General features: G+C 39.0%; 3 protein-coding genes and 1 pseudogene across 6 annotated transcripts in view; 1 reads left to right on the top strand and 3 right to left on the bottom strand.

Annotated features, from left to right (window-relative positions):
* The first annotated feature begins 25,718 nt into the window (after positions 1–25,718).
* On the top strand, positions 25,719–35,220 carry LOC109807474 (DNA glycosylase superfamily protein). 3 transcript variants are annotated; one of them, XM_083066954.1, is made up of 5 exons: positions 25,719–25,873; positions 26,360–26,594; positions 26,792–33,700; positions 34,530–34,726; positions 34,827–35,220. In XM_083066954.1, exons 2-5 carry the CDS (start codon positions 26,364–26,366, stop codon positions 34,942–34,944), a joined length of 7,455 nt encoding a protein of 2,484 aa, XP_082923080.1. In that variant the 5' UTR covers positions 25,719–25,873; positions 26,360–26,363; the 3' UTR covers positions 34,945–35,220. The 3 variants fall into 3 exon arrangements, with proteins under 3 accessions (XP_082923080.1, XP_082923079.1, XP_020225592.2); XM_083066953.1 differs by lacking the exon at positions 25,719–25,873 and adding an exon at positions 25,907–26,049; XM_020370003.3 differs by lacking the exon at positions 25,719–25,873 and having other exon boundaries at positions 26,549–26,688.
* Positions 35,221–37,520: 2,300 nt separating this feature from the next.
* LOC109807281 (uncharacterized) lies at positions 37,521–39,404 on the bottom strand (annotated as a pseudogene).
* Positions 39,405–52,340: 12,936 nt separating this feature from the next.
* On the bottom strand, positions 52,341–54,513 carry LOC145953368 (uncharacterized). Its single transcript, XM_083067308.1, has 2 exons — positions 54,186–54,513; positions 52,341–54,085 (listed from the first exon to the last, which is right to left on the bottom strand). The coding sequence occupies exons 1-2, from the start codon at positions 54,511–54,513 to the stop codon at positions 52,341–52,343; spliced, it is 2,073 nt and encodes a 690-aa protein (XP_082923434.1).
* Positions 54,514–70,532: 16,019 nt separating this feature from the next.
* LOC109802251 (LEAF RUST 10 DISEASE-RESISTANCE LOCUS RECEPTOR-LIKE PROTEIN KINASE-like 1.1) overlaps positions 70,533–72,089 on the bottom strand; it is a 4,385-nt gene continuing 2,828 nt past the window's right edge. For both annotated transcript variants that reach the window (XM_029272466.2, XM_083066282.1), the window contains exon 4: positions 70,533–71,596. In XM_029272466.2, the coding sequence (XP_029128299.2) occupies positions 70,803–71,596 (794 nt within the window). In that variant the 3' untranslated portion in view covers positions 70,533–70,802. The remainder of the gene's footprint in view (positions 71,597–72,089) is intronic.

Raw genomic sequence — 72,089 nt, 5'->3', positions numbered from 1 at the left:
GCCGTATTGAAGTTCAGTGCAGTCGTATTGAGTTCAGTGCAGCCGTATTGAAGTTCAGAAACTTCAATACGGCCGTATTGAGTTCAGTGCGGCCGTATTGTAGTTTAAAATGTTCAATACGGCCGTACTGAACTTTTGGGAGGCCGTATTGGGCTTCATTCCCTCCACTTTCTTATTTTTTGCTACTCTAAGACCTCTAAACCTACAGATTGTCATCCCACGGTCTTCTAAGAGTCCCTTTGGCTGACTTTCCTTTGATCTTCGAGAGTCTTCGAGTCTTATTTCCGACCCGGACAATTTTAGGGGTCTACAGCTGCCCCCCCTTTACTTAGTCAAACGGCCTTTTAGTGTACCGGTTGATAAGTAAAGGAGTTGACCCAATTGTCCGGGGAATAAGGCCATCCTTCCGACTTGTAGTGTCTTCCGGTGGAAAATTGCTGAGTAGCCTCTCCAGGTTTTGCTTCGCTCGTCGCCCGAGCCGGAAGCTGCATACCTCCGTGCTTCTGAACACTCTGGTAGCGTGAGTACCGCCTCTCCAGGCTCAACTTCACTCGACGCCCGAGCTGGAAGTTGTGAGTACCGCCTCTCCAGGCTTAGCTTCGCTTGCCGCCCAAGCTGGAAGCTGTGAGTACCGCCTCTCCAGGCTCTGCTTCGGTGCTTCTGACATCCTAGGCAGTTGAGTTTGCCCTCTCCAGGGTTAGCTTCGCTTGCCGCCCAAGCTGGAAGCTGTGAGTACCGCCTCTTCAGGCTCAACTTCACTCGACGCCCGAGCTGGAAGTTGTGAGTACCGCCTCTCCAGGCTTTACCTCCGTGTTCTTGACAACCTCGGGGTAGTTGGATACCTCCGTGTTCCTGACAACCTCGGGGTAGCTGAGTACCGCCTCTCCAGGCTATACCTCCGTGTTCTTGACAACCTCGGGGTAGTTGCATACCTCCGTGTTCCTGACAACCTCGGGGTAGCTGAGTTCCGCCTCTCCAGGCTTGTGCATACCTCGGTGCTCTCGACAACTGGGTAGCTGAGTACCGCCTCTCCAGGCTTGTGCATACCTCGGTGCTCTCGACAACTGGGTAGCTGAGTACCGCCTCTCCAGGCTTGTGCATACCTCGGTGCTCTCGACAACTGGGTAGCTGAGTACCGCCTCTCCAGGCTTGTGCATACCTCGGTGCTCTCGACAACTGGGTAGCTGAGTACCGCCTCTCCAGGCTTGTGCATACCTCGGTGCTCTCGACAACTGGGTAGCTGAGTACTGCCTCTCCAGGCTTGTGCATACCTCGGTGCTCTCGACAACTGGGTAGCTGAGTACCGCCTCTCCAGGCTTGTGCATACCTCGGTGCTCTCGACAACTGGGTAGCTGAGTACCGCCTCTCCAGGCTTGTGCATACCTCGGTGCTCTCGACAACTGGGTAGCTGAGTACCGCCTCTCCAGGCTTGTGCATACCTCGGTGCTCTCGACAACTGGGTAGCTGAGTACCGCCTCTCCAGGCTTGTGCATACCTCGGTGCTCTCGACAACTGGGTAGCTGAGTAGCGCCTCTCCAGGCTTGTGCATACCTCGGTGCTCTCGACAACTGGGTAGCTGAGTACCGCCTCTCCAGGCTTGTGCATACCTCGGTGCTCTCGACAACTGGGTAGCTGAGTATTGCCTCTTAGGCTTTGAGATGATTTTGTCTCCACAGTCCACTATGCTGCTTCGACGTTTTTTCTGATTTTGTGCCACTAAGGGCTGGATAACGCAGGGATCCGTCTAGGGGATGTGCAGTCATTCATAGGTTCTTGTGTCCCAACTTTCCTTTGCATAGTTGGTACCCATTGAGGAATTTCTGTTTCCTTGGGGTGTAGACACGAAGATGCTCTTTCTGATGTGAGCGATGCCTTATGATTGGCTGACGTCCTTTTGACGTTGGTGGAGTATCCCGGTTATCCTTATTCGGGTGACTCTTTTGATTTTCTGATTTTGTTGCCTCTGTGTAGGCTATTATCCGCTGGGGGATTTTGTCATTGATTGTGATTAGACTCTTCTGTTAGGCCGATCATCTTGACGCTTGATGTTTGGCTAAGAGCCGGATTCCACTTGGGGAATGATTATTGATCTTTTGATTTTTCTCTTTTTTGTAGGGATGCCTCTTAATAGGCGACTGGGGATTTGAAGTTTATATATCCCAGAGTATTATTTAGAAAGCCTCTTCAGGCTTAGCTTCACTCATCGCTTGAGTTGGAAAGCTATCCTCCACTGAGGAGGTCATAGTCCTTTCGACTTGGATATTCTGTTTAGATGATCAAGCCCTCCTTGGGGAATCTTGCTGATCTTGGTTTGATAGCTTTCACTGGGGAATTTGGCCCATGAGTGGAAGCTGAGATATCTCTGGGGAGTATTATTTCGGCGAGCCTCTCCAGGCTCAATTATTCTGTGGGAGTATTGTTTCGGCAAGCCTCTCCAGGCTCAGTTATTTTGTATGAGTATTATTTCGGCAAGCCTCTCCAAGCTCAATTATTCTGTGGGAGTATTGTTTCGGCAAGCCTCTCCAGGCTCAGTTATTCCGCACGAGGCGATTGATTTTCTAAATCTTTTGCCTCTTTTTTGTCGTTTTTGGCTTTTTCTGTATTTTTTGCCTTTTTTGTCATTTTTTGGCTTTTTCTGTATTTTTGCCTTTTCTGTTGATTTGCGGCCTTTTCTGTTGACCGCTGCCATACACAAGCAATTTTTCCTATTTTCTATTTTATGCAATTGCCTCATGATAAGGTCTTTGAATGTGCAACTAATGTGTGTGATGCACAAATGCAAGTTTTATTATTTAATGTTTTTAGAAAAATGAATGGCTTTCCCTATCCTCCTTTTCTTGGAGGAATTTCTGTCATCGACGTGAGGGAATATTTTTGTGAGCCTTTTATGCAGGAGATTATGGATTTTATAGGAACCCCTCCAACTTTCTTTATTTGACCGATTATTAACAGAGTTTCGTACAATTTTTATGAAATACCAATTTTAGAGGCATAATCACATGGTCAAGAGAGAAGAGAAAATGAATAGATATTTTATTGATATTCACAAGTGTTTTTACAGAAAGATATACAGAAGGAATTTCTGAAGAATGGCTAGCCAGGGTAGGCTATATACATTGGGCTTAACAATTATATCTGTAATTGTTGCTCTTTACATTCCTCTAGTTGCTTCGGGTGAGATGCCTGAGCTAGGAGCGTAGATGCTGCAAGACGCTTGCTTCTAGAAGATAATCACTTGAACCGCCTTTCGGTTTTCGATTCAAGTGCCCGTTGCTTGCTTTGCTTTTACATCTTATTCTTTTGCCCCTAACTTTTGCCTAGGACGTATCCTAGCGGGGATAATTTTGCTTTGTTTTGCCTAGTACCCTTGTACTGGCGGGCTTTTTGTTTTGCCCTAACTTTTGCCTAGGATGCCCTTTTTCGGGTTTTCATCCTAGCGGGCTTATGCAAGCAACGTCTTCAAGCATAGTACTTCTTTACCTCGTCAGCGTTGACTGGGTATCGAAGTTCTTTTCCATCCATGTCTGTGAGGATCAATGCTCCTCCTGAGAAGACTCGTTTTTCCACGTATGGTCCTCCGTGATTTGGGGCATACTTTCCGATTTTGTCCTTTTGAGTTGGTAGCAATTTCTTCATTACCAACTCTCCCTCATGGTAGACTCGAGGGTGGACTTTCTTGTCAAAAGCCTTTTTTGATCTTCCTCTGATAGGCTTGACCATGGCATATGGCGTTCAGCCGTTTCTTTTTGATAAGGTTCAACTGGTCGTATCGGCTTTGAACCCATTCTACCTCGGAAAGTTTTGTTTCCATGATTACCCTTAGAGAAGGTATCTCGACTTCGATGGGTAGAACTGCCTCCATCCCATAAACGAGGGAGAATGGAGTAGCTCCTGTAGATGTATGTACTGAAGTCCTATAGCCATGAGGAGCGAAGGGTAACATCTCGTGCCAGTCTTTAAATGAGACAACCATCTTTTGCACTATTTTCTTGATGTTCTTATTGGTTGCCTCGACTGCCCCATTCATCTTCGGCCGATATGGGGAAGAGTTATGGTGTTGGATCTTGAATTCTTGGCACAGTTCTTCCACCATTTTGTTGTTCAGATTAGATCCATTATCAGTGATGATTTATTTCTCCATGCTTCCACTAGATTATTCTAAAATCTTTTGGGACAAGAGAGAAAAGAAGGGAAAGATATTTTTATTCTGAAGTTTGTGTTTTAGAGGGGATTTATTTTTCAAAAATGGTTTTTGTAAGAATGTTTGGCCAAGGTAGGCTTATTGTGTTTAGGTTTGTTTGTTTAAACATTCATGAAGTTAATCAAATCTTGTTATTGACGTTGTGATTTGACAACTTAGATAACTTCCCTTGAACCTTTCTTTTTGAATTCGGTTCATGGTACCATCATGGATTTCTTTCGTTTTTTGATTGTCCTTATTTTTGCCTAAAACACCTCTTTGCGGCGTTTTAGCGGACTTTTGATTTTTGTTCATTTTTGCAACCCTAACTTTTGCCTAGGTCACCCTTTCGTGGGATTCCTAGCGGGTCTTTTGCTCTTATTTTTGCGCAGCCCCCTTTTTGGGTTTCCTGCCGAGCTTTCTTTTATTTTAAAAGATTTCTTTTTATCCATGATGGCACTTGTCGAGGCCAAGGAAAGGTGCTCTAAGTTGTCACGCACACTTCCACATAAAAATGATGTGGGTTTATTGTTATTAAGACAATTTTAACCTCATTCATGCTTATTCAAACAGGGTTAAAAATAATGTGGTTTAGAGATTTATTGCAAGCAAGAAAAGAAGCAATAAGAAATAATAAAGAATGATTTTATTATAATCATAATGGAAACATGTGCCCTATCGAGGCTCGGGGGTCGGGCTGTCCCCGAGGAGTAATCTCTAATAGTCATCAGGTCTATACATCCCTATCGGAAGGAGAAGAGCACTTGATGATGACGACCGGCCTTGACGCTTGTGAACCGGCCTTCCTAAAGATCTGGCTTAAAGAACGTCGAGAAGGATCTTGGTTCTTCTTCGTCCTTTGATCTTTATTAGGGTTGTATCCTAACCCTTGTTTCCCCGGATTATCCTTGATAATAGGTAGCTCGGGAATTCCTTGGGAATCCTTGCCAAGTCCTTGTCCTGGAAAGTATCCATTCTTGGTGAGCATATGGGCTACCTTCTTCATTTCTCGGGGAAATGTCTCAACATTGGCGATCTCCAATGCTTGGAAGGCGGTTTCTAAAGCTTCCTCTGCTGCATCCACGTAAGGTATGGTGGATGGCTTGCTGATGAGTATGTCATCTTCAGCTTGTACGGTCACCAGTTTGTCATCCACTATAAATTTGACTTTCTGGTGGAGCGTAGAGGGAACAGCTTTCGCATCATGAATCCAAGGTCAGCCGAGGAGACAGCTATATGCGGGAGAAATGTCCATCACTTGAAATTCGACGTTGAAGATGGTGGGTCCAATTTGGATTGGAAGATTGACTTCTCCCACCACTTCTCTTTTAGAACCGTCGAAAGCTCGGACGATCATGTTGCTCGGGCGCATTTGGATTCCCTTGATTGCCACTTGCTCGAGCGTTCTTTTTGGCATTACGTTCAAGGAAGATCCATTATCTACCAAGACTTTTGCGATGTGATACTCCTTGCACTTTACGGAGATGTGCAAGGGCTTGTTGTGATTAGGTCCCTTGGCGGGGATCTCTTCATCGGTGAAAGTGAGGTGATCATTAGCCGTGATGTGACTAACAAGCCCCTCAAACTTGTCTTGAGAGATGGTATGCGACACATATGCCTCGTTCAAAACTTTCAACAGAGCTTGCCGATGCGGTTCGGAGCTTAGGATCAACGACAACAGCGTAATCTTTGCTGGCGTCCTATGAAGTTGATCCACAATGGAGTACTCGCTCTGTCGGATATATTTTAATAGCTCATCAGTCTCCTCCTCGGATTCTTTATTTTCCTCGGTTTTTTTCTTTTTCTTTTTCCTTTTCTTTATTCTTGGGAGCTTTATCATGAAGATCATCGGGAGTGTAGATCCTGCCACTCCTAGTCATGCCCCCAAGTCCAGCGATGTTAGAGATATCGCTGTAGGCAGAAGAATGGATGTCGTATATCCACGGCACAGCCTTATTTGATTCGTAGGGGAAAGGTCTTGGAGTAGTGATCCTTAATGGTGTTGGACCTTCCCCTTTATTCGTCTTGATTACCAACAACGGAGTTGATGTGCGCTCGCTTGGCGCGGTTGTTGGCTTACACTTAATAACAAATGGCGTGCGATCCATCTTGAACATACGCATCGATTATTTCTTTCTTTTTATTAATGTTTATTAATGATTTATTGGGAGGGATGTATGAAATGCAAACCTAGATCCCTCCATGATCTTTGATAAGAATGCATGACATGAGATGATGACGTTGAATATGCATGCATTGTGTTTATTCAACTAAGCATTATCATGTTTTCGGGATGTTCCTAAGATGATGCATGATATTGCTTGGTTTGGATAAATAACCTTTTTTTCTTTTTTGGGTATTTTTATTTATTATATTTTTTTTTTTTTGTATTTTTGGGTGAAAAGGGAAACTACCTATATGAATGTGATGAAGGTAGATGTTAACACCGTATAATGGAAGATTCTTATTCCTATTTATTCTTATTTTTAAAAGAATAGGAATGTTGTATGTTTAAAGAAATGCAATGTATGCTCAAACAATTTCACATAATCAATGCACAAACAATTCACTCATCCACGAACAGTCACGAGCGAATCACGAGGTAGGGGTATCCTGCAGAAAAGTGCATATTCAAGGAGGTTCTAACTGTTCTCACTGGTCTGAGGCCCCCAAGGTGCCCCCATTATAGGGACCCAATTCCTCTCGTCGTAAGTCGATGGAAAGTTCCAACGCACTGTCGGACTTGAGTTCATGGTTATCACCTTGAGTGATGCTTTCCGACAACGGTCTACGGGCACCTATAGACCCATTCGACAACCGGCCGTACTAACATCCACTCCCTATGGCTTACCACTCATGCCCCCGGGTATAGAGGGAACTGTTGTGTGCAGTTTTTATTTCAAACAATTGCGTAAAATTAAACATACAACAGTTATTAAAGCCATATAAATAAAGCATGTTATCATACAAACAAGGGGTAATAAAGTAATTTTAACTATTATTTGTTAAAAATAATCTGTCACTAAATGGGACTGACTCTCGAGGCTTCCCCAGTGGAGTCGCCATCTGTCGCCACCGGCCCGAAACGGGCTTTCGGCATTCGCGAAGGATGGTTGGACTCTTTTATTTGTTTAAAAATATGGATTGCTAGAATGACTTATTCTCAAACTGAGACCTTGTCAAACGAGCAATTTTATTAAAAGGCTCACCAATCCATGTTAATCCCAAGCGGGGCCCTCCATGGATTAGCGGTTTTCATAAAAAGGAAGGGTTCATGGAGTCGCCACCAATGTTTTACTCAAAACATTGGAAAAAGAAGTTTAAGGCAATCGATTCAAAAATCGACTTCGGCCATGACAACCAGAGTCGGGTAAGGGAGTCGGTTACGCGTGGGGAAGGTGTTAGCACCCCACAGCGCCCCTTTCGGGTTCCCTATGACAGATTATTTCTAAAAATAATAGTGCAAAATTACTAAATTACCCCTATTTATTCTAAACAATTATAACTTAACTATCTACATGATGACAGTTAAATATAGACACAGAAAGCAGTAAAAGGAAGGTCTTAAGAAGAAACCTTTGAAGCGTGCTTTTATATTCAAGTAAAACTGGGAAGCTTTTTGGCATTCCCTCGCTCTACAAGCCCGCTCGCTCCCTCCTAGAAAATTTTAACTATGGAAATCCGGAGGATTTCCCTTCGACTCAGTTCGAGACTCAAGCAAAAAGCTCAGAACTCGAGAACTTTGTCGGATCAACTCTCCAAGTGATTTCTAGGCAGAGCACTGCTCAAAAAAACCCAGAATACTCAAGAAGAGGGTTAAAACTCAGTGTAAAAGTGTAGAATGACGTCCAATTGACGTCATATTTATAGGGATGAGGCGCAATACGGCCTCTGGGGGTCAATACGGTCCGTATTGAAGTTTTGAACTACAATACGGCCGTATTGAATTCAGTACGGCCGTATTGAAGTTCAAAAAACCTCAATACGGCCGTATTGAGTTCAGTGCAGCTGTATTGAAGTTTAGTGCAGCCGTATTGAGTTCAGTGCAGCCGTATTGAAGTTCAGAAACTTCAATACGGCCGTATTGAGTTCAGTGCGTCCGTATTGTAGTTTAAAATGTTCAATACGGCCGTACTGAACTTTTGGGAGGCCGTATTGGGCTTCATTCCCTCCACTTTCTTATTTTTTGCTACTCTAAGACCTCTAAACCTACAGATTGTCATCCCACGGTCTTCTAAGAGTCCCTTTGGCTGACTTTCCTTTGATCTTCGAGAGTCTTCGAGTCTTATTTCCGACCCGGACAATTTTAGGGGTCTACAAGGATGAGCAGAAAAACGAGAGAAACAGCATGCGCAAGAAGTTGAAAGAGCGAAGAATGAGTAAAGTGAAAAGGGAAGAGGCGCGAGGGAGAGAAAAGGGCTTTTCCCAAATTCAAAACGGCCACGCCACGTGTCGGCCAAGGGGCACATCTGACGACACATTAATTGAAAACCATTATGACAAAGGCAAACCATCATTACATAACCGTCACTCCCATTAACGCGCCACTCGCACGTTTTCAGAAATGACCAGTTATGACACATGGCATCTCAACAGGCAGGCGTACGCAAGGCGCCACAGCCACTTGACGAGCTTGGTCTTAACTCCTCGACCTACGGTCTTCGGAGCTCGGGGGGCTAGTGTACTATCCATACTGCCATGCCGAGCTCGAGCTCGGCATCACAGCATAGAATGACCTCGGAACACGCATTTGGAGATCTCGGCCTAGACAAGGTCCGCAATCCAACCAGATCATATCTGATCTCAGGAGATCTCGGTCCAGACGAGATCTGTTACCTAATCAGATCATAAGTGATCTCGGGCCCAAGGCCCAACGCAACCCTAATTCACACTAAGGTACGTGCATTACTTATACGAGACATACACTCATACAAACCCTAACTTTAGCATCAGAGTCTCTTTTGCAGGTATCACCCCCATCTTAGAGCACCAGCGTACTAGTGAAGGAGGCTCACCAATCTTACTTGGAGGATCATCTCTACGACAAATTCCTAGTAAGAACAAGTCCTATATACTTTCTTGATTAATATTGATTAAGTTCAGTTTTAAGAACAATTAATATGCAATGTTTTGATTCAGTTTAAAGAAATGTTAAGCATACAAACATATTAATCAAGATCAGCAATTTTATCACTCAATTAAGATTTTGCTCAATGTAAAAGATAAGGGTGAGAGAAGAATGCACAAGTATTTTATCCTAGTTCAGCCACTCCACATGTGACCTACATCTAGTCCTGTAGACCCCTAAAATTGTCCGGGTCGGAAATAAAGCTTGAAGACTCTCGAAGACTGAAGGAAGATCAGCCAGAAGGACTCCTGGAAGGCCCTAGGAGGGTTCTCTGTAGGTCTAGAGGTCTTAGAATAGCTCAAAATAAGGAAGTGGAGGGAATGAAGCCCAATACGGCCGTACTGAACTTAATACGGCCGTATTGAAGCTTCAATACGGCCGCAGTGAACTCAATACGGCGTATTGAAGTTTCTGAAACTTCAATACGGCCGTACTGAAATCAATACGGCCGTATTGAAGCTTCAATACAGCCGTATTGAACTCAATACGGCCGTATTGAAATTTCTGAATTTCAATACGGCCGTATTGAACTCAATACGGCCGTATTGAAGTTCAAAAATTTCAATACGGCCGTATTGCTCCTGTAGGCCGTATTGCGCCTATTCCCTATAAATATGACGTCAATTGGACGTCATTCCACACTTTTGGAGATAGTTTTAACCCTCTCCTTGAGTATTCTGGGGTTTTTGAGCAGTGTTCTGCCCTAGAAATCACTCGGAGAGTTGATCCGACAAAGTTTTTGAGCCCCGAGCCATTTTGCTTGAGGATCAAACCTAGTCGAAGGGAAATCCTCCGGATTTCCATAGTTAAAAGTTTTTAGGAAGGAGCGAGCGAGCTTGTAGAGCGAGGGAACGCCAAAAAGCTTTCCCAGTTTTACTCAATATATAAAAGCACGCTTCAAGAGGTTTCTTCTTAAATCCTTCCTTTTACTGCTTTCTGTGTGCATATTTAAACTGTCATCATGTAGATAATTAATTTATAATCGCTTATAATAAATAGGGGTAATTTAGTAATTTTACGCTGTTATTTTAGAAAATAATCTGTCATAGGGAACCCGAAAGGGGCGCTGTGGGGTGCTAACACCTTCCCCACGCGTAACCGACTCCCTTACCCGACTCTGGTTGTAATGGCCAAAGTTGATTTATAAAATCAATTGCCTTATCCCTTTTTCCAATGTTTTGAGTAAAACATTGGTGGCGACTCCACGAACCCTCCTTTTGCGAAAACCACTAATCCATGGAGGGTCCCGCTTGGGATTAATATGGATTGGTGAATCATTTAATAAAATTGCTCGTTTGACAAGGTCTCAGTTTGAGAATACGTCATTCTAGCAATCCATATTTTTAAATAATTAAACGAGTCCAACCATCCTTCGCGAATGCCGAAAGCCCGTTTGGGCCGGTGGCGACAGATGGCGACTCCACTGGGGAAGCTTCGAGAGTCAGTCCCATTTAGTGACAGATTGTTTTTAACAAATAATAGTAAAAATTACTTCGTTACCCCTTGCTTGTATGATAACATAATTTATTATATGGCTTTAAATAACTGTTGTATGTTTAAATTTCGCAATTGTTTGAAATACAAACTGTACACAAACCTTTGCACACAACAGTTCCCTCTATACCCGGGGGCATGAGTGGTAATCCATAGGGAGTGGATGTTAGTACGGCCGGTTGAATGGGTCTATAGGAGCCTACGAGACCGTTGTCGGAAAAACATCACTCAAGGTGATAACCATGAACTTGAGTCCGACAGTGCGTTGGAACTTTCCATCGACTTACGACGAGAGGAATTGGGTCCCTATAATGGGGGCACCTTGGGGGCCTTTGACCAAGTGAGAACAGTTAGATCCTCCTTGAATATGCACTTTTCTGCAGGAGACCCCTACCTCGTGATTCGTTCGTGACTGTTCGTGGATGAGTGAATTGTTTGTGTAAATGCTTATGTGCAATTGTTTGTGCATTAATAAATAACCTCGTAATAAGGTCTAAGAATAAATCCCCATGCATGAAAATGTCATGACATGAGAGGAAAAACCAATGTGTGAAAATATAAAAGTAAGGGGCATGTGCATCATTACCAATAAGAGACCATGCATCCTCATAAAAACATACATTTTAGGGTCACCAATACCTCTTGACATGAGTGAAAGAGACCCATGACTATAGAGATTCTCCGTTGGGGAGAGATCATAGATAAAGAAGGGTGGTAAACTTCCGTCTTAAAAAGGCAGCGCCTTAAAGATGGAGGTTTATCAAGCTCATGTTAAAGAGTGTATTCATTCCATAAAATAAACTAACTAAACATTCATTTTAGAAAGTGGCTGGTCATCTCTCTGTCCTTACGCGCGCACAGAGAATCAAGAAAATGGAGGCATTGGAGGAGCAAAACAAGAAGCTCACAACCGAGCTTTCACAGCTTAAAGAGCAAATGGCGCAAATGATGGAACTCATGCGTCACCACAACGTCCATGGATCTCATCACAGTGAACATGGGTCCCATCATGAGGGAGAGGAGGAAGAGCATGAAAAAGATCCTCCACACACTGTACCCCTTGGGGCTGGAATTATGATTAAAGAGCCCGAGGTTTCAAAAGAACAATTCCACGCCCTAGAAGATCGGTTGAGGGCTATGGAGGGGCATGATTTTGACATCAAAGATGCCGCTGACATGTGCTTAGTGAGGGACATCCAATTCCCTCCTAAATTTAAAGTGCCGGATTTCCCAAAGTACGTGGGATCGACTTGCCCCAAAAGTCATCTCACCATGTACTGTCGCAAGATGGCTGCATATGCCACAAATGAAAAGCTCTTGATCCACTGCTTTCAAGAGAGCTTAGCCGAAACTGCACTCAATTGGTATATGCAGCTGGATGGAAATCAAGTGTGCACGTGGAGACAGTTGGCCGACGCCTTTCTCAAGCGCTATAAGTATAACATCGACCTAACACCCGATAGGTCAGATCTTCAAGCCTTGAGTAAAAAGAATGATGAATCCTTCAAGGCGTACGCCCAACGTTGGAGGGAGTTGGCGGCACAGATAGAGCCCCCGCTGTCGGATAAGGAGACGGTGTCCTTATTCATCAACTCGTTGACTGGTCCCTATTACGATAAAATGATAGGGAACACAACGACACTCTTCTCGGACATCATCACCATTGGAGAAAGGGTGGAACAAGGACTTAAAAGTGGGAAGCTGGCTAAGCCTTCCCAACCATATGAAGCTAAGAAGGCCTTCGGGAAGAAGAAAGAAGGAGGAGTCAACGCTGTAACCATTTCTCCATCTTCTTCCACTTCGAAGTCAGGCAAATCGCAATACAACTCTGTGAAGAAGTTTGACAAACTTCCGACCACTTATAGCGATCTCCTGCCGAAGCTAGTAGAAGCCCAACTTCTAGCCTATATTCCACCAAGAAAGATCGACCCACCTTACCCCGATTGGTACAAGCCTCAAGACAAATGTCTATACCATTCGGGAGCACCAGGGCATTCAACAGAGAACTGTCTAGCTCTCAAACACAAGGTCCAAGGCCTTATTGATGTTGGGTGGGTCACTTTCGATTCGACAGCGCCCGATGTGAGCAAGAATCCTCTACCAAAGCAGGAGTAGAGTATGGCAAGCCACGATAGGGCCCCTCCACATTTTTCTTTTTGGGACTCATGATCAGTACCCGAGATCATGAGGACCTTTTTCATGTAAATAAGGGTTTTGTACAGTTTTACATACATATATCAATAAAAAGGCATTTTTCACATATTATTCTCTCATTTCGTTCTTTTCTCTCTCTCTCATTAACATTAATAATTCTAAACCTAAACAGAACCAATAAAATAATTATGTCTGTAATTGTTCGCTCTGACCGGGATCCAAAAGCCGAGGATGAATGGGTTGAGTCGGACAGTGATGAGGAGACCATCTCTCCGGATCTGCAAAGACTGCTAGATCAAGAAGCTCGTCTACTCCAACCGTATCAAGAAGAATTGGAGACCGTAAATTTGGGGCAGGGTCAAGAAATACAAGAGGTCAACATTGGGACCCATATCAGTGATGAAATAAAATCACAATTGATCCAATTATTAAGGGAATACAAGGATGTATTTGCATGGTCGTACCGTGATATGCCCGGTTTGGACTCTAAAATCGTCGAGCACAAGTTGCCATTGAAAGAAGGGTTTCGACCCGTTAAACAAAAGCTTCGACGAATCAAGCCCGAATGGTCTTTAAAGATCAAGGAGGAGGTGGAAAAACAATTAGACGCGGGATTCTTGGTTGTATCCCAATATCCCGAATGGCTGGCTAACATTGTGCCAGTTATCAAAAAGAATGGAAAGGTTAGAGTGTGTGTTGACTATAGGGATCTGAATCGTGCCAGTCCAAAGGACGATTTTCCCTTGCCACATATTGATACACTCGTGGATCACACAGCCACGAACACGCTCTATTCCTTTATGGATGGATACTCGGGGTATAACCAAATCAAAATGAATATGGAAGACCGCGAGAAAACTTCTTTCATCACACCCTGGGGCACTTTTTGCTATAGGGTAATGCCTTTTGGACTTAAAAATGCGGGCGCCACCTACCAACGAGCGATGGTGACACTATTCCACGACATGATCCACAAGGAAATTGAAGTATACGTGGATGACATGATCGCAAAGTCGAAAGACGAGATGAACCATATTCAATATTTGAGAAAATTATTCAATCGGCTTCGCAAGTATCAGCTTAAGCTAAATCCGGCTAAGTGTACTTTCGGAGTTCGGTCGGGTAAGCTTCTCGGGTTCATCGTTAGTGAAAAAGGCATAGAGGTGGACCCCGATAAAGTAAAGGCAATAATGGAAATGCCTCCTCCTAAAACCGAGAAGGAGATAAGAGGATTCCTTGGCAGGGTGAACTACATTGCAAGGTTCATCGCACAGTTGACTGACACGTGCAAGCCAATATTCAAGCTATTGCGCAAGAATCATTCCGAAACTTGGGATGAGAATTGTCAACGAGCTTTTGACAAGGTCAAACAGTGCTTGGCCAATCCACCAGTATTGGTGCCACCTGTCGAGGGAAGGCCATTAATCCTCTATCTAACAGTGCTTGATGAGTCCATGGGAGCCGTGCTAGGGCAACAGGACGAAACTGGAAAGAAAGAACGAGCCATCTACTACTTGAGCAAGAAATTTCTAGATTATGAAACCCGCTACACGCCATTAGAAAAGACTTGCTGTGCGTTAGCGTGGGCAACACAAAGGCTCAGGCAGTATATGATAAGGCATACTACTTGGTTGGTTTCCAAAATGGATCCAATTAAGTATGTGTTCGACAAGCCAATAATCACTGGGAAGATCGCCCGATGGCAAGTACAATTATCAGAATTTGACATCATACATGTCACACAAAAAGCCATCAAGGGTAGTACCCTAGCTGATTACCTAGCACACGGGCCGACCAATGATTACCAATCCCTTCAGGATGATTTCCCCGATGAGCATATAATGAGTATACAACATGAAGAACCAAAAGATGATGCGTGGACCATGTATTTTGATGGAGCCTCCAACATGCTTGGACAGGGGATTGGGACAGTGTTAATCTCCCCACAAGGAAAGCATATCCCTCTAACAGCAAGACTCAATTTCGACTGTACAAATAATATGGCCGAATACGAGGCTTGCGCGTTAGGAATCCAAGCGGCTATCAACAATGGTATCCTCAAACTCAAAGTATTTGGAGATTCGGCTTTAGTCATCCATCAGCTACGAGGTGACTGGGAAGTCCGAAATCCTAAACTGATACCATATGTTGAGCATATCAAAGATTTGACACAATTCTTCCAAAGTGTCATCTTTGAATACATTCCAAGGGAGGAGAATCAGTTTGCTGACGCCCTTGCTACGCTCTCATCAATGTTCGCCTTGGATAGTGAACATGAAATGCCTGTCATTAATATCCGGCGGCATAATAAGCAAGCGTTCTGCCTTCTGATAGATGAAGATATCGACGATTGTCCATGGTTCCACGATATCAAACAATATCTGAAAAAAGGGAAATATCCTGACATGGCCAACGATAATGACAAAAAGCATATCCGAAGAAGGGCCATGGGATTTCTGCTAATAGGAGAAACCCTCTACAAAAAGAATTATGACTCGGTCTTGTTGAGGTGTATAGACCAAGTCGAAGCTCAAAATGTGATCAAAGAAATACATGAGGGGGTTTTCGGTACCCACATTCCCGGACCTGCAATGGCTAAGAAAATCCTTAGGGCAGGGTACTATTGGTCGACCATGGAAAGGGATTGTTACCAATACGTTCGGAAATGCCACAAATGTCAAGCATATGCCGACAATATTCATGTCCCACCAACGCCACTCAATGTGTTGGCTTCACCTTGGCCATTTGCAATGTGGGGCATGGATGTTATTGGACCCATCGAACCAAAGGCATCCAATGGACACAGATTCATCCTAGTGGCCATTGACTATTTCACCAAATGGGTAGAAGCGGCATCATATGCTCATGTGACCCGAAAGGTGGTAACATCCTTCACAAGGAAAAACATCATATGCAGATACGGTATTCCCGATAAGATCATCACTGATAATGGATCCAATCTAAATAACAAGATGGTGGAAGGATTGTGCCAGGAGTTCAAGATCCAACACCACAACTCTTCCCCATACCGACCAAAGATGAATGGGGCAGTCGAGGCAGCCAATAAGAATATCAAGAAAATAGTACAAAAGATGGTTGTCTCATTCAAAGACTGGCATGATATGTTACCCTTTGCTCTCCATGGATACAGGACTTCAGTACGCACATCCACAGGAGCTACTCCATTTTCCCTTGTTTATGGAATGGAGGCAGTTCTGCCTGTTGAAGTCGAAATACCTTCTCTGAGAGTAATCATGGAAGCAAAACTTTCTGAGGCAGAATGGGTTCAAAGCCGGTATGACCAGTTGAACCTCATTGAAGAGAAACGGCTGAACGCCATATGCCATGGTCAAGCCTATCAAAGGAAGATCAAAAAGGCTTTTGACAAGAAAGTCCACCCTCGAGTCTACCATGAGGGAGAGCTAGTGATGAAGAAATTGCTACCAGCTCAAAAGGACAAAATCGGAAAGTGGGCCCCGAATTACGAAGGACCGTACGTAGTAAAGCGAGCCTTCTCCGGAGGAGCACTGATCCTCACAAACATGGACGGAGAAGAACTTCAATACCCAGTCAACGCTGACGTGGTAAAGAAGTATTATGCTTGAAGACGTTGCTTGCACAAGCCCGCTAGGATGAAAACCCAAAAAGGGCATCCTAGGCAAAAATTAGGGCAAAACAAAAAGCCCGCCAGTACAAGGGTACTAGGCAAAACAAAGGCAAAATTATCCCCGCTAGGATACGTCCTAGGCAAAAATTAGGGGCAAAAGAATAAGATGTAAAAACAAAGCAAGCAACGATCACTTGAATCGAAAACCGAAAGGCGGTACAAGTGATAATCTTCTAGAAGCAAGCGTCTTGCAGTATCTACACTCCTGGCTCAGGCATCTCACCCGAAGCAATTAGGGGAACGGGAAGGGCGACAATTACAGATATAATTGTTTAAAGCTAAAATGTATATAGCCTACCCTGGCCAGCCATTCTTCGGAAATTCCTTCTGTACATCTTTCTGTAAAAACATTTGTGAATATTAATAAAATATCCATTCATTTCTTTTCTCTCTTGACCATGTGATTATGCCTTTAAATTGGTATTTCTAAAAATTGTATGAGATTCCTTAATAATTGGTCAATAAAGAAAATTGGAGGGGTTCCTGTAAAATCCATAATCTCCTGCATAAAAGGCTCACAAAAATCCTCCCTCGCGTCTATGACAGAAACTCCTCCAAAAAAGAAGAGGATAGGGAGAGTCATTCACTTTTCTAAATAAAAGAACAAAAATAAAAACTTGCATCGCCTGCATCACACACATTAGTTGCACATTCAAAGACCTTATCATGAGGCAATTACATAAAATAGAAAAATAGAAAATTGCTTGTGTATGACAGCAGCAAGCAAAATACAAAGATTCAGAAAATCAACAGCATCATACAGAATAATTGAGCCTGGAGAGGCTTGTCGAAATAATACTCCTTCAGAATAATTGAGCCTGGAGAGGCTTGTCGAAATAATACTCCTTCAGAATAATTGAGCCTGGAGAGGCTTGCCGAAATAATACTCCTGCAAAATAACTGAGCCTGGAGAGGCTTGCCGAAATAATACTCTCTCATAATAACTGAATTTAATTTCTTTAGCACTTTTAATTTCTGTACAGCAAAAGCCAAAAACATAAAAAAAGGCAAAATACAGAAAAAGCCAAATCAGAAGAAAAGGCAAAATACAGAAAAAGCCGAAAATGAAAAAAGGCAAGGATATAGAAAATCCAACAAACAGTTTGAACCGAATAACTAAGCCTGGAGAGGCTTACCAAAATAATACTCCACATCCTCCACAGTATGCAGAATAACTGAGCCTGGAGAGGCTCGCAGAAATAATACTCCCCAGAGAAACCTCAACTCAAGCTCACGGGCCAAATTTCCCAGCGAGAGCTATCAAAGCAAGATCGTCAAAATCCCCAATGGAAGTACGATCTCCCAAGCAGAATATCCAAGTCAAAGGACTTAAACTTCCTCAGTGAAGATAGCTCTCCAGCTCAAGCGTTGAGTGAGGCTAAGCCTGCAGAGGCTTCCTAAATAATACTCTGGGATACATAAGATCCCTAAATCCCCAGTCGCCTACTCAGAGGCACCCCTTCAAAAAAAATCACAAAAAGATCAATAACCATTCCCCAAGAGGAATCCGGCACTCAGCCGAACACTGAACATCAAGATAATTCGCCTACTCAGAGGCACTCTTCCAAAAAAGGAAAAAAATATATCAATAAATATTCCCCAAACGGAATGTGGCATCCAGCCAAGCACCAAACATCAAGATCATTTGCCTAACAGAAGAGGCCAGTCAAGAAATGAATGACAAAATCCCCAGCGGATAAACAGCCTACACAGAGGCTACAAAAATCAGAAAATCCAAAAGAGATACCCGAATAAGGACAACCGGGATACTCCACCCACGTCAAAAGGACGTCAGCCAAACATAAGGCATCGCTCAACTCAGAGAGAGAGCATCTGTGTCTACACCCCAAGGAGTCAAAAATTCCCCATGGGTACCAACAATGCAATGCAAGTTGGGGCACAAGAACCTATGAATGACTGCACATCCCCTAGACGGATCCCTGCGTTATCCAGCCCTCAGCGGCACAAAATCAGAAAAACCGTCGAAGCAGCATCGTGGACTGTGGAGACAAAAATCATATCAAATCATTGCCGAAGTGATCAGAAGACACGGAAGCAGGCCTGGAGAGGCAATACTCAACTGCTGAATGTTAAGAGGCAGGACCTGGAGAGGGTAAACTCAACTGCTGAATGTTAAGAGGCAGGACCTGGAGAGGGTAAACTCACACTGCTGAATATTAAGAGGCAGGACCTGGAGAGGGTAAACTCACACTGCTGAATGTTAAGAGGCAGGACCTGGAGAGGGTAAACTCAACTGCTGAATGTTAAGAGGCAGGACCTGGAGAGGATAAACTCACACTGCTGAATGTTAAGAGGCAGGACCTGGAGAGGGTAAACTCACGCTGCTGAATGTTAAGAGGCAGGACCTGGAGAGGGTAAACTCACGCTGCTGAATGTTAAGAGGCAGGACCTGGAGAGGGTAAACTCACACTGCTGAATGTTAAGAGGCAGGACCTGGAGAGGGTAAACTCACACTGCTGAATGTTAAGAGGCAGGACCTGGAGAGGGTAAACTCACACTGCTGAATGTTAAGAGGCAGGACCTGGAGAGGGTAAACTCACACTGCTGAATGTTAAGAGGCAGGACCTGAAGAGGGTAAACTTAGCTACCGAGGTTGTCAGGAGCGCCGAGGTATGCAACAACCTGGAGAGGTTACTCAACAATTTTCCACCGGAAGACGCTACAAGTCAGAAGGTCGGCGCATCACCCGGACAATTGGGTCAACTCCTTTACTTGTCAGTCGGTACACCAAAAGACCGTTTGACTAAGTAAAGGGGGGGCAGCTGTAGACCCCTAAAATTGTCCGGGTCGGAAATAAAGCTTGAAGACTCTCGAAGACTGAAGGAAGATCAGCCAGAAGGACTCCTGGAAGGCCCTAGGAGGGTTCTCTGTAGGTCTAGAGGTCTTAGAATAGCTCAAAATAAGGAAGTGGAGGGAATGAAGCCCAATACGGCCGTACTGAACTTAATACGGCCGTATTGAAGCTTCAATACGGCCGCAGTGAACTCAATACGGCGTATTGAAGTTTCTGAAACTTCAATACGGCCGTACTGAAATCAATACGGCCGTATTGAAGCTTCAATACAGCCGTATTGAACTCAATACGGCCGTATTGAAATTTCTGAATTTCAATACGGCCGTATTGAACTCAATACGGCCGTATTGAAGTTCAAAAATTTCAATACGGCCGTATTGCTCCTGTAGGCCGTATTGCGCCTATTCCCTATAAATATGACGTCAATTGGACGTCATTCCACACTTTTGGAGATAGTTTTAACCCTCTCCTTGAGTATTCTGGGGTTTTTGAGCAGTGTTCTGCCCTAGAAATCACTCGGAGAGTTGATCCGACAAAGTTTTTGAGCCCCGAGCCATTTTGCTTGAGGATCAAACCTAGTCGAAGGGAAATCCTCCGGATTTCCATAGTTAAAAGTTTTTAGGAAGGAGCGAGCGAGCTTGTAGAGCGAGGGAACGCCAAAAAGCTTTCCCAGTTTTACTCAATATATAAAAGCACGCTTCAAGAGGTTTCTTCTTAAATCCTTCCTTTTACTGCTTTCTGTGTGCATATTTAAACTGTCATCATGTAGATAATTAATTTATAATCGCTTATAATAAATAGGGGTAATTTAGTAATTTTACGCTGTTATTTTAGAAAATAATCTGTCATAGGGAACCCAAAAGGGGCGCTGTGGGGTGCTAACACCTTCCCCACGCGTAACCGACTCCCTTACCCGACTCTGGTTGTAATGGCCAAAGTTGATTTATAAAATCAATTGCCTTATCCCTTTTTCCAATGTTTTGAGTAAAACATTGGTGGCGACTCCACGAACCTTCCTTTTGCGAAAACCACTAATCCATGGAGGGTCCCGCTTGGGATTAATATGGATTGGTGAATCATTTAATAAAATTGCTCGTTTGACAAGGTCTCAGTTTGAGAATACGTCATTCTAGCAATCCATATTTTTAAATAATTAAACGAGTCCAACCATCCTTCGCGAATGCCGAAAGCCCGTTTGGGCCGGTGGCGACAAGTCCTCAATCATAACCTGATCAAGATTTGTTCCACTATCTTAATGAAGAAGTTTTACAAGCATACCACACATGCATACACTCCTACATTCAAGATAACCACTTTCTTGGCCCCAAGAAAGCACTTCTTGTAGAAACCCACTACAAGAATTCCTTACCACTTGAGAAACCTACTCAACATTTTCTTACACATTACACAAATAATTAAAGGAACGAATTCACCTGGAAGTTGAACAAATCAGATTGTGAATTTCAAACAAATCTTAATCTTTCTCTCCCAAGAATGTAGTGATGATGATGATCTCTTTCAAAGCATTTCACAAAATGTTTCTCTTCTTGGTTTCACAAAGAAAACACTCCAAGAAGGTCACAAAGACTTTACAATATCTTTTTTTCTCTCTTTTGTTTTCAGTTCATCTCACTTATGAAGTTTCAAAGTGTGAAAGCTATTTATAAACTTTTTCAGATCCAGATAATCGATTATTTTAAAGGATAATCGATTTGTTTTGTTCTTCATGATTTCTGGAAACCACTCAAGAACAGAATAGTCGATTATTTTGCATGATAATCGATTATTCCAGAGAGTACTTCCTGGAATAATTGATTATTTCACAGATAATTGAGTATTTCAGCAAGGCTCTTTTCACTTGTTGTTGGAATAATCAATTACATTTAATGATAATCAATTATTTTGAGTTAGCTTTCAAAAACTCGATTTTATACTTCAAAAATCTTTCCAAGTGTTTTAAATCATCATCACACTCACTCTTAGTCAATTTAGATTAAGATTAACTCATGCACAAAGCATACACTTGCAAAATAAACTAATCAAAGCAATACAACACTTAAGAACTCATGAGTTACTCCTATTACACATCATGATATTCATATCTTCCTTTCTTTACTGGTTTGTGTCCTTGGTCAGCTTCAACTCCTTTGTTATCATCAAAACTCTCAGAATCCAGATTTGTGTTGATTCATTACCCCATGAATCTCAACAAGAATCACACAAGGAATGCAATAGAATAATCAAAAAGCAAAATAGAAAACTTTCATAAAGTGTCTATTCCTATAGGCATACATCAGATAATGGATTGGAGTCAATCTTGCTACCCAACAGATATTCCCATACGCCCAAGTGAGGTTTCTCACTCCCTCTTACCTTGATGAGCCAAAGATGAAGCACGGACAGAGTTGGGTTGTTCCTCTTCTTGGAACTCTCCTTGTTCATCAGAAACGTGAGAGAGAAATGAGAAGTCAGAAGCGTGAAATGAAAATAATAATAGTAATAATAATAATAATATTTAGCAAAAGATCACTACATCCTTCCTTCCCTTCTCATAAAATAATTAATACAATATAATATAATATAATGAAAATACACTTCTTCTCTTTAATCAAATAACATAAGTATAATTATTAATAAAATACAATTCATAAAAGTTATCGATATATTACCAATCGAAATAATAATTACAAATCATGTTTTATAATAAAATAGTGTTCATATAAGTAATTAAATAATATAAAAATCCTTTAATAAACACACTTAAAAATATTAAAATAATTTCTAAAATATTATTATTATAAGGTATGGAAATCGGGGTGTTATAGTATGTGTGTTATTTCTAGTAATTTTCTTTGAAAACATAAGACCAGTGTTATTTAAATGAATTAATGAGTGACTTTTGTGTAACAATCTAAAGAAAAAAGAGCATAAAGGATAAATAATATCTCTTCAACAATAAATTAAATGGGGAAGATTAGATATTACATTGATTGGCCTCATGTTGCTAGCAGAGGGTCGCCAAGACTTTTTCATTGTGCTTCTACCTGGCCTCCATGTACTGTAGAAGTTCAATGATGGATGGTGCAACAAGTGGCACAATGGTGGTGGTGAATGGTGCCACGAGTACCAAAAGCAGCATCCCAAGCGTCGAGACCGGTCCAATGGAGGTTATTGCTACATTATTTCTCATTATTTGGTTTTGGGTTGAAACCATGTGTGGCCGAAGAATATTGTTAGTTTGGCCCATATTGGGTACCAAATATTTTTACCAAAATCTGCAAGTGCTCCAACAATGGGGACAATGTCTTAGTTGCTCCAATATGACACCTGCAAAGACATTTCGACGCTTAAGTTAGAGGGAAGTTTAGATTAAGAATGAGATTTGTAATACCCTTATTTTTAGTTACCTATTTGTATAATTTTCTATAAACTATTATATGTTTTATTGTAATAAATATTATAAATTTATTATAACTAAAATTTATTTAGTGTTATTCAACAAAATTTTATTCAGTGATGTGCATTTTATTGTCAAATTTGACTATTTTCGAGACAATGCTGTGAATATGCTGTAAAAATTTGAATAATTAGATTTAAGAAAATTTGTAATCTAAAGGATAGTTTATTAAGAGTAGATTAAAAATAAACACAATAATGAGAGAAAAACTCAAAAATAGAATTTACAAAAAACAAATTAAGATTTAAGTTAGAAAATTTATTTTGCTAAAATATTAAGTTAAGAAAATTATAGAAAAAATGTTCAATATGATATATAGAATTTTATCTTAATTGTAGTATTTTAGAATAATTAATAAAAATTATCTAACTAAGAAAAAGTAAAATATAAATTTTAACCAATCAAATTATGACATGTAAGCAAATTCTAATTAATTAAATTAATATTAATTAACATGATTAAGAGATGATTGGGAATGATATTATATTTTGATGGTGAATATTCTAATGATAATATTAGTTTTTTAAAATTATAATTAATTTGTAAGATACTTTAATAATTCTATAAAATTCTAGAAATTTCTATAAAATTCTACAAAATGAACATATAAAATGGTTTGGAAGCTTAATCATTAAGATATTTAAATAATTCTACAAAATTCTAAGAAGTTCTATAAAATTCTACAAAAATTATCGTTGTAACAATGTTGGGTTTAAACATTTAGATTTCTTCATAAGTTGCTTCGTCTGTCTTCTTTATTGATTCTAGATATTAACGTTGACGCATTAAATGTGAACATTAAATGCTTATTAGTGATGCATGTATCTCTTATTTGATCCAGACAATTACATATCATCATTTCCTTTTATTTTGAGTGCGAAGTGTAGTGTCGATGTAGAGCAATCTTTGTAGTGTTTTTTTCCATGTAATTCATGATTTTCTCTTTCTTTCTTGATACAATGATTTGACATTTCCTTTTTGAAAAGCTTTTGTTATCTATTAAGGAACAAATAATTAATGCTCCTTAAAGATTATTTTGTTATTCTAATGATATATAAATGTGACATTAATACATGATGCACTTCGTTTGGTACACTTCGTCTTATAGACAAATTATGACACTTGCTTCGTCTGAGATGGTCTCTTGAAAAATTTGTTTGTTATCATAAAAACTCATAGCTACTCTAAGGGTCAAGATCATCTTTTGATTCTACTGACTTTCTTTTTGATCTTACATATTCCTAACTCTGGGAGCTTGAATCTCCAATTCAATCACCTTAGATCAGTTGAAGGGAAAGAGTAGAAGAGATAAGTGGAGATAGAGGAAGAATAAATCTTTTTGACTCTCTCTAGAGACCTCCACTCTAGTTTCTCTCAACTTTTTTTTTTTAAAACACGAACTTATGAGATTCGTGTTTTAAGAAAAACCTTATATATATTTTCTTAAATTGAATCAACTTAACTCTAATTGAAACTATCTTAGAGACAACTTAATTCTCAAGGACCCCTTGACTCCTAGAGTTCTAAGACAAAATAATAATAACAATTTATCATATATTTCATTCAATCAAATAAAACACCTAAAATATAGTGTTACAATATCAATTATTAAATTGAAAATTCAATTGTTTTACTTATTAAAAATTTTCTGACATGAATATGAATATTTGATTTATCAAATGTTTATTTTTTAATGCTTACAATGAAATTAGTTATTAACAATATTTTAAAGTTTTAAACCGCGATGTTTCATTATTATGCTTAATATTTTCATAAAATTACAACAAATGTGATAATTTTGTATCATTATTATTAATAACGGTAATCGTAGATGTTGTAGTATTTACATTATTTTTCATGTGATTAATTCATAAGAAGCTTTTCAATAAAACTTTCTCGCTCAAATCAAAAGGAGTATGAGTGCTAAGATAAAAGAAGAAAGTAATATGATGATATTACACTATCAAATGTTTTTTTAGTGTATATGCTAACAAGTGTTATAATCACTTTAAGACAAAGTTACCAAAATATTTAATTAACAAATTGAATAAGCATAGTATACGAAAAATTAAAATAAATTAAAATAAATATTGAATTAATTACATTACTTTTATTTGAAAAATACAATAATTGTTTTGTTTATAAAAAATAATGAGGTTAATTTGTGTTTATGAAATAAAATTAACTTTTAAATTATTATATATATAAAATATTATGACAAGAAAAAAGTTAGATATTTTATTATATGAATTATCAAAATAATCCATACATTACATGAGTGCCTATCATGACAATATCTAAATGACAAAAACTTTTTTCAAGAACTAAAGTAAGATAATCAAATTTCATATTCCACCTATTTTATATATGCTTATAAAATAATTAAATACTTTTTTTTACTAAAAAATATATAAAAAAAACAATAATTTTAACATAAAAAATAAACTACAAAATTACATTAATTAAATTTTATTTGAGATAAATTTAAAATAAAATAAGAATTATATAAATATCAAAAAAAATCTAAAAAAATAAATTAAATCTTTAAAAATTTAAAACACGAACAATACAAATTGTATAAATATATATCCATTTCCATTTTCATACCATGAATAAATCAAGTATTAATCATATTTATATTTATATTTATGCATAATTAAATTAAATATATCCTATCGAAATCATGATAAATTTAAGCAGGATTCACGGACAAAAAATTTACTTAACATAACATTGGATTACATCAACTTGGCCTAAAAAGTTTAAAATAGTCAACAAAAAATCGATTTTTATCTAGAAAAAAAAAAATAAAACAGTAAAAGAAAGTCGTTTCATATTTCCCCAATCACGCCGTCCTTTTACTTAGTATAATACCTTCGTATCGCTAATTTTTTGCCCACGAATTTGGTGTTCTGTTCACTATTTTTCACCGTCTCTTTGCTTGCCTTACCCCTCACTTCACAGCATCGCGGTAACTGGTAATTGACACACTCCTATGTCCCGTTTCATTATTTCTTTTGTCTTTTTTTTTTTTTTTTTTTTTCGTTTTGTTCTCTCCTTTCACGCTTCATTTCAAACCTAAAACCCCTTTAACAATTGATTACTGGTGCGAATAGCATAGGTGGAGAAAAATCTGGAAGATAGAGATTCTATGGTGACCTTTTTCACATTATTTATATTCTTTGTGTCTTTCTATATTGTATTTCTATCTCTCTCTCACTAAGTTGTGTGGTCTCACTGTTTATTTAATTAGCCATACTCATATTATAAAGAGTGTGTTAAAGAGCTTTTTGAGTCTCAAGGCTTTCTTTGGTTTGGACTGAGACACCATCTCATCCTAATTTTTTATGAATAGTAAAAAAATTAAAATAAAGAGTGTGACAGATAAGGGTCTTGAGTTATATTTTTATTTCTGACAATTATTTGCATTTTCAAGCATATATTTTTTTGTTATATATTTGTAGGAGAATGGAGTGCATATTAGCGGTGCCTGCCCAGAAAGAGGTAAAGAAGCCGGAGAGGAATAATAAAGAAGTTGATAAGAAAAGAAAGAGGGTGATTGAACATGATTTGGAAAGGAATGGGAATGAAATTGGAATTGGAAACACCAAAACCAATTATGGAAAGAGAACATCTAAAAAGCTTGAGAAAGTTCCAAAGGTTTCTCCATACTTCCGGAATGGCTTTGAGGAGAAGGGAGTAAGTGGCCTTAATAGCATGTTTGGTAATGCATACATATGAAGAAACAATTCTTGTCTATTTGAAGATAGCTACCAGGAAACTAGAGAAAAAAGTGATTTTTTTTCCCTTTAGAATAAGCTAGACCGAAATAGGAAAAATGGTTTTCTTTTTCTTCATTTGTTACTTTCATGACTGCTTGTGGAAAATTCATGCAGGTTAATGGGGAAGACAATAGAGATGAAATTGCAATTGAAAAGATGAAATCCAAAAGGAAGAGAAGGTTGAAGAAGCATGGTCCTCAAGGTGACTACGAGAAGAAGGTTGATGCTGAATCATGTTGTTATGGTAGTAAAGGGAATGGAGATGAAATTGCAATTGAAAAGATCAAATCGAAAAGGAAGAGACGGTCACATGAACCGCAAGGTGACATCGGAGAGAAGATTCCTCATGAATCGTGTTATTATGGCTGTGACATTGGATTTGTAGAAGATAAGCTGCTGGCAGATGGAAAGATTAAATCCAAGGAAAAGAAGAGGAGGAAAGTGGTTGAGGATGAGCTGCGGAAGAATGGTGATGATGCTGAAACAAATAAATTCATACTCAAAATGAGTGAGCCTCTGGGTGACAATAAGGAGAAGAATGACCGTGAATCGTGTTGTTATGGCTGTAAAATTGGATTTTCTGAAGAAAAGCTGCTGGAAGATGGAAAAATTAAATCCAAGGACAAGAAGAAGAAGAAGAAAGCGGTTGAGGATAAGCTGCGGGAGCATGGTGGTGAAGCTGAAACAAGTAAATTCATACTCAAGAAGCATGAGCCTCAAAGTGACAACAAGGAGAAGATTGATCCTGAGTTGTGTTGTTATGGCTGTGACATTGGATTTGTCGAAGATAAGTTGCTGGCAGATGGAAAGGTTAAATCCAAGGAAAAGAAGAAGAAGAAGAAATTGGTTGAGGATAAGCTGCGGGAGCATGGTGATGATAATGAAATAAGTAAATTCATACTCAAGAAGCATGAGCCTCAGGGTGACAGTAAGGAGAAGAATGATCCTGAGTCATGTTGTTTTGGCTGTAACATTGCATTTGTTGAAGAAAAGCTGCTGGCAGATGGAAAAATTAAATCCAAGGACAAGAAGAAGGAGATGAAGAAGAAGAAAGCGGTTGAGGATAAGCTGCGGGAGCATGGTGGTGAAGCTGAATTCAGTAAATTCATACGCAATAAGCATGAACCTCAAGGTGACATTAAGGAGAAGATTGATCCTGAATTGTGTTGTTATGGCTGTGACATTGGATTTGTAGAAGATAAGATGCTGGCGGATGGAAAGATTAAATCCAAGGAAAAGAAGAAGAAGAAATTGGTTGACGATGAGCTGTGGGAGCATGACGACGATGCTGAAATAAGTAAATTCATACTCAAAAAGCGTGAACCTCAAGGAAACAATAAGGAGAAAAATGATCCTGAATCGTGTTGTTATGGCTGTAACATGCCTCCTGAACTGTGTTGTTGTGGCTGTGACATTGGATTTGTAGAAGATAAGCTTCTGGCAGATCGAAAGATTAAATTCAAGGAGAAGAAGAAGAAAGTTGTTGAAGATGATCTGCAGAAGAATGGTGATGATGCTGAAACTAATAAATTCATACTCAAAAAGCATGAGCTTCAAGGTGACAAGGAGAAGAATGATCCTGAATCATGTATTTATGGCTGTAACGTTGGATTTGTTGAAGAAAAGCCTCTGGCAGATGGAAAGAATAAATCCAAGGAAAAGAAAAAGATGAAGAAGAGAGTGGTTGAGGATAAGCTGTGGGGGCATGGTGGTGAAGCTGAAACCAGTAAATTCATACTCAAGCATGAGCCTCTAGGTGGCAACAACGAGAAGATTGATCCTGAATTGTGTTGTTATGGCTGTGACATTGGATTTGTAGAAGATAAGCTGCTGGCAGATGGAAAGATTAAATCCAAGGAAAAGAAGAAGAAATTGGTTGACGATGAGCTGTGGGAGAATGACGATGATGCTGAAATAAGTAAATTCATACTCAAAAAGCGTGAACCTCAAGGAAACAATAAGGAGAAAAATGATCCTGAATCGTGTTGTTATGGCTGTAACATGCCTCCTGAACTGTGTTGTTGTGGCTGTGACATTGGATTTGTAGAAGATAAGCTTCTGGCAGATCGAAAGATTAAATTCAAGGAGAAGAAGAAGAAAGTTGTTGAAGATGATCCGCAGAAGAATGGTGATGATGCTGAAACTAATAAATTCATACTCAAAAAGCATGAGCTTCAAGGTGACAAGGAGAAGAATGATCCTGAATCATGTATTTATGGCTGTAACGTTGGATTTGTTGAAGAAAAGCTTCTGGCAGATGGAAAGAATAAATCCAAGGAAAAGAAAAAGATGAAGAAGAAAGTGGTTGAGGATAAGCTGTGGGGGCATGGTGGTGAAGCTGAAACCAGTAAATTCATACTCAAGCATGAGCCTCTAGGTGGCAACAATGAGAAGATTGATCCTGAATTGTGTTGTTATGGCTGTGACATTGGATTTGTAGAAGATAAGCTGCTGGCGGATGGAAAGATTAAATCCAAGGAAAAGAAGAAGAAGAAATTGGTTGACGATGAGCTGTGGGAGAATGACGATGATGCTGAAATAAGTAAATTCATACTCAAAAAGCGTGAACCTCAAGGAAACAATAAGGAGAAAAATGATCCTGAATCGTGTTGTTATGGCTGTAACATGCCTCCTGAACTGTGTTGTTGTGGCTGTGACATTGGAGTTGTAGAAGATAAGCTTCTGGCAGATCAAAAGATTAAATTCGAGGAGAAGAAGAAGAAAGTTGTTGAAGATGAGCTGCAGAAGAATGGTGATGATGCTGAAACTAATAAATTCATACTCAAAAAGCATGAGCTTCAAGGTGACAAGGAGAAGAATGATCCTGAATCATGTATTTATGGCTGTAACGTTGGATTTGTTGAAGAAAAGCTTCTGGCAGATGGAAAGAATAAATCCAAGGAAAAGAAAAAGATGAAGAAGAAAGTGGTCGAGGATAAGCTGTGGGGGCATGGTGGTGAAGCTGAAACCAGTAAATTCATACTCAAGCATGAGCCTCTAGGTGGCAACAATGAGAAGATTGATCCTGAATTGTGTTGTTATGGCTGTGACATTGGATTTGTAGAAGATAAGCTGCTGGCGGATGGAAAGATTAAATCCAAGGAAAAGAAGAAGAAGAAATTGGTTGACGATGAGCTGTGGGAGAATGACGATGATGCTGAAATAAGTAAATTCATACTCAAAAAGCGTGAACCTCAAGGAAACAATAAGGAGAAAAATGATCCTGAATCGTGTTGTTATGGCTGTAACATGCCTCCTGAACTGTGTTGTTGTGGCTGTGACATTGGAGTTGTAGAAGATAAGCTTCTGGCAGATCAAAAGATTAAATTCGAGGAGAAGAAGAAGAAAGTTGTTGAAGATGAGCTGCAGAAGAATGGTGATGATGCTGAAACTAATAAATTCATGCTCAAAAAGCATGAGCTTCAAGGTGACAAGGAGAAGAATGATTCTGAATCATGTATTTATGGCTGTAATGTTGGATTTGTTGAAGAAAAGCTTCTGGCAGATGGAAAGAATAAATCCAAGGAAAAGAAGAAGATGAAGAAGAAAGTGGTTGAGGATAAGCTGTGGGGCCATGGTGGTGAAGCTGAAACCAGTAAATTCATACTCAAGCATGAGCCTCTATGTGGCAACAATGAGAAGATTGATCCTGAATTGTGTTGTTATGGCTGTGACATTGGATTTGTAGAAGATAAGCTGCTGGCGGATGGAATGATTAAATCCAAGGAAAAGAAGAAGAAGAAATTGGTTGATGATGAGCTGTGGGAGAATGACGATGATGCTGAAATAAGTAAATTCATACTCAAAAAGCGTGAACCTCAAGGAAACAATAAGGAGAAAAATGATCCTGAATCGTGTTGTTATGGCTGTAAGATGCCTCCTGAACTGTGTTTTTGTGGCTGTGACATTGGATTTGTAGAAGATAAGCTTCTGGCAGATCGAAAGATTAAATTCAAGGAGAAGAAGAAGAAAGTTGTTGAAGATGAGCTGCAGAAGAATGGTGATGATGCTGAAACTAATAAATTCATTCTCAAAAAGCATGAGCTTCAAGGTGACAAGGAGAAGAATGATCCTGAATCATGTATTTATGGCTGTAATGTTGGATTTGTTGAAGAAAAGCTTCTGGCAGATGGAAAGAATAAATCCAAGGAAAAGAAGAAGATGAAGAAGAAAGTGATTGAGGATAAGCTGTGGGTGCATTGTGGTGAAGCTGAAACCAGTAAATTCATACTCAAGCATGAGCCTCTAAGTGGTAACAACGAGAAGATTGATCCTGAATTGTGTTGTTATGGCTGTGACATTGGATTTGTTGAAGAAAAGCTGCTGGAAGATGGAAAGATTAAATCCATGGAAAAGAAGAAAAAGAAGAAGATAGCAGTTGAGGATGAGCTGCAGGAGAATGATGATGATGCTGAAACCAGTAAATTCAATTTCAAGAAAATGGGACCTGAAGTTCATAAAAATATAGTTCAGGTTGGTGTTAGATATGTTTCACCTTATTTTCGTAATGACACTGCAAAGAAGATTAATGGCAAACCATTGGTTAAGGAAAGCAAATCTGAACCCTTTGCATTACCTACCTTTGGAGACTTGATGGGGGATAAACTGGAGAACGGTTGTAGCAGGATGCAGGTTAATCAACAGGGACTTGAATGTAATGTTGATTCTGTTATGACTTCTGCTTGCAGAGACTTCTTTGAGGATGAGCTGAAAGAAAAAGGAAATGGATTTGAATCTGTTAGCATGAAATCCAAGAAGAGAAAATCTAATAGCCAGAAAACTGCTGAAGAGAGTGCCAGGATTAGAAATGTCTCTCCGTACTTTCAGATTGACAATGTGAAGAAGACTGTTGTAGTAGAAACAATTGATCATGAAAATGACTTTGATTCTGTTGCATTAATGGATACTTGTGGATACAGGATGCAAGACAGGGAGGAAGATAATGGAGATAAAATTGCAATTGAAAAGATTAAATTCAAAGGCAAGAGAACATACAAGAAGCTTGAGTCTGTTGAACATGATCTAATTCAACTTTCTCCTTTCTTTCAACGTGACAATGAGAAAATGGTTGATGCTGATTCATGTTGTGAGATTGGATCTGTTGCTTCATCAGGTATTGGTAGTTGCTTCCCTGGAGGTAAGCTGCTGGAGGATGGAAATGAAATGGAAAATGGAACATATAAATTCAAGAAGAACAAAACCGTTGCAAATAAGCTTCAAGAGAAAAGAAAAAATGCTGAAACCTGTAATGTTAAACCCATGAAGATGAAATCTGTGGTTCAGAAAAATATAGCTAAAGTTGGTGTTAGATACATTTCCCCTTTTTATCATAATGATAGTGTGGAGATGATTAAAGATAAACCATTGAATATGGATAGCACATCTGGATCCATTGCTTTACCCACCTTTGGAAATTCCATTGAGAATAAACTGGAGGGAAATAATAGTGGGGAGAAGATTAAACAACAGGGACTTGATAGTCATATTGATTCTGTTGTGTTTAATGTTGCTTCTAGAGACTTTGAGGAACAGCAAGAAAAAGGAAAAGAAATTGAAACCATTAAAGTTAAATCCAAGAAGACAAAATCCAATAATCAAAAAACTGCAGAGGAGCGTGACAAGGTTCGAAAGGTTTCTCCTTACTTTCAGAATGACAATGAGAAAACAGTTAATTTGGAAGCAATTGATCATAAAAATGATTTTGATTCTGTTGCTTCAGTGGGTAAGTATGGAGATACAATTGCAATTGAAAATGGAATGAATAATTTGAGAAAGAAGAAAGTCGTTGCAAATAAGCTGCATGAGAATGGAAATGATGCTGAAACTTGTAATGTTAAACCCAAGAAGACTAAATCTGTGGTTCAGAAAAATATAGTCCAAGTTGGTGTTAGATATGTTTCCCCTTATTTTCATAATGGCAGTGGGATGAAGTTTAACGTTCAACCATTGAATAAGGAAAGCAAGACTGAATCCATTGTTTTACCTACCTTTGGAAATTTCATTGAGGATAAACTGGTGGAAAATAATGGAGGGAAGAATGTTAAACAACAGGTACTTGAAGCTAATGCTGATTCTATTGTGTTAACAGTTGCTTCTGGAGACTTATCTGAGAAAAGTAGAAATGAAATTGAAACCATCAAAGGTAATTCAAAGGAGAGAAAATCCAATAGTAGGAAAACAGCTGAGGAGCATCCCAAGGTTCGGAAGGTTTCTCCTTACTTTCAGAATGACGATGTGAAGACAGTTAATGTAAAAGAACATGATCTTGAAAGTGACCTTGATTCTATTGCTTTAATGCGTACTTGTACTTTTGGAGATAAAATTCCAATTGAAAATTTTAAATATGAAGGCAAGCGAGCATCTACAAAGGATGAGACAGCTGAGCATGCTCAAATTCGAAAGGTTTCTCCTTCCTTTCAAAGTTACATTGTGAAGAAGGATGGTGCTGAATCACGTTGTCTTGACAGTGAGATTGGATCGCATGCTTTACCTAGTACTGGTGGTAGGCTCCTTGAACATAAGCTGCTAGAGGATGGAAATGTATTGGAAAATGGAAAGATTAATTTCAAGAAGAGAGCCATTTCAAATAAACTGCGAGAGAATGGAAATGAGGCCACAACTAGTAAAATTAAATCCAAGAAGACAAAACCTATAGTTCAGAAAAATGTTGCCCATGGTATTAGATATGTTTCCCCTTATTTTCATAATGACAATGGTAAGAAGATTAATGTCAAACCTTTGGTTAAGCACAGCAAATCTGAATCCATTGATTTACATGCCTTTGAAAACTCCGCGGAGGATCAACTGGAGGTAAATACGTCTAGTTGCAGTGAAGAATCAATTGAAATTAAAAGAAAGCTTTCTGCGTTAGAGATATGGGATGAGGCTTACAAAAGAAGAACTCCTGATAATACATGGAAGCCTCCACGGTCTGCAACTGGTCTCATTCAAGAGGATCACATTCACGACCCTTGGAGGGTGTTGGTTATTTGTATGCTTCTCAATCGGACTACTGGTAGACAGGTATATTCAATTATTCACCTGATAATTTATTAGTATCTAGAGTCTTTAATTGTTTGCATCATCTATTTTGCATTTTAGCTCTATTCTAGGCCAATGTTTTATTCTTGATCTCAATCATCATATACGATGTCTTTGCCTCTTTGGTTTGTGGTCAAAGTTAGCTACATTCCATATTTATATTCTGATTTGAGTTTAAAGACTCAGTTTAGCCAACTTTTAATTTTGGGCAACATCTACTCTTTTCTGGGGACCTCAGTCAATGACTTTCAAGCTGTTGAATCTCCATCCAGTCATGTGCTTGGCAAGTTGCATCTCATAAGGCCTATTTTAATTGAGAAGATCAATACGTGGTTCATAATTCTTGTTTTACTCTTTATCCTGATTTATATGTCATGTGCAAGTCTTGTGCAGACTATTGGCTACTTGGTGTATGCTGTGATTCAATTGCAGTCTACACTTTATGCCATCATCTGGGGTGTGTTCGATAGGCACACTTGAATTTTAATGGGGTTACCTCTGCTACTAATTTTGATGTTTTATTGGGTTTCTCTGTATTTTTCTTCCAAGTCTTATTCGTATTGGTTGTTGAATTTGGATTTAAGGTCCATCAATTCATTTATGATTTACAGTGAGTAATGTGATTAGGTAGGTGCATGGTTTGAGAATAAGTGTAACTTATGAGTCAGGTACTTCTGCTTTTTGTTAAAACATACCTTCTGCACTTGAGTTTTCCTATAAATTAAGATGGACCATTAGGTGTGGGTGTAGAATTGAAATTATAGACGGACATGTGCACTGTTTTGAGATTGGATTATTTTGCATAATGCAGGCAAAAAAGATTGTGTCAGACCTTTTCAAGTTATGTCCAGATGCAAAATCTTGTACCCAAGTTGCCAGAGAGGAAATAGAAAAGACCATACAAAGTTTAGGCCTTCAACACAAAAGGGCGGCAATGTTACAGCGCTTCTCTGAGGAATACTTGGATGAAAGTTGGACTCATGTAACTCAACTGCATGGTGTTGGCAAGTACGTTACATTCTTTGTGTACTCTATTGTTGATTATTTAGGTAGTAGTGCTATATATCAACTTTATTCCCTCTATTCATGTTGATTCTCTCTAAATCAGGTATGCAGCCGATGCATATGCTATATTTATTACAGGAATGTGGGATAGAGTGAAACCTACTGATCACATGTTAAACTATTATTGGGAATTCCTCCATCGTATCAAGTATGAATCGTAAAAGACTTGGCTAAATTATTACACTAGCGTCTGTCTCTCAGTTGTCCCTGATGAGGTGAAAATCCACAGCAGTTTTTGCCAATTTTATTGATTTGCCCTTGGTGTCAGAAGATAATCGCCCTTTCTTTTTGGCCTATTTAGAGCATATCCAACGTTATACTCAGTTGCTTAAATGATTTTTTCTTTTTGTGGGTCTTACAACAGCATACTTAGGAACTCTTGCTCTTTTTGGGCTATTTAGAGCATATCCAATGTTATACTCATAGAGTTGCTTAAATGATTTTTTTGTGGGTCTTACAAAATCATACTTAAGAACTCTTCCTATTTTTTTTTTCTCTATCTCAACTTATCATTTTATCAGTAAAAAATAGCTAGCAACCAACTACATAGTTGCTTATAAAAGCAATTCGTTCTTATAAGAAAAGTCACATCATGTACTCCATTGGATGTCAACTAAGCAACTGCCCTGGAGTTGCTCTTGGTGAATATAAGAATAATAATATTGTAGTTTAATAGAAACAAAATAATACAAATGACATTTTAATTCTTTATGTAAATATAAAAAAGATTAACTTATATAATACACATAAAAGCAAGTTATTTGTGAACTAGTAATATTGCATGTTTATAAAGTTGAATGTGACTTTTAAGTGATGGAAAAAAAATTAATTTATATATTTAGTTAAACAAATAACAATTAAATTAGTTTCATATTACACACTTCATAATTGTTAAAACTACCGACTCTCTGTAATAAATATAAAAAGTCATCCAATAAAGTTACTTATTTTTAAATCTTAATATTTCTTTTCTACAACCATCTCCCAAAATTTATGAACAAAAACTAAATTCACAATGTATCTTTCTCCGACCATTATTTGATAAATCGCGTTGGAATAATACATTAACAATATAACTTATTTATGAGAAATGCTACATCCATTTCATCTTTTTTTTTTTTACATATATAAAAGAAGATATTAATGAAAAAAATGGAATGAAATATGTAATATGCTGGAGGAATAGAGAAAAAGTAATAAAAATGTATAATAAAAATAACATCTTTTTATTGAATTTATACATTGTAATTGGAGAGTAGAATCATGATGTTAAAAACAAAGAGAAAAAGAGAGGAAAGAAGAAAAGAAGAGCATTACAACAAATTTGACACAAGAAGTGTTTTATGCTTTCCAATAACTTAACCTACCAGATCCAATCCCACTGAACAGGGTTCATCACCAAATATATGTCCGAGATGCAGCTAGACCACGTAAAAACATTTGGGAGAGAATGGTGCAAATGAAGAATTGATGTTTCAATCTTCAAATGGATGTTCTCTGGAATAGGAGTGTGTAACACTTCTAGATGTCCACACCCCTGGTAAAAAACGTCACACACTCAAAGATCAGAATTAGAAATATGAATGTAAGGCACCTTCGAACAAAAAGCTGAGTCATCCAGCCACGAGGAAAACCATAAGTTGGTGTGACCTTTCCCTAGTTGAAACTGGAACCCATCTTTGAGGACTAGATATGCATTATGAATTGAAGACCAAAAGAAGGACCCATTCATCTCCAAACTTGCAGCTACTAATGGTGCCCCATATTCTTCCCACACAAGCCTAACCCAGATTTTGTCCTGATCATGCAATAATTCCCACACTATCTTCCTGAGGAGAGCAACATTTTGAGTTCGAGCTTGGTGCACACCAAGGCCCCCACACCTCCTAGGTAGATAGATCTTTTCCCACTTGACAAGATGTAACCAACGATCACTGCACTCACTCCAAACAAATTGGCAAGTGAACTTGTCCACAGCATCACAAACCCCTTTTGGAAGCCACTGCACCTGCATGGTTTAAGTAGGAATGGAGAACAAAACTAAAAGTGTTACCTAGCTGCCTTATTCAAGAGTTGGCCCTTCAACGAAGACAAATGATCTTGAACCTTGTCAATAATATGATTAAAATGACTGACTGTAACTCTACCATGGGATAGTTTAAAACCAAATAAGAACCCAAATCAGTAGTAAAAGCAATGGATGAAATGCGATTGAGATCATTCTTCCTAGATTGCGTCACCTCATGGGAGGTAAACGCCCTAGACTTCCACACATTAATTTGAAGGCCAAAAGTGACACCAAACTACATTGTAATATCAGTTATAATATCTCAAATTTTCTAAAATTATTAAAAAGATGTTTTAATTAATAAAAAGAGTTTTATAAAATATATTTTAGGTTTTTAATAATGAGTATTTTTAATTAAATAACAAATATTTGTAAAATTATTTTGTATAATATTTATTAGTGAAATATGCGTTTTAATTAATTATATAATTAAATATATTTTAAAAAATATATTCTATGCATTTTATTTTATTTATAATTGTGTTGCGAAAAATGTGTTTATTTTATATATTATTTGTAAGTTTTAAATATTTTAAAGAAGGGAAAGGTAATTATGGCTTAATTGTTTTACTAATCGTTAAATGTGAGTTGGAAAGTTTTAAGAGGGTTTATGTTAGTTTTTACATTTACGTTTCTCATTCTTGTCTTCTCCTATATGCCTCTTGCTATGAAGAATTAGGATAATCAGTGATGGTTGGAGATCACCTCAAAAATTTGCACCTTGTTCGAGGTAAGGAGGGGAGTGGGTAGTCTTGACTCCTAATCTCTTTTCTATGGTATTCGTCGTATAAAAGAAAAAATTATAAGTTGCGTGTTATTTTGTGTTTCTGCCTTCCATCTATTCAATGCTCTATTTGATATTATTAACATGTATGTGCATTTAATGTATCAAACTAATCTTGTGAATCATGAGTTCGTGTTTAGACAGGGGATTTTTGAATTTTAGGGAGTTTTAAATTTCAAGAATTTTAACTGCTTCAATTAAAATTTCTTCATTCTTAAATTATTGTGTTTGGGTAATGAAATTAAAATTCTTCATTTTGAAATTTTCATGTTTGGATATGGCAATTAGATTTCTTAATTTCTTAAATTTTTTTATTTTAACTAAATAACTAAATTCTTTACTTTTAAAACTTTATATTTGAATAAAATATTTAAATTTTTTATTTATAAAATATTTTATTCAAAATAAATAAAAATTCATTTATAAGTTATATTATTTAAATAAAATATTTATTTTTTAATTTTTTTACTTAACGTGAAAAAGAATTTTAACATTATTACTAACTAATTTTTACTAATATGAACAAACCTCTTGATATTATTTACAATAAATCTTAATTTCAATCTTGAGGCTTTAAAAAATCAAATAAATATTTTTAATATCAAAATTTGTGAGTGTTTTATGACATCTTGTCCATTGAGTTCCAAAGTATCACACATACATAAAAGGAACTAAAATCAAAAGTCTACTAAAAATGCAATCTCTAATCAAAGTTTCTTCTTACTTGATAACTAGCAACATATTCATTGTTAAAGTATCCCGAAATATTGTCCGTTCCTCAGTTGCTTGAATAATTGTAACTTCATTTGCATTATTACTTTTAACTCTTTTCATTTGTTGATTGATTAACTCATGATTAATGATTGATAAAAAAATTCAAGTCGTGGGCTACATTGTTACTCACCTCTTATGAAATTATGTAGCATTGGACATACCTTAATAATTCTTATTTGTGTTTTTATATAAAAAAAAAAAAAAAGAAGAAAGAGTTTTTAATATACTTCATCTTTTTTTTTAATATTTCAAATGATCTTTTAATTACATTTCTTGCACTTGCATGGTGAAGGTTAAACAACTCCTTGTAGTTTTTAGGGGTGTCTTCAATCCACTCATTAAGATGATATCTAGTCCTTCGATAAGGTGCTAAGAATCCAGGACCATTTGTATATCCCGCATCCACAAGAAATATTTACATGTAATGGTATTCCAAAAAATAAACATATAAATTATACAATTATCTTTTATATATTAAAAAGTATCTTCATTTTGATGATATTACCATTTGAATTTGGAGATGATTTTGACGATGTAAAGCATCCATAGTACTCGAGAATCACTAGATGACTCCTCTCATCAAAGTAACACATATATAAACCTCAAATCTAGACCACAAGCTCCTAATACATTTGTAGAGATATCATCTTTTCTATTATGATATCTAGGCTTATCTTTTGTGATTACAATTGTCGAAATATGTGTCCCGTCAAGTGTTCCAATTGAATTCTAGACATTTTAAAATCATAAATAAGTTAGAATAACTAAAAGTGCATTACAATAACTAAAAATATCAAAATTACCTCAAACCATCTCCATTTATTTTCCTCTGATCCCACTACATTACAGTCATGAAACTTCAAATATTCTTTACTTACTTTCATTATAGCTCGTAAGACATTATTAAATTGCCTACTTATTATTTCTTTGGACCTACAATAACTAAAGTGCATAACTCTATGCTTAGGGTTGTGAGCAGGAATATGCTAAAACATTGCCACAACTTCAATTGTAAGGACATTTCCTGTTCTTACTAATTGTCCTTTCTCTAGTAAAATTGTATAAAGCTTAAAAAAAATTCCTTTTACTGACCCTTATAGTTGTTCAATGCAATCCTTTTCTGATCCCCTATATATACAATTGAGGAAACTGCACCTTTCTAATTTCCAATTTTGTGTTGGTTCCTTTACAAAGTACTTGCCATGATACCAAGCCATTACACCCAAAGGCAAAGTAACAACACTAAAAATAATGAATATTGCTTGTTCAAGTTTTCTTTTTCCTTTTCTTCATCTCTTCTATGTTTTCTTGAAGTATGTGTCCATTTTCTAACAATCTATAATGTATAGTGAAACATTAATAACCATTAATAATTCATAATAATAGTAAATAAAATAAGAACAATATAATCCAAAATATAATAATGAAATATAATAATGAAAGTAAACCATGATTTACTCTAAGAAAAGAAAAAAAAAACAACATTCTTAAGATACAGTGCAAGTAATAGATGAATATTCAATGTAATAATTACATTGTATTTACCAGTGTTTTAAAACCCGAACCGACCGGCCGGTCGGACCGGTTGGACCGGGAACCGGTGGTCCAGCCGGTTCGAATCTGAAGTTGGATCGGTTATGCAGTCGACCCGTTTCAAACCGGATTGAACCGGTCAATTTTCCGGTTCAACCGGTGAACCGGTGGGTCAAACCGGTTCAACCACTTTTTTTTTATATTTTTTTTTAATTTTTTAAGGGACCATAAATCACAAAAATAATAATGAAAATTGAATCTCTTAATGAAAAAACAAGGAGTCTTATTAAATATAACAATGACTACTTGTTCTAATATATTTGTTTGTAATATATACAACTTAAATAACTTTTATAGTATATTATTAATTTTAAATTATATATTTAATAATGCAATATCTATGTAAATATTACATATATTATTTTGTGATATTAATTGCAAGCATATTATATATGTACATATTGTTTATATTTTTAATTTGTATTAATATACTGTTTAACATGTAATTTTTTTATGTATTTTTTTACAAAATAAAAATAAAAATAATTTTAAATAAGATAGAAAAATTAAAATTTAAAATAAGATATGAATTTATTAAAATTTATAAGTATAAAATATATTTAATATGAATATTTTTTAATAAAAATAAATAAAAATCGAGTCATGCGGTTCAACTAGTGACCCACCGGTTCAACCTTTGACCCACTGACCCAGTACCTTAACCGATTCGATGACCGGTCCGGTTTTTAAAACTATGGTATTTACATAATTAATATTTCTATGAAGCAAATTCTTTACAAAATTAAAAAATAAAGGTTTAAAATTGATGATTAGTAGTATCATGACAAAACAACAAATGGACACTAGTTTTGCATCAATCACGATGTAGGTTCTTCATGACATCAATCACACTCGGCACAGGTGCGATAGAGAGTTTTGTCTTCTTCGTGCTAGTGCAAAAAAATGTCGTGTTAGGTGTGATAATGTTGGAATCAGATTTTGTGGTCTTTAAATGAATTGTGGTCTTGGATGTTAACTTTTCAATGTCATTGGAATCACTCAAAAATAAGATCTAGAACTCAAGTTATGATCAATTTAGTGAGTGAAGGTCAAACGGTCAAATTTAGGTTGAAATGTTGTGGCTTGTAATTTTTAAAAATAGTAGATGGCAGAATTAACTCTCAAGTTCAACATAGAAATTGTAGATAATTGTCTTAAGTCTGTAAAAAAAAATTAACATCAACTTGATAGCATGTATATAGCTCTAGTTATCATGTTTTTACGACAAATGGTCATAGAAGATTTAGTTATAGAAATGTGGTTTGTGAATGGTAATGGTGAATGACTTTACCCTTTAAGTGTTTGATTTTATGAATGGTTTTAGGTACCTATATCAATGTTTAGGAAAGAAAAATCATAAGAGAGAACAATTGTGAATAAGTTATAATTTGAGTTGATTGTTAACAACTTGAGGTATTTTGGTGATAGCGACGCCTAAAAAATCATGTGTGATATCAATAGTTATTAGACTAATTAAGTTATTAATATAAAAGCTTAATTTGATATTAATCTCCTAATGACTATGATTGAGATGTTAACATATAATTAGGTGATTTCATATTGATTCTATCTTGAGGTGTTATATCAAATAATATTGTGAAAATTATGTATTTAAATGAGTATTGTTTTGATGTTGATAAAATTCAATCATTATTTTTTGTTGTTATTATTCTATATATATGTACTTATAAAGGGCATGATCCACTCTAAAAAAATTCTAAATCCTTAAAAATTATCAATAAGATGATCATTACTTAATAATTATATATATATATATATATATATATATATATATATATATATAGTTATAAAATATTTAAATTAGGATAAGACACCATAAATATAAAGTCAACTATCAAATTCTTTGAGGATTTTCATTAAGAAATTTTTAGTGATGATCAAACATAATATAATTTTTTAGTTATATAATTATTTTTTTGTTTAGTTAGGTTGCCTTGTAACATCTTAGTATTTGATCACATCAATTATGTCATAATATGAAATACCGTCATATATACTAGTATGAAATATTGTTGAGTCATATATAATGTCACTTTTGTATGCTTCTTTATTGAAAATGATAAAAATTTTGAGTGTCAAAAAATGATCTTTAGTATATTCTATTACATCTTTTTTATAAAGAATAGTGTTGCATATTTATTGACAAAACTTAGCTCTTCTCATAAAGAATGTTTAATTTTTTATACTTGTCCACGACAACTTTACAACCTTGTATTTGTTAATGTTGCTATTTTTTCCCTTAGAGTTTGCTACGTTTTCATTTCTCTTTTAGTTTATGATGTATTAAAAAAGTACAAATATGGAAACAAATATAATTCTTTTGGTGTGCGATACCCACTACAAATTACATTAATTAAATGAATTTAATTAAACTAAAATATCAGTATATATACATGTAATGTAACAATGTTTAAATGCAACCGCAGACACATGCATGCAAGCTCAAATTACAAAACATGCGGATAACGTTTTTCAGATAACCACACTGAAATTGTTTGGTTTTTTTACAAGCATCAACCATTATATTACAAGATTATATATTGATAATAACACCACACTTAAAACTTGAAAAATAAAAATAACAGAGTGAAACTAGGTTTGCTGAAAATTATTTAATTTTATACTAAATGTTGAAAATTATATATATGCTTAAATATGTTATTGGTCTGTTAAGTATCCCAATTATGTGATTTTAGTTCCCAAATATTAATTGAGAAATTTGAGGACTTTAATTAAGAAATTTAGTCCGCATGACAGTTGTGCAATTTTTCTTCAAATTTTAATTAATCAACTTTAGTCCCTCAAATATTACAATTGTATAATTTTCGCCTTTCAAATATTGTAATTATATAATTTTTTTACTTATTTAAGTTATATATATATTATTAATTTTAATAATAATAAATATATGTCATCTAATACGTACATAAATGAAAATTATAGTACATGTAATTTAGAAAGGTAAAATGTTGTATGATTGTAATAGTTAAAGAATTAAAATTGTACAATTGTGATACTTAAAAAACTAAAATTGTTCAATTAAAATTTAAAAACTAAAATTACACAATTAAAACACTTAAAAACTAAAATTATTTAATTAGAAACTTAAGTATCAAAATTTCACAAGATAAAAACACAAATAAGACACACGCACGCACGCACGCGCGCGCACGCACGCACGCGCGCGCACACACACACACGCACACACACACGCACACGCGCACACACACACATATATATATGAATGAGGAAGGATTCTTTTACGAATAAGTCTATTTAGACTTAATCCGTTCAATAATTTGTATTTTACATCAAATTTTAACGATATAACTATTGAATTTAAAGTTTTTAATACGTAAATCAATCTTATAATTTTTTAAAAATTTGAAATTTTTTTCTATTTCGTTTCATCAATTTAAATCAATGTATAAAATATTTTTATGATTATCTATCAATTTAAATTAATGTAACGAAATATTAAATTATTTTTAAAATTTTACAAAACTTTAAATTCAATAATTAGATATTAAAATTTAATATAAAATATAAATTATTAAATAAAATAAATTTAAATAAAGTTAATTATGGTATAAACAAATCCTTCCTCTCTATATATATTATATATATATATATATATATATATATTTATTTTTTGATTATTACTCGGTAACCGAGAGTAGAATGAGGCGCCAAGCTTTCTTGGACAGTAACGACCTGTAACGAAAACCGGTCGAAGCGTGTTTGGGCGACCCGGAAATATCAGCGCCAGGTGGCGAAGACTGAAAGAGGTCCTTCAGTGAGTGGCGCCGCACCTCATCCTCGCCCTCCCTCTTCTCCAGCAGACACTCTCGCCGGCGGCCGCGGCGGCTCAGCAGCATCCCCAGGGTGGTTTTCCGGCGCACCACGGGGCTCCTCTTGGGGCTCTGCGCTGCGCCGCACTGGATCGCGAGGTGCTTGAATTTATGCATTTTTTTAAGGCTGATTCTTCGCTTCTGTTTGTGTTGATTTAGGAGTATATATCTATCGAAGTGTGTGTGAGATTCAGTGAGTTTGAAATTGAACGGTTGCACCTTTGGGTGCCACTTGCACATTGATTAAGTTGGTAATGATTGGTGCTTTTTTATATATATTCAGAATCAGAGAAGCGGGGCTCACTCACTCAAGTGGAAAAAAAAGGTGCAGTTACATCGGAGTTGGACTGCTTCAACTTTCAATTGGTGGCGTATAAGTTACATTACATGAAATGGGTGAGTATGCATTAATATAATTAATTTAGAGTTATCGTAAATTTGTAAAATTGATTTTTTGTTTAGATAACAAAGAATATAAACTTTATTTTGATGTTAATATTAAATGTTATTTAAAAATTTGTTATTAAAATTGATTTTAAATTTATAATTATGAATTTAATAGATAAAACTTCAAAATTATATAATTTTATTTGTTAAAAAAAACTACTAATAGTTATTTTGGATGTGATTTTGAATATCTTAAAATTAATTTTATTAAACAGTTTTTTTTGGTAAAAATTTTATTAAACAGTTAAACATGTAACAAATGTAATTCTGATTATTTTGATTATTTTGGATATAATGAAATTGATTCTGAATATAGTATAAATGAAACCGAAGATACCTGTAATAGTTTGTTTAATTACATTTTGTTTGATAGAAAAATACTAATAATTACTTTCAAGTGGATATAATTTTGGACATCTTAAAATCAATTTTACTAATAGTCAAACATGCAATAAATATAATTCTAATCATTTTAGATACAATGAAATTGATTCTGAATATACTAGAAGTGAAACTGATAAGTACCCATAATAATTTAAATGAATTTTTATTTATATAAATAAATTTGCGAGCCAATATGAAGATATTCATAGAAATATAAGAATTTTAGTAAAATTATTTTTTGAGTCAATCATTGAATGAGTTTCGACATTCTTAAAAAAGCGAGAGAATTTCTTAATAACAATATTAAAATAATCCATGGATAATGTACCTGTCTGAAGGGTACACCAGTAATCTTCTCGTAGTCTGGGGATGGCCGAACGAGCGCTCCGATCCGATATGAGGAGGGGTCAGGTACCTGCAAAAGACACTCCGACGCTCAAGTCAGGACAAGCACGAATATCTAGAGTAATTAATGAACAGTGACTTTACCTCGTGACACGCGCTATTTATACTGACATTTATGGGCCCGGATTCTCATGGGCCCTGCAACAGGATTACCAGATTAGGTAATACGCCTCTAATTGTCTTGTTGATGTGGTTAGTCCTTAATCCCTGACTATGAGTTAATTTCTTCCTCTTATTAGGGTAAGTCTAAGTCTTATGAAACTCCTAGTGGCCGAATGGCAATCGGCAACCTGATTCGGCCGTTTTAGGTGCTGAACAGGCGTTGGTCATGAGGCGGCCGAATGGCCGAACCGAGTGCCCGAATGGTCTTACCGGTACACTTGCCCCCTAGCCTTGCGGAGAGGGTACCTTTTCGTAAGGGTATTGAATCCAAATGAAGTTGTGGGAAGTAAAAGGGTTGGGACGATCTCCAGCGTTGGATCTTGATGATCTGACGGTTACATTTTGAATTTTCCCGCCCTTTTGTCTTGCTATATATATAGGTGAGTGGTAGGGCCTCCCACGCCTATCGTTTTCCGCCGAACTAGGGGACTGCAGATTTTCGAGACCGACGCGCCGAACCAGTGCGATTCTTGAGGAAAATTGGTAAGTTTTTATTGATATGGCTAACACTTCTTCTGCACACTCTTCGGCTAGCAGTTCTCGGCCATCGTCGTCCGAGGGGTCTTCGTCCAGTAACCCGAGCAATTCAAGTTTAATTGAATCTCCCATTCGTTCCGAAGGGCCGAGTGGGAGTAATTCGCCTTCAAGGGAGGCTTCTACCAGTGGGAGTTCAAGGGTTCAAGAGGAGACCAGACGAGTGTCAAATCGCCAGCGATATGGTCCATCCAATGTGCCTGGTTACGAGTGGGTGAATGGAGAAGTAACTTCTTATTTCTCGCGCTACCGCGACTCTAGCATGATCACGAATCTATTGGATTATACGAGCTGCTTAACATTTGATACCAAGGAGGAGCCGTACCCGATTGGGGTTCGGTCATGCCGAAACGATGCTTTCCCGGACCCCGATATGGTTTGCTTGGATCAGAGTGGCGCTAGGATGGAGTCGTTCTACATGTACGACTGTCTGGTTCGGGATCTTAAGGTGAAACTGCCGTTTGACGAGTTTACTATGGGGGTATTGAGGGTGTTAAATGTTGCGCCGACTCAATTGCATCCGAACAGCTGGGCACAACTGCAAGGGTTCAAGCATTTGTGTAGGTGTCTTAATATTAAGCTCTCTCCCCTTCTTTTTCTGTACTTTTACTCCTCGAAACCCACTATATTGGCCAAGTGGCTCTCTTTAAGCCGAGTGAGCACTCACCTACTGTTGGATAGTTTCACTTCCTCCTACAAGAACTTCAAGGCTGGCTTTTTCCGAGTCACTATCCGGCCGAACGGACGTCGCTTCTTTTTTGACGAGAAGGGGAGTTTATTTCCATTGTACTGGACTCGCGCCCCTCGGCCTTACGATGTGGTACCGAAGAGCATGCTGTCGGCCGAAGAGAAGAAGGATTTGAAGTTGTTGCTTCGGCTTCCTCGGTGTCTGCCGATTAGGTATTTAATTAACATAGTTGAGTCTCCACGATGGTGGAACGACCTGATAGGTACGTGATCTGTCCCATCCTGCCTGTAAATTTAATTCCTATTGATGTTTACTTGGATTCTTTGCAGGAATCATGGTTGCTAGTGGTGCCGACGAGTTGGACATTCGGAGCTTGCTTGCTGCACGAGTGAAGCAGGTGAAACAGGCTGGGGGAGTAGGGACATCTACTGTTGCAGCCACCCCTCAGCCAAACCGGGATGATCGAGTGCCTCCACTTCCCGAACGCAAGAAAAAGAAAGGAAAAAAAGGGAAGGGTGCCGACCGGGAACGCTCGAAGAGGAAAGGTTCTGAAGAGCGACAGGACAATTCCAAGAAAGCTAAGGCAACGGCTGAAGCCTCGCCCAATCGGACTATCATTGTCGTGCCGCCTCAATTAATGTCTCGGGGTTTTTTGGACGATAATGTAACAGCTGATTTTCTGGTTCGGTCCGATGCTGTGTCACCTTTCGGGCAGGAGTTTTTGGCTGGTTTTGATGCTAAAACCAAGTGGAAAGATTTTTGTGAACTGCAAACACGCGCTTTAGCCTTGGCTCACCATCTAGCAATGGAGCCGACCAACGAGTTGGTGACTCTGAAACAAAGTCTTGCCGAGTCCGAGAGGGCCATTGCCGAGGCTGTTTCTGTGAACGAACAGGTGACAGCCAGGAACCGAGATCTAGCTGCCGAATTGGACCTGGTTAGGCGCGACAACGATACGCTTCGTTTGGAGCTTCAGAAAGCCGCTAACGAAGAACGTCGCCGACTGGAGGAGGCACGATCTGAGTATGACCAGCTGAAGGAGAAGGCCAAGGAGAAAATTGTTGCTCAGCACGAAGCTGGGTTTAAACATGCCGTTCGGCAGGCGAAGCACTTCGGTCAATTTCCGAAGGACTTCGAATTTGACATGGCATGCGATTTTTACCAAGGGTCATACATGCCGTTTGCGGAGATGCCCGAGGGAGCGGGTCCTGACGACGCAGAACCGAGTGCCAACCCCCGAGTTGAGGAGGATTCTCGTGCGTCAACCGAGGAGGAGGGTGAAGAAGATGACAATCCTGTTACCGAACATGACGACCCCGAGGCGGACGTGCAAGATAACCAAGTTAATCCTGATGAATAGGTGTAGGTTGTTGTTGTATAGATTCTACTTAGGTGTTTGCATAGGTTTAAGTACGAATGTAGACAAGGGGCCGGTAGAGCCTCCATTATGTTAATGAAATGATGCTTTTTTGTTGAATGAATGGTGATTTGGATCGTCCTTATGATTGCTAACTTCACGTATCTGCTGCTAACAAGAAATAATTAAGCAAAACTATTATGCTTGGTAGTGCCTAAAGTCAAAACTGAATGGGGGTCATTCGGAAATGCTTTGCTTTTCAAGCAAAACCGAATGGGGGTCATTCGGAAATGCTTGCTTTCCTAGCAAAACCGAATGGGGGTCATTCGGAAATGCTTGCTTTCCTAGCAAAACCGAATGGTGGTCATTCGGAAATGCTTGCTTTCCTAGCAAAACCGAATGGTGGTCATTCGGAAATGCTTGCTTTCCTAGCAAAACCGAATGGTGGTCATTCGGAAATGCTTGCTTTCCTAGCAAAACCGAATGGTGGTCATTCGGAAATGCTTTGCCTTTCAAGCAAAACCGAATGGGGGTCATTCGGAAATGCTTTGCCTTTCAAGCAAAACCGAATGGGGGTCATTCGGAAATGCTTTGCTTTTCAAGCAAACCCGAATGGGGGTCATTCGGAAATTTGCGTCCTTGGCCGAGTTGACTATCTCGGGAGGGAAACTTTTAATTATTTTTTGAAGGTGCGTCCTGGCCGAGTTAACTAACTCGGGAGGGAAACCTTTAACCATTTTTTGAAGGTGCGTCCTTGGCCGAGTTGACTAACTCGGGAGGGAAACCTTTAACCATTTTTTGAAGGTGCGTCCTTGGCCGAGTTGACTAACTCGGGAGGGAAACCTTTAGCTATTTTTCGAAGGTACGTCCTGGCCGAGCTGACGAACTCGGGAGGGAAACCTTTAACTATTTTTTGAAGGTGCGTCCTTGGCCGAGTTGACTAACTCGGGAGGGGAAACCTTTAACCATTTTTTGAAGGTGCGTCCTTGGCCGAGTTGACTAACTCGGGAGGGAAACCTTTAACCATTTTTTGAAGGTGCGTCCTTGGCCGAGTTGACTAACTCGGGAGGGAAACCTTTAACCATTTTTTGAAGGTGCGTCCTTGGCCGAGTTGACTAACTCGGGCGGGAAACCTTTAACTATTTTTCGAAGGTGCGTCCTTGGTCGAGTTGACTAACTCGGGAGGGAAACCTTTAACGATTTTTAACAAAGTAGGATAGTAAGAATGATCATGAAATGGATTGTATTTCATTGATGCGTGCCTCATTAAAAACCTTGTCGGCCAAAACCCCTTTTCACTTTTTTATAAGGGGAGAAAAAACCGATCAAGGAAAAGAGTACACGTTTTGATTACATTGCTGTGATGTTACAAAGACTATCACTAACTATAGTATGTCTTCAAGTGCGATGCGTTCCATGTCCTTGGGATGACCTTGCCTGAAAGCTCTTCCAGTTTGTATGCGCCATTATGGAGGTTGTGCCGAACCCGAAACGGGCCATCCCAATTAGGTGCCAACTTGCCTTCTTGCGGATTACGTCGTGCTGGTCCAAGAACTCTCCAGACTAGGTCTCCCTCCTTGAAGCTTCTCTTGGTGAGATTGGAATTGAATCTTCGAGACATTCGCTGCTTGCATGCTTCTGCTACTATCTGAGCTTGAGTACGCACTTCGTCCACTAAGTCGAGCTCCGCCTGTAAGGATGTTGCGTTGGAGTTTTCACTGAAGTGTGTTCGGCGGAAGGAGGGTTCGCCGACTTCGACGGGAATCATTGCGTCTGTACCATAGGTTAATCGGAAGGGTGTTTCTTTCGTTGTGGATTGAGGGGTGCAGCGATACGCCCACAAAATTTCTGGAAGCTCTTCGGCCCATGTACCCTTGGCTGTTCCCAAGCGCTTCTTGAGTTCCGATAAGATAACTTTGTTAGCTGCCTCAGCCTGGCCGTTGGACTGTGGATGTTCGACCGACGTGAATCTATGTCTGATCCCCAAGTCTTGAAGAAACTTGTTGAATTTTTGATCTACGAATTGAAGTCCATTGTCAGTGATAATGGCATAAGGAATGCCGAACCGTGTGACGACGCTTTTCCAAAGGAACTTCTGCACGTTGTTTGCCGTGATTGTTGCGAGAGGTTCAGCCTCAATCCACTTGGTAAAATAATCTACCGCGACAAGCAGAAACTTGCATTGGCCTCTAGCGATTGGAAATGGTCCTAATATATCCATGCCCCATATGGCGAACGACCATGGGGAAGCGATGCTGTGTAGTTGCTCGGCCGATGCATGTATCAAATTGCCGTGCTTTTGGCACTGGATGCATTTCTTGACGAATTCCATGCAATCGGATTTGAGTGTCGGCCAATAATAGCCGGCCCGAAGAACTTTCGTTGCCAATGTTCTTCCTCCTGAGTGAGAACCGCAGATTCCCTCATGCACTTCCCGCAGCACATAATTGGCCTCTTCATCATTTAAACACTTGAGTAAAGGAGACGAGAAGCCCCTTCGAAAGAGTTGCCCTCCTATAACAGAATATCTCGCAGCTTGAGCTCTCAACTTTCTGGCTGCCGAAGGGCATGTCGGTTGGACACCATCGGTGATGAACCGTAGTATGTCGGTCATCCATGTTGCCGATTGCTCCGAGAGTGCGAAGCATTCTGCTATCTCAGTACTTGGAGTTGAGAGTTCCAAGTGGAGGGTGGTTCGAAGCTGTCCCGGTTTCCGATGGCTTGTCGCCAGTCTAGCTAATTGATCTGCTCTGTCATTGTTTTCGCGGGGAGTGTGCTTCACTGCTACTTGGTCGAAATGTTGGCACATGTTTTGAAAAGCATGAAAATACTTCAATAGCTGGGCGTCCTTAACCTGAAAATTCTCGTTGACCTGTTCCGAGACAACCTTTGAATCAGTCCAACATAGCAAATTCCGAACTCCAACCTCTCGAGCCAACCTCAATCCCGCCAATAACGCCTCGTATTCGGCTTGATTGTTTGAGGCTTTGAAAGCGAAACGGAGAGATTGCTCTAGTGCCATGCCTGTTGGTCCTTCAAGAATTATTCCCGCTCCACTACCTTGGCTGTTAGATGACCCGTCGACCCGAAGTATCCACTGATCGTTTTCGAAATGACCCATCGGTTGTAACTCATTAACGAAATCCACCAAGCACTGGGACTTGATTGGTCCTCTTGGTTCAAACGCTATGTCGAATTCAGACAATTCCACGGACCAAGCCATCATTCGTCCTGCTAACTCGGGTTTGCGTAGAACTTTGGCAGTTGGACAATCGGTTCGGACGATAACCTTGTGGCTGTGAAAATACTGCCGAAGGCGTCGTGCTGTGTGGACCAAGCTAAGTGCCATTTTCTCGAGTAGCTGGTACCTTCTTTCGGCATCTTGTAGCATTCGGCTCACAAAATAAATTGGTTTTTGGGAATCTGTTTCTTGTACTAGGACCGCGCTGATTGCCTCGTTAGAGACGCACAAATACACTATCATATCTAGTTTTGGATCGGGCTTTGAGAGAACTGGAGGTGTGCCGAGGCGTTGTTTGAGGGAGGTAAAAGACACTTCACACTCTGTCGTCCAGAAAAACTTCTTGACTTTCTTCAATAATCCAATGATAGGTTTTGTTGTCTCTGCGAGACAAGGGAGGAACCGAGAAAGAGAGGTGAGACGCCCGGACAACACTTGGACTTCTTTGATATTTTGTGGGCTTCGCATGCCAATCACCGACTGACACTTATCAGGATTGGCTTCAATACCTCTGGCAGATAACATGAATCCGAGAAACTTTCCTCCAGCTATACCAAAGATACATTTTTCAGGATTCAGCCGCATATTATGCTTTCGGAGTTGTGTGAATACTTCGGCAAGGTCATTTTTGTGAGTGCGAAGGTCGTCCGACTTGACGACCATATCATCGACATAAACTTCGAGGTTTTTGCCGATCTGATTCTTGAAAACTTTGTCCATAAGTCGTTGGTATGTCGCCCCTGCATTCTTTAGACCGAACGGCATTACGCGATAGCAGTAATTCGCCGAGTCGGTGATAAAAGCTGTTTTATCTTCATCATGCGGGTGCATGCGAATTTGATTATAGCCCGAGTAAGCATCCAAGAAAGTCAACAAACGATGCCCTGCCGCTCCATCAACTAGCCGGTCAATGTTGGGTAGTGGGTAGGCATCCTTAGGACAAGCCTTGTTGAGATTGGTGTAGTCTGTACACATTCGCCACCTGCCATTGGGTTTCTTGACCATAACGACATTTGCTAGCCAAGTGGTATAGTGGATTTCCCGAATGAAGCGTGCTTGCAAGAGCTTAGCCACTTCCGATTCAACGGCAATTTTTCTCTCTGTTCCCATCTTTCTCTTCCGTTGAGCAATTGGTTTTGCCGTCGGGCAGATAGACAACCTATGACACATAAAGTTTGGGTCGATACCTGGCATGTCTGACGGTGTCCATGCAAACATATCTTTGTTTGACACAATTACCTTGCTCAGTTATTGCTTTTCATCATCCGACAGACCGACCCCAATGTAGGTGATTTGGGACGACTGTGATCCGATTTGTATCGGGACCTTTTCTTCTATCGGTTCGGCCCTGTCCTCGTTCATCCTGGGGTCAAGGTCGTATTGCGAAGCCAAATCCGACGAGGGAGTGACTGCATGGACTCTGCTTGGTTTTGCTTGTTTCTCTTGAATAGGTTGCACACGTAAGCTCGCATAGTAACATTCCCGAGCTGCCTTCTGATCGGCATGTATTGTTAGAATGTTTCCTTTATCCGACGGGAACTTCATAGCCAAATGAGGTGTTGACACTATTGCCCCCAAGGTATTCAATGATGGCCGTCCTAGCAAAATGTTGTAAGATGTGTTGGCATGGACCACGATATACTTCAGCTGGATGTCTCGGTGCTGTTTCTCATCAACACAAAAACGGGTAGAGAGTTTGATAAATCCCTTGGTGTTGACTCTTTCACCTGCAAAGCCAACCAATGGTTCGGTGTATGGTGTCAACTCTTCTTCAGAGATGCCAAGCTGCTTGAACGTGTTCCAATATAAAATATCGGCCGAACTACCTTGATCTATGAGCGTTTTTCTCACAATACAATTACGTATTTCAACACTGATGACCATAGGATCATCTTGAATTGGATCGATGCCTTGAAAGTCCTCGTCAGTGAACGTAATAGTGGGTAGCCACCGAGTGGATCGCTGCTCAACAATGTTAACCGATCTGACGGCTCGTAGGTGTCTCTTCTGAGCCGATGAGGTCGATCCGCCCCCGGCGAAGCCTCCAGCGATCGTGTTGATTACCCGCCGGTGCGTGGTATGAGGTTCTTCCTTTCGATCCCTTGAACGACTACGCTCACGGCGGTGCCTATCTGAATGTTCATGCCTGTCGTGCTGTCGAGCTTGATATGTAGGCTGATGCCGAGTCGTGTGTGGCCGATCAATAAAATTGTTGAGTTGCCCTTGCTTAATCAAATCTTCAATTTTATCCCTCAATGCCGCGCATTCTTCAGTAGAATGTCCGCGATTGCGGTGATATTTGCAAGATTTGTTAATGTCAGCACGGGGAGGAGTGGAGGCTCGCTTGGGGGTCGCCAAGACTTCTGATGCTAAAGCTTGTTCGAGCACTGCGGCTCGACTTGCGTTGAGGGGAGTGTAATGAGAATACTTCGGGCCTCGCGCATGTCGGTCCCGCAGAGTTATCTCTTTGCCTCGCCCCCTGTATGGTTGCTCTGCCTGCTTCTCGGGTTTGTTTCCTGTTTCGGTTCGGGCCTGATGACAGAACTCAGCCAGCTCTTCCATCTGCATGTACTTGTCAGCTCTCCTTCGTAAGTCATTCATATCCGAAGGAGGTTTTTTGCAGATGCTATTGACAAATGGTCCGGGTTTTAGCGCTGTTGTAAGGTGGTGGAGCGCTACGGCTGGGTTAAGGTCTCGAATTTCTAAGGCAGCCTTATTGAACCGATCCATGAAAGTTCTAAGCGACTCTTTTTTATCCTGCCTAAGGCCGACCAGCGACAAAGACGTCAAGCTGTGCGGACGACTTGTTGCAAACTGAACGGTGAACTGGGATGACAAAGTGTTGAAGGAATCGATGGAGTTGGGAGGTAGCCGTGTAAACCAGCTTAAGGCCCTGCCTTTGAGCGATGTGGGAAAAATCCGACATAATGCCGTATCGTCCGTTGTGCTTAACGTCACCTGCGTCAAGAAAACATCGAGATGTTCATCCGGATCTGTGGTACCATCATATTTATCAATCGGTAAAGATTTCCAGTTATCCATCAATGGGAGTTGCATAATTGTAGGGGTGAAGGGGGTGGCGATGCGTCCCACGGGTTGACAAGTCTGAAGGACGGCCAACGGGGGGTTGGACCGAAGTGTGTGGTGCCGAAGTGTGAATTTCATGGGAATGATAAGATCCTTGCGTCTGCATGTTGGTTGTTTGAGTAGGCTTCCACGACGGATCTGGGTTTTTCAATGCCTCGTTCTCAGCTCTTAGGGCCGAAAGCTCCTTTGCGTCGTTCTCTCTTTGCTGTTTCATTACTGCCATCTCTTGTTTCAACAGGCGAACGGTTTCGGAGAGATCAGTTTCATCTACCACTTCCACATGTTCTTCCTCCTGTTGGTAATCCTGAGTGTTTGTTCTCCTAGTTATCGGCATGTCTTAGCTCGATTAGTCTTCCAACTATCTTCGTTCGGCCCCACGGTGGGCGCCAAATGTACCTGTCTGAAGGGTACACCAGTAATCTTCTCGTAGTCTGGGGATGGCTGAACGAGCGCTCCGATCCGATATGAGGAGGGGTCAGGTACCTGCAAAAGGCACTCCGACGCTCAAGTCAGGACAAGCACGAATATCTAGAGTAATTAATGAACAGTGACTTTACCTCGTGACACGCGCTATTTATACTGACATTTATGGGCCCGGATTCTCATGGGCCCTGCAACAGGATTACCAGATTAGGTAATACGCCTGTAATTGTCTTGTTGATGTGGTTAGTCCTTAATCCCTGACTATGAGTTAATTTCTTCCTCTTATTAGGGTAAGTCTAAGTCTTATGAAACTCCTAGTGGCCGAATGGCAATCGGCAACCTGATTCGGCCGTTTTAGGTGCTGAACAGGCGTTGGTCATGAGGCGGCCGAATGGCCGAACCGAGTGCCCGAATGGTCTTACCGGTACAGATAATTAAATTTCTCATAGTATGATAGGATTTCTTATTTTATTGTAAATTGGTTGACATAGCGTAAAAATCTTTACTTCATGGAAATTAAATTCTTTAATTAGAAGGATAAGATTCATTTTTACCTTAAATTGAGAGAGAAGGTCACGTAGGATAACTAGCTACACTTATAAACTGGTTGATTTTGTAGAACCCTCCCTCTTGCTCTTCCTGTTTTTCCCATTCTCTGGTAGTATTGAAGGTGCAGTTTATGTTAATTTGTTCTAGGTGCTTCTAATCCTACATGCACATTTCAATTAGTTTTCCTCATTTGCATATTGGACCAATCTGAAATTTAAAGCATCATGTGCAACACCTGGATATTATTTAACCTGGAAAAATGCTAAAAATCGATGGATGTTCCATTTACTTTTATGTATGAAAAAAATGGTGTATATTTGTGGGGTCAAGAAGTTTGCTTAGAATTGAGATTTATTGATCGATCACTTCGGACAGGCTATTAAACCTTGTGGTACCATTGCTAAAGTTTCCATTCACTGTCAGAAGGGTGTACCACTTTCCTTTAGTGTGTTTGTCTTTTAATATTAAAAGAATCTCCTTTCACGAATGGAATTATACACCTTTTAAAAAAATTAGACGACTTTTTGTTGTAGTTATTTATAAAAGAGAAAATATAATATTTAATAGTTTAATTAAATATTTGGTCTTTATATTTATGTCAACTTTTTATTTTAATTTTTATATTTAAAATTTTTGGATTTTAGAATGACACTTTTTTTATGTTTTAGTCTTAGATGTATAAAACCACTACAAAATGAAGACATAAAATCTAAAACATAAAAAAGAGATATTTATACAAAGATTTATATATGTAAGAGATAGAGTTTTTTTTACTTAAATAATACTATTTTAAATTTTTTTTATCCAAATAGTAACTGTGCAAATTTATTTCTCCAACTAACATCATTAATTGTTCACGTTCGGAACGGGCCGTTCTGAAATTAGAACGGACCGTTTCGGATTAAAAAATAACACATGGAAAATGGATCAGAATGGGCCGTTCCAAAATCAAAATTAACACATAAAAAGTGGAACCAGAACGGGCCGTTTTGACCTACAAATAATTTTTTTTTTCGATTTTTACTTATCAAATACCAAAACTCAGAAACTAACATCAAATAATTAAATTTATTGAATATTAACATTATAAATATATCTAAATAAATTTATTAAAATTCAATACAACAATAAAGATCAATGGTGGCAGAAACTGACTATGTTGTTCTCTAATTTCCATTTCTGTTTTAATCCTGCTGGACTTGGGTCGACGCTTGAGTTCTGGATTTGGCCACAAAGTTGAACCAGTGTAAGTAGGCCAATAATCTTCATGTCCGAGCTCTCCAAACTGTCCTTCGTATACCTTTCTAGAACTTGCCGCAATCATACCACATTTCATTTAACCTTATTGTAAATCTCTCAGCGGGTCAAACTTTTCTTGAATGTTGCGTTTCTTTCAACTTTGTGGCCAAATCCAGAACTCAAGAGAACTTTCAAGGATCGACCAAAGTCTAGCAGGATTAGAATAGAGATGGACATTAGAGAACAACATAATCGTGTAAAAAATTGTTCTTATTGTCACACCCCTAGTCACCCTAGGAAGACATATCCAAATATTGGTCATGAATTCAGTTTCTGCCACCATTGATCTTTATTGTTGTAATAAATTTTAATAAATTTATTTAGTTATATTTATAATGTTAATATTCAATAAATTTAATCACTTGATGGTAGTCTTTGAGTTTTGGTATTTGATAAGTGAAAATCAAATCCAAAAATATTTTATTTATAGGCCAGAACGGCCCGTTCTGGATGCAGAACGGGCTGTTCTGGTTTCACTTTTTATGTGCTAATTTTGATTTTGGAACGGCCCGTTCTGAGCCATTTTTCATGTGTTATTTTTTAATCCAGAACGACCCGTTCTGATTTCAGAACAGCCCGTTTTGAAATCAAAACGGTCCGTTCTGAACGTGAACAGTAAATGGTGCTAGTTGGGAAAATAAATTTGCACAGTTGCTATTTGGGTAAAAAAAATTTAAAATAGTATTATTTGTGTAAAAAATTCTAAGAGATATCATTTTACACTAAGAATAAGTATATTTAGACTTATTCCATTTAATAACTCATGTTTTATGTTAAAGTTTAACGTATAAAATTTCAAGGTATAAGAATAAGTCTACATAGATTTGCTACGGTCAATTATTCATACTCTACTTTAGATTTCAATGATTCAACTGTTAAATTAAAAGTTCTTAATCCATAAATCTAGTCTGTAAATTTTTAAAAAATTTAAAAACTGTTTGATACTCTATTTTATTAATTCAAATTGACAAATGATCATAAAAATATTTTATAGGTTGAATTAATAAAATAAAATATTAAAATTTTTAAATTCTTAAAAAATTTACAGATTTGATTTATGTATTAAGAACTTTTAATTTAACGATTGAATTGTTTAAATTTAATATAAAATATGAGTTATTATCTGAAATAAGTTTATGAGAAAGGCTAAGTGGCTGTCGTTGATTCGTCACAATGATTGCTTGCTGCAACCTTTTACCACCTCGTACAAAAAATTTAAAGTGGGATTTATGAAGGTGATGATTCGGCCAGAACCAGGAAAAAAGTATTTCTTTGATGCCGAAGGGAATCCCCTATTTCCCTTGTATTGGACCCGGAAGCCGCGCAAGTACGACACGGTTTCCAAATCACGCATGTCCCCGGAGGAGAGAATGAGTCTAAGTTTTTTAGACAAACTACCTCGGCCTCTACCATGTCGTCCTCTAATCCGGTTGTTTGAATTGGCCGATGTAGTCGAGGAACTAATTGGTATAGTACTTTTCTTATTTAATTAAATTTGTGTGTTATCATTGATTTTGACTAATAATGTGCAGGTATAATGGCTGCCCATGGAGATGACGATCTAGACATCCGTAACCTGATCCGGAATCAATTGGCGGCGACTATTGGAAACAAGACTTCAGCCCCGATGGGTGGGAATCAAGCTACCGTCCAAGCTGGTGGGGTAGGGTCTTCGGCTCGGAAAAAGAAACCCACTCGGCCCCAACCTGAAAAAAGAAGGCCGGATGCAAGGGCCGAGGAAGAAAGTCGCCGGGCCAAACAACGCCGAGTGGCTAGCCCCCCTGTTCCAGAAGGTCTATCTTCGCCAAGTTTTTTGGCCGGGAACGTCAACGCTCAGGATTTCCTGAGTCAAGACTTAACTTCTGAAGCCGGCCAAGGGATGCTGAGTCACATGAGCTCGGCTCAAAAATGGAGCTTCTTCTGCGAGTTCCAAGTGCGGGCCGTGGCAATGGCCCAAAGCATAGTTATGCAGCCGAACGGCGAGGCTGATGGGCTGCGCCGGCAGCTTGCTGAGCAGGAGAAGTCTCTTCAAGAGACGCTGGCGGCTTTAACAGACGCTCAAACATCCAACAGCAAGTACCAGGCTGAAATGGATCGTAGAGGGCGGGTTGCCGACGACTTGGCCTTGAAGGTTCAGCGTCTCGAACTTGCTTTGAAGACCGAGACCGACAAGGTTACTGCTCTAGGGAAGGGGTTGGATGCTGAGAAGACCGCTTTCGAGGCCTATAAGGAGAAAGCGCGTGCCAAGGTCCTTAGCCAGCATCAGGCCGGCTTTGCCCAAGCGGCTCGGCAAGCCTGTCATTTCGGCGACTTTCCGCCAGACTTCCATCTTGACATGACGAAAGATTTCTTTCAAGGGAAGCTGGTGGACCTCACTTCTATTCCTCCTGATGAACAAGCCGACGAGGAAGCTCCGGCTCGGGCGAACGAGCCAAATGAGGATGTTACAATTCAGGAGGAAGAAGCGCCTGAGGCTGGTCCGATTCCTGGCGAGGTGGAGGTAGTTTCTTAGGTTTTTTGCGTTGTAATTCCGGGCCAATAGTGCCCATTTTTTTTTGTTGCTAGGCCGATAGTGCCTTTTAATAAATTCGATTTTTCTCTTCGTATACTGCTTTGAATTCTTTTCGCAATGTTTTTCTCATTGGCCGAGAGTCATCTCGGGTTAGAAGATCTAAAACTAAAGCCGCATCCTTGGCCGAGAGGCATCTCGGGAGGGAAGACGTAGGATTAAAAGTCACATCCTTGGCCGAGAGACATCTCGGGAGGGAAGACTTGTAGGATTGAAAGTCACATCCTTGGCCGAGAGACATCTCGGGAGGGAAGACTTGTAGGATTGAAAGTCACATCCTTGGCCGAGAGACATCTCGGGAGGGAAGACTTGTAGGATTGAAAGTCACATCCTTGGCCGAGAGACATCTCGGGAGGGAAGACTTGTAGGATTGAAAGTCACATCCTTAGCCGAGAGACATCTCGGGAGGGAAGACTTGTAGGATTGAAAGTCACATCCTTGGCCGAGAGACATCTCGGGAGGGAAGACTTGTAGGATTGAAAGTCACATCCTTAGCCGAGAGACATCTCGGGAGGGAAGACTTGTAAAAACTTTAATGTTAAAAATGTATAGTAAGTCAAAGATAATTGAACTGTGTTTTTATTAATTGGATGCCTCATTAAAAACCTTGCCGGCCAAAACCTCTTTTCACGATTTTTTAAGAGGAGAAAAGACCGGTTCAAGGAAAAGAGTGCATCATTATACATAGTTGAAATGTAAATACATGATGTTGATTCAACTGTAATATGTCTTCAAATGAGTAGAATTCCATGTCCGAGGAACGACCTTGCCGGACAGCTCTTCTAACTTGTACGCTCCATTGTTGAGGACATGCCGTATCCGGAAAGGGCCGTCCCAGTTGGCTGATAGCTTCCCTTCTGAAGAGTTGCGTCTGGCTGACCCGGTTGCTCTCCATACAAGATTACCTTCGTGAAATGTTCTCGGCTTAACACTTGAATTGAAACGGCGTGTCATGCGTTGTTTACATGCCTCGGCCACAATCTGTGCTTTTTCCCGTGCTTCATCGAGGACATCAAGCTCGGCTCGGAGCGAAGCATTGTTAGACTCCTCATGGAAGTGCTGTCTTCGGAATGATGGCTCTCCGACTTCAACCGGGATCATGGCGTCTGCGCCGTAAGTCAGGCGAAAGGGTGTCTCTTTTGTTGTTGATTGTGGTGTACATCGATACGCCCAAAGGACCTCTAGCAACTCTTCGGCCCATGCCCCTTTTGCCGAACCGAGCCGTTTCTTTAATTCGGTGAGGATAACCTTATTGGCCGCTTCGGCCTGGCCGTTCGACTGGGGGTGTTCAACTGATGTAAACCTATGCCGGATGCCAAGGTTTTCAAGGAAAGAGTTGAACTTTTTGTCCGTGAATTGTAGGCCGTTATCCGAGATGATGGCATATGGAATGCCGAAACGGGTAACTATGTTCTTCCAGACAAATTTCTGGACATTAGCGGCGGAGATGCAGGCAAGCGGCTCGGCCTCAATCCACTTTGTGAAGTAATCGACAGCTACGAGGAGAAACCTAACTTGTCCCTTCGCCACCAGAAATGGGCCGAGTACATCAATGCCCCATAAAGTAAACAGCCATGGAGAGCTGATGCTATGCAGTTCAGCAGCTGAAGCATGGATGAGGTTCCCGTATTTTTGGCACTGAACACATTTCTTGACAAAGTTGGCGCAGTCCCCCTTCAGAGTTGGCCAATAATAACCGGCCCGCAAGACTTTAGCTGCTAAGGTTCGTCCTCCGGAATGGGAGCCACAAATACCCTCATGGACTTCCCTCATCACGTAATCTGCTTGGTGACTATCTATGCATTTGAGCAGCGGGGTGGAGAACCCCCGTCTGTAGAGGTCCTCGGCTATCATGGAGTACCGAGCCGCCTGTGTTCGCAACTTCTTAGCTTCCAACGGGTCGGCCGGTACTGCGCCGTTAGTGATATAGTTCCGAATGGGTGTGATCCATGAGGGTGATTCATCTATTGCCATGCACTCGGTTGTTACGCTTGGGGAGGGAACTTCAAGATGAATAGTGGTGCGCAGCTGTCCCGGCTTCCGGCTGCTGGCGAGCCGAGCTAACTGATCAGCTCGTTCATTATTGCTACGCAAAACATGGCGAACCTGAACCTCGCTGAATTCATCCTTCAATTTTTGGAATAGATGATAGTATTGTAATAAGTTCGCATCTTTAACTTGGAAATTATCATTGACCTGCTCGGCCACTATCTTTGAGTCGGTCCAGCATATGACTCGCTTCACATCCATCTCGGTTGCCAACCGCATCCCAGCTAGTAGGGCCTCGTATTCCGCTTGGTTATTGGAGGCACGAAAACCGAACCGAAGGGACTGCTCAATTGTGACGCCTGAGGGACTAGCCAGTATCACTCCTGCTCCGCTGCCTTGGGCGTTAGAAGACCCATCGACATGCAAGGTCCATGATTCGTCTTCAAAACGCCCCGAAGGGGTAAGCTCGTTAACAAAATCAGCCAAGTGCTGCGACTTGATTGGACCTCTCGGCTCAAAGGACAAATCGAACTCTGACAACTCGACCGACCATGCCATCATTCGGCCGGCAATCTCTGGTTTTCTTAATACTTTTGCCACTGGACAATCGGTCCGAACAATTATCTTGTGGCTATGAAAGTATTGTCTCAGTCGACGAGCAGTGTAGATGAGTCCTAAGGCTACCTTTTCAATTAACTGGTATCGTCGTTCGGCCTCCTGCAAAGTCCGACTGATGAAATACACTAGTTGTTGCTCTTCTCGGTTTTCTTGTATTAGCGCAGCGCTAATTGAGCTGTCGAAAACCGCTAAGTATATGATCATGTCAATGTTGGCAACTGGTTTGGAAAGGACTGGGGGTGTACTAAGGCGCTCCTTGAAATGTTGGAATGATGTTTCACACTCCTGGGTCCGTTGGAATCGCTCGGTCTTCTTGAGCAAGAGGAGGATGGGTCTAGCTATCTCAGCTAGGCAAGGAAGAAAGCAGGAGAGCGAAGTGAGCCGGCCTGCCAACTTCTGAACTTCTTTCAGGGTACTTGGGCTTTTCATGCTTAGAATGGCTTGGCACTTGTCAGGATTTGCTTCAATGCCGCGACTGGACAACATAAACCCTAAAATCTTGCCGCCTGAGACCCCGAATACGCACTTGTCGGGGTTGAGTCTCATTTGGTGGTGCCGAAGCGCGTGAAACACATCAGTCAAGTCCTGTGCGTGTACAGATACGCTACTTGACTTTACTACCATGTCATCAACGTACACCTCCATACATCGCCCAATGTGGTCACTGAAAATTTTGTTCATCAACCGTTGGTAAGTGGCTCCGGCATTTTTCAGGCCGAAGGGCATAACTCGGTAACAGTAATTGGCTGTTTCGGTGATGAACGCCGTTTTCTCTTCATCCTGAGGGTGCATTCGGATTTGGTTATATCCGGAATATGCGTCCAGGAATGACAGGAATTTGTGGCCAGATGCCCCATCGACGAGCCGATCAATGTTTGGTAGCGGATAGGCATCCTTCGGACAGGCTTTGTTCAAATTAGTGTAGCCAGTACACATGCGCCATTTCCCATTCGGTTTCTTGACCATTACTACATTAGCTAGCCAAGTTGAGTAGTGTACCTCCCGGATGAACTTGGCTTCTAGCAACTTACTCACTTCGGCCTCTATTGCCGCCTTCCTGTCCTCCCCAGCCTTTCGACGCCGTTGAGCGATCGGTCTTGCTTCTTTGCTTATGGACAATTTGTGACAGAGGAAACTAGGATCAATGCCGGGCATGTCAGAGGGATGCCAAGCAAATAGGTCACTATTTTTGAGGATCACTTGGCTGACAGCCAATTGTTCCCGCTCGGACAGGTTGGCTCCTATATAAGTGACTTGTGACTCCAACACCCCTACTTGAATCGGTTGCTTGTCATCAACAGGTTCGACTCTTTCGTCCTGATCGATCCGGGGATCAAGGTCCACAGTCGAATGATGGGACACCGAGTGAACCCCACTCGGCCTCCTAGGTACCTCGTCTTTTATTCTTGCCAGTCGCAAACTAGCGAAGTAACATTCCCGCGCCGTCTTTTGGTCGGCATGAACCGTGACGACTCGTCCTGACTCGGCCGGAAATTTCATGGCCAAATGAGGGGTAGATACGACTGCTCCGAGCCGATTCAGTGATGGTCGTCCAAGGAGAATGTTGTAAGATGTGCTGGCGTGTACCACCACATATTTAACTGAAACATCTCGGTATTCGGCGCCTTCAAATCCGAACCGAGTCGACAACTTGATGTATCCCTTGGTCTTGACCCGTTCGCCGGAGAACCCGACCAAGGGTTCATCATACGGAACTAGCTCGGACTCCGGGATGCCCAACTGCTTGAACGTATTCCAGTAGAGGATGTCGGCCGAACTTCCTTGGTCGACCAGCGTCTTGCGTACAATACAATTGTGAATTTCGACGCTGATTACCATTGGATCATCCTGGTCCGGATCGATGCCTTTAAAATCAGCTTCTGTGAAAGTTATAGTGGGAAGGCGGCGACGAGCGGATTCGATGGCATGAACATGCCGGACAGCCCGCAGGTGTCTTTTTTGTGCAGATGAAGACGAGCCACCTCCAGCGAATCCCCCGGCAATGGTATTGATGACTCGCCGAGGCTGTGCCGAAGGCTCATCCTCTCTTCTATCTCTGGACCGACTACGTTCTCTACGAGAACGTGTTTCTGTCCTTTGTTCGAGTTGGTCGCGTCTCCGTGACCGGTCTTCGTATCTCGATCGGTTTGGACGCTCAACGAAACCTTGCAGCTGTCCCTGCTTGACTAAGTCTTCAATCTTATCCTTCAGAGCCAAACAATCGTCAGTTGAATGCCCACGGTTGCGATGATATCTGCATGACTTGGTTGTATCGGCCCGGGGAGGGGTTGATGCTCGTTTTGGGATGACCAGTATATCCGAGGCCAGTGCTTGTTCTAATACTGCTGACCGGCTAGTATTGAGGGGCGTGTATTGTGAGTACCTTGGTCCCCGAGGAGGCTTCTCGCGGGGAACCAACTCTTTCGGTCGACTCCGAAAACTCGGCTCGGCCAGCTTGTCAGGTTTTGTTGACACTTCTACTCGGGCTTGGTTCCGGAACTCGGCCAATTCCTCCATCTGCATGTACTTGTCGGCTCGCCGACGCAAATCATCCATGTCTGTAGGGGGTTTCTTACAAATGCTGTTAGCAAAAGGCCCTGGCTTCAAGGCAGTGGTAAGGTGGTGTAGAGCTACAGCAGGGTTTAAGTCTCGAATTTCGAGCGTCGCTTTGTTGAATCGGCTCATGAATGTCCGAAGAGATTCCTTCTTCTCCTGACGAATGCTGATTAGTGCCAACGAGGTCAATTGGTGAGGCCGACTGGTAGCAAATTGAATTGTGAACTGGGAAGCCAACGTACTGAACGAATCGATCGAGTTGGCCGGAAGCCGAGTAAACCAACTCAGTGCTCGTCCCTTTAAGGATGTTGGGAAGATTCGGCATAGAGCAGCATCATCGTTTGTGCTTAGAGTAACTTGAGTCAAGAACACATCCACGTGTTCGTCTAGATCGGTAGTGCCATCATACTTGTCTAAGGGCAAAGACTTCCAATGGTCAAGGAGTGCCATCTGCATGATGTTCGGGGTAAAAGGATGCCGATGTGCTCCGGCCGGCAAAGGCTGGATCGGTCGGCCGACCGAAGCATGCGCAGCTGGAGCGGCGACGGAGGTGTGGGGAAGAGAAGAGTGAGGGCCCTGCGAGTGGAACGACCCCTGTGTGTGAGTTGTCTCAGATGGTTTCCATGTGGGATCCCGGTATTGATTTTTCAGCGCAGCATTCTCTTCTCTCAATGCAGCCATCTCGGCAGCATCTCTCTCTCGCTGTTGTTTCATGGCGATCATTTCTTCCTTCATCTGGCGCACCATATCGGTCAAGTTTGTCTCCTCAACCGTCTCGGCCCCGGACTGATGTTCGTCTTCAGACTGTTGCCCTTCAAAATTAGTATTCCTTGTCTTTACCATGATTCTTTTACTCGTAAACTTTCAGTGCTTCTTCAATGCTATCGGTTCGGCCCCACGGTGGGCGCCAAAATGTACCTGCAAAAGGATACACTCGTAGTCTTCTTGGTAAGAAGGGCCGAACGGATACTTCAAACGGATTCTTCAGAGGGGGGAGGTACCTGCAAAAGGCACTCCAACGCTCAAGTCAGGATAAGCACGATATTCTAGGATAATTAATGAACAGTGACATACCTTGTTATGTGTGACCTATTTATAGCATCTGACATGGGCCTGAGCGTGATGGGCCCTCTCAGATATTTACCAAATTAGGTAATACGGTACTAATTGGTTGTTAGGCTTTAATCATGTACTTACCTTTCTTAATTGTGATTACCGTTATGACTTGTTTAACTCTTCGGCAAGAGGCCGAGCCGACTATTCAATACTAGTCGGAACGGCAAATGACCGAGCCGTCTAGTCCGTATACGGCAGCTTGTATACTTCCGGTACGATCTATGTCGGAACGGTACTTGACCGAGCCGACTCGATGAGTGATGATGGTCCATATTGGCATTAACCAGACTGATGTCGGTTCTCGACCTCATGCCGAGCCGACGTTGATGGTGATGCTTGTACGTGGCTTACTATGCATGAGTGTCTGACGAAATGGCACGTGTTGGCCCACGTGACCGATACGGTCTCTCCGGTACAAGAATGACACTTTTTTTATGTTTTAGTCTTAGATGTATAAAACCACTACAAAATGAAGACATAAAATCTAAAACATAAAAAAGAGATATTTATACAAAGATTTATATATGTAAGAGATAGAGTTTTTTTTACTTAAATAATACTATTTTAAAATTTTTTTATCCAAATAGTAACTGTGCAAATTTATTTCTCCAACTAACATCATTAATTGTTCACGTTCGGAACGGGCCGTTCTGAAATTAGAACGGACCGTTTCGGATTAAAAAATAACACATAATGGATCAGAATGGGCCGTTCCAAAATCAAAATTAACACATAAAAAGCGGAACCAGAACGGGCCGTTTTGACCTACAAATAATTTTTTTTTCGATTTTTACTTATCAAATACCAAAACTCAGAAACTAACATCAAATAATTAAATTTATTGAATATTAACATTATAAATATATCTAAATAAATTTATTAAAATTCAATACAACAATAAAGATCAATGGTGGCAGAAACTGACTATGTTGTTCTCTAATTTCCATTTCTGTTTTAATCCTGCTGGACTTGGGTCGACGCTTGAGTTCTGGATTTGGCCACAAAGTTGAACCAGTGTAAGTAGGCCAATAATCTTCATGTCGGAGCTCTCCAAACTGTCCTTCGTATACCTTTCTAGAACTTGCCGCAATCATACCACATTTCATTTAACCTTATTGTAAATCTCTCAGCGGGTCAAACTTTTCTTGAATGTTGCGTTTCTTTCAACTTTGTGGCCAAATCCAGAACTCAAGAGAACTTTCAAGGATCGACCAAAGTCTAGCAGGATTAGAATAGAGATGGACATTAGAGAACAACATAATCGTGTAAAAAATTGTTCTTATTGTCACACCCCTAGTCACCCTAGGAAGACATATCCAAATATTGGTCATGAATTCAGTTTCCGCCACCATTGATCTTTATTGTTGTAATAAATTTTAATAAATTTATTTAGTTATATTTATAATGTTAATATTCAATAAATTTAATCACTTGATGGTAGTCTTTGAGTTTTGGTATTTGATAAGTGAAAATCAAATCCAAAAATATTTTATTTATAGGCCAGAACGGCCCGTTCTGGATGCAGAACGGGCTGTTCTGGTTTCACTTTTTATGTGCTAATTTTGATTTTGGAACGGCCCGTTCTGAGCCATTTTTCATGTGTTATTTTTTAATCCAGAACGACCCGTTCTGAACGTGAACAGTAAATGATGCTAGTTGGGAAAATAAATTTGCACAGTTGCTATTTGGGTAAAAAAATTTAAAATAGTATTATTTGTGTAAAAAATTCTAAGAGATATCATTTTACACTAAGAGTAAGTATATTTAGACTTATTCCATTTAATAACTCATGTTTTATGTTAAAGTTTAACGTATAAAATTTCAAGGTATAAGAATAAGTCTACATAGATTTGCTACGGTCAATTATTCATACTCTACTTTAGATTTTAATGATTCAACTGTTAAATTAAAAGTTCTTAATCCATAAATCTAGTCTGTAAATTTTTAAAAAATTTAAAAACTGTTTGATACTCTATTTTATTAATTCAAATTGACAAATGATCATAAAAATATTTTATAGGTTGAATTAATAAAATAAAATATTAAAATTTTTAAATTCTTAAAAAATTTACAGATTTGATTTATGTATTAAGAACTTTTAATTTAACGATTGAATTGTTTAAATTTAATATAAAATATGAGTTATTATCTGAAATAAGTTTATGAGAAAATAATATTCTTCAATAGTAAAATTCTTGCATATATTAACCAGTAGAATATAGTATATGTTAACTAAGAAAGCTAAAAATTAAGTGTAGGCCAAAGTTATCAATAGGATTGTATCTAACAAATTTTTACATATATAAGGCAACAATTTATTTAAATTTAAATTTTATATAATTAATTAATATTTTTTTTTAATTTTTAAATGATAAGATTTTTAATTAAGAAATTTCAATTTCTCACTTATTCAATTACTATTTAACAACTTAAACTCAAATAAAATATAAAACATTACTTTTAAAAAATAATAATGACAATAATTACAAGTATTATTTATAATATTCTATAAACATATATTGTATATATTTTAAAAAATAAATTTCAATATATAATTTAATAAAAACTAATTTTTTTTGTTAATATATTTTTTTTATTAATTTTAATTCAGAGAAAAAAAAGTCACGATCACTAATTTAACATTAGTAGTATATTTCTTTCAAAATATTATTTATAGATATTCAAATAAAAAATTTCAAAGTAACTTTATAGTTTAAAATAAATTGTGAATAAAATAAAATAAAATAATTTGATATTTGTATAGAATAATAAAGCTAAAAAAATATTTAAAAGAATTAAAAGAATCAATTTTTAATGCGATGTTCTTATGAAATTATGATCTTATTACTATCATTTTTTAATATAAATATACCTTTTTCTTTTTATGAAATTTAATCTTCATATTCATTTCAATATCGTATTTATATTGAAAGACAAAGCAATTGTAATATATGTTTTTAAATTATAATAGAATTTCTAAAATTAATAATCTTATAATAATATTAATGTATATATAATAATAAATTAATTCTAAATAATATAATTAAACAGATTACTTAACTATTTAAATTAAAATTAATTATTTAAAAATATATATTAAAGAATTTAAGAGTTGGACGGTGTCCAAGACAGCCTTATTAGCTTGCCACAACCTTAATTGTCACATCTTATAAAGATACTTTGGATTGTAGAGAAATAAACACGTTTATGGTGGGAGGCTTTTTCTTTTCTAGACAAAACAAACGAAGTTTGGTATGAAATAGTTTTAAGTGTGTTTGATAAGTTTATTTACAAGAATTTTTGGGAAAGAAAAATTAAAATAAGTATTTTTACAAGTTAAAGTTATCTTATACATAAATTAAAAATAAGATTTTGAAAAAATTAATAAAAGAAATGTTTTACAAAATAGCTTATGTTTAAGGAGAAATTTATTTTGTTTGTTCTTCCGATTTTATTCTCTCAAAGTATTTTTTTTTGGAGAAAATTTGCCCAAACATTATTTTTAGTTTATTACCCCTCAAGTAGAAAAATAAAACGATAGTCAAATTGGAAATTCTGGCACTTTTAACATAAGAGTGATAGTGAAAGTTAAAGTTTGAGAGTAACTTTTATGTACCCAAGAAAATTTAGTACTTCACCAGAAGAAGAAAAAGTTACCGGGCAGAGGAAGTAAAACTCATCTAGGCACCAAACAAGAAAGAGATCATTTCATTTATATATATGTGATAGCTTTTTAATTTTTTTTTATTTATTTTTGTATTACCTCTTTTATGCATGAATTCTAGAATAGAAGATTTATTAAAGGTTTGTATACACGTAACCCTAAACTAATCACACCAAAGAGAATATATCGGCTTTTTGGCTGAAATAAATAAAAAAAAATATAAATTACGCAAAATAAATTAAAAAAAAACTAATCGTTAAAATATGTGATTTTTGACACGTGGGCGCTGACGTGGCATATAAAGTGTAGGGGAGGGCGTTTTACAGATGGCGTCTCTCTCCTTACACCTTCAATTAATTATGTGGCAGGGGCGGCACACGCGAAAAACAGAAAGCGCAAGGGGGGTTTGGTGTGTTGCAGATGGCGCCTTCCCCCATGCGCCTTCTTCAATCTTGGATATTTACCGGAAGTTTACTAATGCTTTGGCAGCAGCTGTCATCGTATCTGTAGGCTGGATATGTTATGAGGTAATTCAATGAATTCTGACTTTTATTTTGCATCAATAGCAATTTTACTTTTTAAGACTTGAATAATTCAATCATTGGTCTATAAGGAGGAAGAAAGGTAAACAACAGTCTATTAAGGTCCATGTTTAGATGTGCAAATTATTGGGAAAAAATTACTTTTTTACAAGGATCCCAGCAAACTTTTTATTTGTAGATTAATTTAATACAAAAAAGTTAACCCCAATGTAATGTAAACTTTATTTTTATTAACTTAATCGCACCCCTATTTGATTGTGAGCTCATTGACCCTTCTAATATTACAATTTTCTTAACCTTCAGACAGTAAAATTGCTATAAAATACTTAGACATTTAATTGATTGTGAGCTCTTATTACAAAAAACTCATAAAATTTTTATAAATAGTGTTTCGCCTTCATGTAGTTAACAAGCTATGAAAAATAATCTTCATTTTTATAAATAAGAAACATCCATCTATATACACCAAGTACATTAAATAATTTTTGAGCAATTGCTTTCGTTTTTATTCATGCATGATCTTTTATCTAACCAAATATGGAATAAAAAATAATGATTTGATCCAGCTTCGTTGGCAGAGTCTGATGTTGCCTCCTGTTCATGATGTTGAATTGAACATAAGCAGATTATCTATGCAGAAGCAAAGTTCATGACAAACAGCTAACACAAGAAGGCGCATGGGGGAGGGACTTTGTGTAGTTTTGAACAAGGCGCATAGGGTGGAGGCGTTTTCTGTTCGTTGCCTCGTCGCCCACTACATGGTGGGGAGGCGTTTTGTGTTCATTGCCATGTCACCAACTAAAAACGCATGGGGGAGGCGTGATCTGCAAAACGCCCTCTCTCTATGCTTTGTATGCCACAATCACTTACTTTAATAATTAATTTTTTTTTTAATTTATTTCATGTAATTTTTATTTTATTTATTTATTTGACAACAAAAAATTAATCTATTTATTTGACAACAAAAAATCACCTACGTCTCATGTTCGATTTCTATATATATTAAAATAATGTTTGACAACAAAAAATTATACATGTAAATTAATCTTTATTATTAGATTTAGGATATTACATGAACCATTTCCGTAAAAAAAAAATACTAGAATAGAAAAAATATCGAGCAATCAAATACTCTAAGTGGCTAATAACTAACATTTGGTGTAGTAGACTACAATCCCCTTATCAGTTAAAATAAAACTCGGACTGTTCTTTTGAGAAGGCATTGTGGTGTCAATTGTGTATTGTCATCACAGGGAGGTTGTAGCACCTCGAACTTGTGCTTCCTCTTGATGCTTGGCTCATCCTCCCCCACCTTCAATTTTCTTGAGTGACTCCAAAACTTCCACCATGGAAGGTCTCAAATCCTTGTCCTCTTGCAAACATTGAAAAGCCAATGCCGCCACTGAAAATGTCTTCCTCTTAATTTCTTTATCCAATTCAAAGCCAAGGGAAGGATCCACCAGTTCACTAAATGCACCATTTTTTATCTTCTTTATGGCCAAATTTGACAAGTTGATCTCATCCCTACTCCTTGTTATATCAACTGCTTTGAGAGATGATATCAACTCAACAAGCACAACCCCAAAGCTATACACATCACTCTTGTTCGTTAGCTGGTAGCATTGGTGATATGCAGGGTCAACATACCCCGGTGTTCCTTGTGGAGCCGTGGAAACATGTGTCACATTGTTGGGGAACAGTCTCGAAAGCCCGAAATCTGCAACCTTAACACAAAAATTGTTGTCAAGTAAAATGTTGTTGGTTTTCACATCGCGGTGAATGATGCTACTAGCATGCAGATAAGTCAATGCACTCGCAGTTTCTATGGCAATTCTCATTCGAATGTGCCACGGCAAGAAGCTAGCCTTGGCTGAATCACCATGCAGATGAGATGCAACAGTGCCGTTTGGTACATATTCATACACAAGCAGTAGTCCACGGTGTTGCCGTGAACTGCAGCCATAAAGGGACACGAGATTTTTGTGTCGCAGACGTGTCAGGATCTCTATTTCATTCATAAACTGTTCCATCCGTCTGTAGTGGTGCTCGTATAGGCGCTTCACAGCTACTTCTCGTCCATCATTGAGCTTTCCTGGTTGTTGAGAGATCAAACAACTAATCACATAAGGAGGGAAAGCTATATGATTGATTTTATGTTTAGATAGAAACTAGGCTTAATTCCACTTATTGTCACCCATGTTTCACGATTTCACAAATTTCGTCGCCTAACTTTGAAAATTGCACATTTGCCACTCAACCTTCAAATTTTTGTATATTTTGTCATTATGTAGTTGATTATCGTGTGGTGCCATTTGTTAATCACTAACATGACATATTAACTATTGTCACTGATATGACATGTTGACCAATGATGTATCACGTTAATTCTTATCATGGATTGTTGATGTGTGACATAATGTGTCACACATGCTACATGAGTTATCAACTAACAAAGATGGTTACTTAATGGGGTGGAAAAATGTGCAATTTAGAAAGTTAGGCAGCATTCGTGAAATCGTGTAACATAAGTGGTAAAAAGTGCATTTAAACCTTTTAGAAAGTTAGGCAGCATTCGTGAAATCGTG

The sequence above is a fragment of the Cajanus cajan genome, chromosome 11 (assembly GCF_000230855.2).
Source record: "Cajanus cajan strain Asha chromosome 11, NIPB_CcT2T_4, whole genome shotgun sequence".
NCBI classification, from domain to species: domain Eukaryota; kingdom Viridiplantae; phylum Streptophyta; class Magnoliopsida; order Fabales; family Fabaceae; genus Cajanus; species Cajanus cajan.
The sequence above is the reverse complement of the archived record's forward strand: the minus strand, read 5'-3'. Positions and strand labels throughout refer to the sequence as shown.

Coding starts and splice junctions, on each gene's coding strand:
- LOC145953368 (XM_083067308.1), bottom strand. CDS start 54,513: ATGCCGATAACTAGGAGAACAAACACTCAGGATTACCAACAGGAGGAA. Junction 54,086..54,185: donor TCCTTCAGACTTGTCAACCC/GTGGGACGCATC, acceptor ATGGTACCACAG/ATCCGGATGAACATCTCGAT.
- LOC109807474 (XM_083066954.1), top strand. CDS start 26,364: ATGGAGTGCATATTAGCGGTGCCTGCCCAGAAAGAGGTAAAGAAGCCG. Junction 26,595..26,791: donor ATGGCTTTGAGGAGAAGGGA/GTAAGTGGCCTT, acceptor AAATTCATGCAG/GTTAATGGGGAAGACAATAG. Junction 33,701..34,529: donor ATCGGACTACTGGTAGACAG/GTATATTCAATT, acceptor TGCATAATGCAG/GCAAAAAAGATTGTGTCAGA.